Source organism: Melanostigma gelatinosum (assembly GCF_949748355.1).
Source record: "Melanostigma gelatinosum genome assembly, chromosome: 1".
NCBI classification, from domain to species: domain Eukaryota; kingdom Metazoa; phylum Chordata; class Actinopteri; order Perciformes; family Zoarcidae; genus Melanostigma; species Melanostigma gelatinosum.
This window is the reverse complement of record NC_136634.1, coordinates 8,917,147-8,989,235: the sequence shown is the minus strand read 5'-3', so window position 1 is coordinate 8,989,235 and position 72,089 is coordinate 8,917,147. Positions and strand designations below refer to the sequence as shown.

Genomic DNA, 72,089 nt, shown 5'->3' with positions numbered 1-72,089 from the left:
AGACTGCACGTGCACTCGGCCCAAAACAATAAATAAAATGTTTTTATTTGTTTCATTTATTTATTTATTGTTAACTGAGCAATTCAACTTTTACATTTTGACAGTGAGACACGTAATAGGTGCTAAAAGAGTATTGATTCTGGGAAAGTGAACAAAACAGCATTTTAAAATAAAATTCAGGATTTTCACCGTTTGTATCATTTCTATTTGTTATTTCTAAGAAGTGTAATCTCCTCCTGCGAAGTTGGACTGCAGATGTGGCCGACTTTATGTTGGTTAACAGCGAGAAGACACGAGTTATGTCTCGAGTCATAATAAATAAGATAATTATGACGGAAAATACGAGCGCGCGAGAGAGAGAGAGAGAGAGAGAGAGAGAGAGAGAGAGAGAGAGAGAGAGAGAGAGAGAGAGAGAATGCGGAGTGAAATCTTAGCATTCATACTGAATTAATCTGCAGCATTCAGGCCTGACAGCCGGAGTTAAAACAAGTGAAAGAAATATTTCGTTTCATCCCTTCAAAATATAATTCAGGCGTGGGAATTAACAACAAGGTTACTTAATATTGCATTGTACAATAACCAAAAGCTTTACAATTACAGGCTATTTCCTCATGTATCACCTACAAATCTCAATAATTAGGCGAAGAAAATGAAGGACGAGGATTTGCGATAATTTATCCAATTTAGCTCCTAAAAGCTCATCGTTTCCTGAAAAACAATTTACGCTTTAATTCCGATTTTTTATAGCCAAGAAAAGGCGAATTGCTGGCGCAGCGTCTTATTGTGAACACGAAGCCAAGTATTTCAACGAGCATCATGGCTTAATGGTTTTTAATTAATCTAATATTATGTAGCCAATTCTTAAAATGCAAGGCTAACAGTTTGTTGCTGTGATGGTCTCTAAATTTCCATCATTATAAGTGGATATATCCGCAATGACAGACTTTGACTGCAATCGTTTGGTTTAATGTGGGTCTCTAAAACAAATAGCATAAGAAAAATATTTATTACATTTTTAAGCTCATCGGTTTACTGTAAGCACTTTTTTTGGTCCAAAATCCCAGCTTGATCCTTTCAATTACAATGAATTCTCAAGGTCCTCTTTCTGCATGCAAGAGGCAAAGAAAACATATATTAGATTTTCCTGACACACACATGCCAATAACAACGTGTGGCTCCATAGATGGAAACAACACTTTAAATGCCTTTAAGATTGATATAAAGAAATAAAAGCCAGAGGTTTGGGTTCTCAGTCATATAGCAGAATCAAATACGTTATATTCATCCTCTAATTACATTAATGTCATGTGTTGTGTCTCCCGCGTGTTTCCCAAAAAAGCTTTCCCCCCTTCTGAGCTTGACCTCCCATTTCGACAGGCTGCATAATAGGGCGGGCTGGAGCTCGGTGTGGGCCTATACTTCAGATGTGTGTGGAGCCTGAAGGTCGGAGTGCTGCGCGCGTGTGTGTGTGTGTGTGTGTGTGTGTGTGTGTGTGTGTGTGTGTGTGTGTGATTGAGTGTGTGTCAGATACACGAGCTACTGAGGCGGCATCAGTTTGAGCAAGGCATTTCTCTTTACCCCGACAAACCTTCAGGGGGCTTTTATCATTTGTTCAGTCTGCAGTCTCTGGAAAACATCTGATTCATTTTGTAACCAGTCCCAGATGCGGCAGCGAGAGAGTGTGTTTGCATGAGCGCGTCAGAGTGAGTTTGTCAGTGCATGAGAATTTGGGGGAGAATATCTGCTGTCTAGAGAAGGGGAGGGAAAGAAGAACCGTGTGGATTTTTTTTAATATATCTTTTTTAGGTATGAACGCAGCGTGCGTCTCATACTGCGATATGACATCGATGGATTCATATTATAACACGTCTACTGCGCAAGGTAGGGATCACCAGGCGAACCCGTTCAGGACTTTCCCGACCACTGAACCCAAATACAGCCCCGCGTTCATTCCGGGTAAAGTACAGGCTTATGGAGAGAAGTCCCGGAGTCCTTTCCAGCCGGAGTGCCAGTCGTTGGATGGCGCTGAGGACAGCACCTTCAACAAATACCAGCTCTTCATGCAGCGACCGACCTGCAAAACTCCACCCGAAGGCAGCAAGCTGCACCCGGACAGCGGACACAACGGGACGCTGATTCCCTGCTATGGTGAGTGCACATGAGAGGGGCACGCAGTGCCAACTATGAGGCATTATATTCGGCATTGAATTCAACGAAAATGCATGACAAACGGGGGAGATTTGCAAGCAATAATGGAAATGTACTGTCGTGAGTAATACAGACTCTGAAAGTCAGTATTAGTGTGAGCGACGAGCAGAGAGGAGGAGAGGGTAAACCCACAGAGACACATATTTTTAACTGACCACATGTGTACATTTATAAATTAAATGCATATTTAATTGGGTATTATAGGGAACAGAATAGTTGCCTTAAAACCCTTAGAAACCCGATACCATTTGCGTGAAACAAGTTCATATAAAGGAGAACTAAATGTAATCATTGATCATGGATTTTAAATATATTCGAGGGAGAGAGATTTTGCAAGCTGAGCTATAATTGTAGCAATGAATAGAGAAATTGGTTTCCTTTATAGGAGATGTGTGCTAAGGCAGAGAGGTGAAGAAGTTATGGAAAACTTATGTGTGAAAGGATGTTTGCACATTTGTGTTTACGCGTATTGGACGTTTCTATCCACATATATTTATAAGTTGATCCTGAAACCGCAGCATCTCACTGATCTCACTGTCTACTATTGTCTGGACAGTAAAACTCACGTCATCCCCGAAAAGTAGAAACGTCATGAATTATTTTCACATTCAAATATGAAGCCATGTCGGCATGAGGCACGCGCGCAGCAAGCATGATCAGCTCAAACTGAGAATCGAGGACCTATATAGTAAAAATGAAGAAACTAAATATTTCAACTGCACTATTTAACATAGTGTATTATGTTCACAGCATTGTTTTATGTTTAGCACGAGCGATTATTTGATGATTAAACATATTTGTACATTTATTCAATGGAGTAGTTACAGGCCAAGACCTCACAATTTGTCGACCGTGCAACAGTCAATGACACATTTAGAGACTGCCTGGACGTCCTGACAAACAGCATTCATTTTAAAAACAAAAGCTCGAACGCTTTACAGGGTCTTCCGGCAATTCGTTGCACTACAAATTTACCGTTTAAAGACAACAATCCATTTTACTGTCTCTTTTATGAGACGTGGAGGCGTAAAATAAAAAGACGGAACACTGTTAATGTGCAGAAGTGGACTCTGTGTGACAGCAGGTCCACACGAGAGGACCGACAGCCTAAAACAGAATATAACGTGTAAAAATGAACTCGTATAATGTTACGGTGTTTATACACTGTATTATATCCCTGAAACACCATACAAATTACATATTTTTTGAAGTTATCAGTGTATCGACGCCTACATATATTTCAGGTCCAGATGTTTATCATGATAATACAGAAGAAAACATCTGTTATTATCGTGGCTGAAATAACCTATAAATACATTTTAATCGACAATTCCTGCTGGAAAAACAATTCAGTCACTAAAATGAATAAATAAACAATAACAAAAACTGGGGCTGAATATGCCAAACACTATTAAATACACTAAATGCTAATTGTTCATGAGTAAATTGAAACATCAGGTGTAACAAATAAAATTGAACCGCCCTTTCTGCTCATTAAGGCCGACATTTAGTTTTGTGCATAGCCAACACATTGCCAAAATACATCCTCAAAGTGTAATCTGTTTTGCTGAGAAACAACTGGAGTTGCTGAACTGTCACTTTCTTTTCTGGAGTTTGGGAGCAATGTGTCCACACAGGTTGGATCCCCCTACACTGAAGTGAATTGATTTGGCAAGTGCATTGACAGAACCATTTAAACACCCTCATTAAATGCAACATGCCTCCCTCGAGGAGAGCTCTGCAATATTATCATTGAAAATGTTGCAGCCAGATGAATGCATTGTGGCTCTGGGGAGGATGCTTTGGGCTCCTGCCAAAGCCTCAGGCATCAACAGGCTTTTGCTGTTTCGTGTGGTCCTCAATGGAAGATATATCGCTCAATGCTGACGCTTTATCTCCATCATGATGACAAAAGTCATCTCATGCTGCAAGATGTTCACACCGCATTTTCCCTCTTTTAATTGAGAAGGCTTCCAAACCTTTTTGCAGAATATTTCTTGAAAATGCCACAGTACTATTCAACTGTAAACAACATTAACATTTAAGAGCTGGAAAGCAATTATGAAATGCACATTTAGATATTGTCGAACATTTCTACTATGAATTTCTAAAATCACTGGATAGTGTTTGTAACAATACAAGATTTGTGCAGGAGTGAATGAACATATTTCTGCACAGTAGCGGCTCAGGTTGGCGGGTTTGTTTCCTTGTGTGCATGTTAATCAGTGAGACTGTCCCACAGTGAGAGCAGGGATGGAGCCACCTACCTGCTCACACAGCGATGAATGAAATAAAACCCTTGGAGCTGATCGAGTGCTGAGGAATGCAGGTCAGCACTGCAGGAGAGGTCCGCATTAATCTAAGGCAGATGTGCATTACTGGCTCCTATAGTTATTATTCATACTCCCCAAACATCAGCTCTCCAAAGCTTCAGAGAGTGCCTGAGATGACAAAATGGGACTGGCTTACATAACCCTGTGTCAACAACACCTTGTATAAATAAGCAACGAGTCAGAAATGGACATTGAGATTGGGTAATGATTTGAGGGACGGAGGAATGAGAGGGTTTCACCAACGTGTGGGAATGTTTACATGCACGTGCCTGACTCTGTGGCTTTGACACGCTTTGCATATACGAGTCCTCTGCTTCATAATTGTTATTCATTTTCAGTTTTTATCCTCGATAGAGATTACTTGCTGCAACATGAACTTTTGATGAAACATATTCACCCTTTCTTTATAAACTTGAGAGAATGTAAGTGGAGCTAAGGCTAAAACTGAAAGTCATTGTGTTTTGTAGGCCTGCAGTTGATACTGTGGTTGAGTTCTGAAGTGCTGACAATGTGTTTGTGGGAACTCACTAAAGGCAGTTTGTGCCTCGTCCTCTTTGTCCTTCAACAGAATAGCAGTTTAAAGCTCATAAAAACATTTATGACATACAGCTTGATCACTCTGTGCTTTCAAACAAACCCCATTCTCCCTTTGGCGGGATATCGAAGCATCCTGTGATATGTAAAACATTTTTCTCTGCGCATGAAAAACAAAAGAAGACCCCCAAAAAGTCCTGGCAGCATTTTAAAAGCCTCCTGTCACAATATAGTACTCTGGTAGAAGGCGCTGGGAAGTGATGTCATAGGATATGCATGTGCTGATGACTAACACATTGTGTCGATGTTAACAATAAGCCTGAATGACACCTGTGATCGTGCCGCCGTTTGTCTGTGAACTGGAATAACTTAGAATATGTAATGAGAATGCTTGAACCCACGAAGTCCTGGCTTGTTAAAATGTAATATGTGAAGCAGCAGCAATCTGCCTGCCATTAAATGAAAAGACATTCAACTCTGAGGACAATTGTGTTTCATGACGCGTTACTTTTTCTCAAAGTTTTTTAAAATATGCTTATGCTGTTACACAGCATGGCTTGCTCTTTACTTCCATCCACCTCTCCTGCAGGGGAAGGTAACTCCACACAGCCTACCTGGGAATCGCATGCAGGCGAGATTAAAGAGATGCTTTGGAAACCTTTACCAGCTGGTGCACATTTTGCTCTGTGCCTTTTGTGTTGAGGCTGTCGCTGAGTCTTTACTTTGACTTCCTTGATTCTTATCAATGGACTAAATCTAACCTCTGTACCTTCTTGAATAATGCAACCATTTGGCCTCACGGCACTATGGTCAAGAAAGGGATGCAAGCTTCTTGCCTGTCACAAAAAAATAGTAAAGAAAGCCAACTGTGACAGACTAATGATGGAAACTACTGGGCAGCACAAGAGTATGATCACTATGGGTCCATTTTTCAGCTTGCTTTCAGCAGTGAGATACAGCTCATTTTGCTTGTTTGACACACACACACACACATACATATACATATATATATATACATATACATACACACACACACACACACACACACACACACACACACACACACACACACACACACACACACACACACACACACACACACACACACACACACACACACACACACACACACACACATATATATACATATATACATACACATATACATATATATACACATATATATATACACATATACATATACATATATACATATACATATACATACATACATATATATATATTATTAAAAGCCAGAGATGGAAAGTAACCCAAATCACCATTTACTGACACTGACTGCACAAACAACTTTCTTTAGCTTCTCTATGATTCCAAAGAGGCAAAAATACCCCAAAACAGGATTTTTAAATGATGTAGAAAGTATAAAATGTGATTGTGGAATGAATTCAAGACTACTGGAAAAGAGGGAGAGGCTAACAGATCATTGATAATCTATAATCCCCTTTGATTTCAATTCCTCGTCCTCTTTTTAGTTCATTATATCCCCCAACCTAAACTTACTTTGATGATACAAAACACAATCAGAGCATTAAAATGCCTGACAAATGATTTAATCTTGACCTTGAGAGTTTAAAAGTTCCACTATGGACTGTTTACATTGATATATGACATTAGGTATGTACCTTTAACTTGCGTCAAATGCATTTAGTTGCAAATACTTAAAAACTCTCCTTTTAAAATGAAATGCTTTCCCAAAATACTATTTTATCAATATGCTCCACAAGAAAACGTGTAAACTGTCACCAATACTTCCTGCATTCAAAAAAGCATACTATTTTTGAGCTCTTTGATATGAGACAGTGACAGCCACGGCCCAAGGTATTATGACAGTAGTGAGGTCATGATTGTGTCAATTTATCAGGAGCCGAGGCTGAACAGAAATACTTTTAGGTTTCTCAGGGAATCTGCATTCCTGCGTGAGCCGCTGGCCTAGATCTCTCCTCAGGAACATCTGGGAGCCTCCCTTCCACCGAGGAAACAACAGTCAACATCAGGTCTTAGACTGTGCTGTGGGAAAAATAATCCACCCCAAAGGATGTCTGCGAACCAGCAATGAATGAACAATTAATAGCCACCAAAGGCAGTGAAATATTTGACTTTATTTGGTCCATATAAGGTGTGATGAGGGGAGCGCCATTGTGGCAGACTGCTGTTAGCTTTGAGTGTTTTGAAAGAACAACTTTGAGTGCTCGGTTTAAAAGCATTCCCTTAGTGTTTGGTCATTAACCCTTCCCCAGGTTACTAATTTATAGTGTTTCTTTTATTTGGCTTCACTTAACCCTCCCTATCCCATTCCATAAAAACTGAGAGGGTGCCCTGTTGCTTTACAACCAGTTAAATTACACTTTGATGTTTTCTCTCTGTTTTCAGCAGTGATTAAATTGCTGACCCTAGTAAACATCTGACCTCGGCTAACTGAAGAGGTCTGCAGCTTGTCACAGAGTAAATGGCAAATTGCGGGACCAGCCGGTGACATTAGTGCATTTACATACACGTTGATCAATACTGAAATGAGAACAGTCAAAAACACGTTCCTCTGAATGGCAAAAAAAATCTGGAGTCAACGCGGTGGAATCTTGGCTCGCAAAAGAAAGTGTGTGATGGCTGTGTTCTCCAGAACAGTGTGCAGAAACACACAGCTCAGCATGCGGGAATACTGGAAGATGTTTGTGGCAAAGGACTCTGTGTTGTTAGCGTGACAGAGAACAGAGAAATACGTTTGGAGTACCAGACAGAGAAAGATTTTAATGAGAGCAGATTCTAGAGCTCATGTGGTGAACTAAGTCTGTATAAGGCTGAGAACGGTTCTCTACACGATATTCAGAGCATTAATATAGCAGCAAACAACTATGTGTAATGTAAAGATATAGTTAAGTGAGATCTACCTGAGCAAAGAATAGAAGAAAGTCACGCTTTGTGTGTGTTGTAATCTGAGCTTCTACTTGCTTTGTTGACATAGCCACATGTTAGCTTGTCCCACTGATTAGCTCACGAATGTCGCTCTGCAATGCTCTCATACGGCGGTTACAGTTGAAGCTACCGCCACACTTGGCTTTGCTGAAAATAGGCCCAAACAGCTGGCTTGTCTCTGTGTAAAGGTAACAAAATCAGACTACCAGCAGCTCTAAAGGTCACTAATTAATTCACCGTTTAATCTGTATGAAAATAGAAGTGCAAAAACAACAAATCGCCATTTTACAGAGGGTGATGTTGTGAACAATTCCCATATCACTGCTAAGAAATGAAGAATTGTCAGCTCTTTATGCTAAATTTAGCCAACCAGCTGCTCAAGGTAGCAGTGTATTTAGAGTATTCAGACATGAAAGTGGTATTATTCTTTTCATCTTCCTCTCAGTAACAATACAAATAAGTGTAATTCCCAAAATGTCAATCTATTTTATTAAATGTTCTTATTAGTGCTGAATCCAGAGTAAACGTAGTCGATATATGTAGCGCTGTGTAAGACAATGTCTCCGACTATCCCACCATCTTCCCATCCCCCAGCTGCACCCTTTGCCTTAATGATGCCTTGCTCAGGGGCATTTTCTCTCTCACAGATGCAAATGCAAAATAGGAAACCTGGAGTTGACCTGTCTTACGTCTTAACATTGCAGCCATGCTGCTGCCCAGGGGCAGAAAGAAAATATTGCACATTGCTTTAGCATTAGAGGCCAGTGCAGGGGTAGGTGATGTCAGAACATCTGCCTGCGTGAAGACTGTAAGAGGGTCTGACAGGTGGGCCACAGCGATATGAGGTCATGAACTCCAGCTGGGCGAGCTGTGTTGTTCCATTAGCGTCTCTGTCGGGGCAAGTCTGAGCCAGCGAGCAGGGGAGGGCTGCTGCAATATCGACAGGATGACTATTGACTTCTCATTGTGGGACACGCTAGCCAAAGGCGTACTAATCCATGAAAACAAATATGCATGTTACAGACAGCCACCGCCTAGCTTCATCACTCTAAAACTATTCAGTCATCTAACTAACCACTAAAACACTTGGCTCAGACAGTCACCAGTGCCACGAGGTGTCAACTCTCCTTCCCTCGTTGCACTGGGTTTCTGAGGATGACAGGAGGCCATTACTGACATCGCCCATAACAAAAATGCAAAGTGACAAAGAAAAAAATGGTGAAGTTAATCACATAAACTTGATTTAACTCAGAGACAAATGTAAAAAAATAGTAATGCTGGTGTTGCACAATACTTTGTTTATGTGGAAGAGACCATTATGTGCTGGTTTCAGACTAACACAGTTAGGACAGGGCGCTCACCATGCCCAGTCACAGGAAAGGCAAACAGAGCGGCTGACAGAGCACACTGTTCTCACTGGACTGCAACCAGAGCCCTTCAGCTTATTTATTCACACAGCTGTTTGTTTATTGAAGGAGAAGGGACAGCTTTCTTCATCTCCTGAAAGGAAACAAAAAAAGCTAGCAAACGCTGACAGGAACAGAGCGTGGTCTGTCAACAAAATGGCCGCTCACAAAATTGAAGGTGACAAACACAATGTTGTTTACATCTCGGGGGCAAGCCAGCGGGGGCCAGCGGGGGCCAGCGGGGCCAGCGGGGGCCAGCGGGGGCCAGCGGGGGCCAGCGTGGCCGTACACAAGGCCCGCCATCCACGGCTCGAGAGGGAGCAGGCTTTAGGTGGCTTGGGTTTCAGGTGGCGTGATTGAGAGATGCGAGAGAGAGGGCTTCAAGGGTTGTGTCACGGGTCACGCCAATGTGTAGTGACATAGCTTTCAAACAGAGAAAGACATTTCTTCTCTAGTTGCAAACAGACAAGGCCTTTGAACCTTAAAATAACACATTACAGAGATGACGTAAGCTTGAAGTAAATGTCATTTAATGTGCGTGTTGAGACGTGATGATGAGCAGACACACTCCCTGACTTGAACGTGAGGCACCATGGTTTTATTCAGCCACATTTTTAAGAAAGTATTGCTCTGTTGAATATTCCAATTATAGAGTATTATAGGACTGTTATTGACAACATGTGGTTGTAATAGCTTGCTTGAAAATCATACGATACGGTAAGAATATGATTTGTGTTACATGTGAAGCCACACAAACTGTGAAAGTTATTTAGATTTTTCATGCTTCATATGAAAATCTGAAGAACAGCACACTTCAACTGAAACCAAAATTGCTCAAATGTGTTTTATTTGAACCACAGTGTAACATCTAAACTTTAATAAGTACGTTTCATGAGGTTTTTGAGAAGGACCGTCAATCCACATCAGAGCCTTAAAGGGTCTCTCCAGTGATTTAGTGTTGTACTTGCATAACATTGGAGAGAGATATATTGGTAAAAATGTATGCAGCAGAGGCTGAGATGTTCCGATTATAATGTACAAAAAACCCTGGATCCTGCATTTCCCACAATGCAAGTGGTCAGCATCTTTAATTCAACCTCCACACCTTCAATCTGTAATGCTTTCTGTTCAAAATTTGAAGACTTAAGGCCGAGCTGAGACATTTTTCAAACCTTCAAAATACGATTGATTGTGACCTTCCACACTTCTTGTGTCTTATACATACTTACAGGAAAAGACAACAGCAGCCTGACAGAGTCCGAGTTACCCCCGAGCGTCGACGCTCCCGGGATGGAAGGCAGCTACCTGAACCTAAAGGCGCCTGGCGAGAAGGGCCTTAGCGAGCAGCCCGGCTCTGACTTTTCCAGCCCTCTGGACAAAAGTGAGGCCGAGAGCAACAAAGGCAAGAAGAGACGCAATCGCACCACGTTCACCAGCTACCAGCTGGAAGAGCTGGAAAAGGTTTTCCAGAAGACACACTACCCAGATGTTTATGCCCGGGAGCAGCTGGCACTGAGGACGGACCTGACGGAGGCTCGTGTACAGGTAAGGACGGGGGATTAACGGCAGGTCACATAAGAAAAATTAGTTTCTGCATTGACATGAGCTAACAAGTCCTATAAATTGAACAACAAAATATGTAATCTGTCTACTTAAACCTTTACATAAACAACCCTCTGATCAAGTTTTTGTTAGATTTAAGCACAAACACGTGGTTGATCATGATCATGCAACAAACAAAACAAAAACACCTGACTGCTGGATTGAAACGGAAAACAAACAGCGGTTTCCCACATTAAAGTCCATCCACCTCGACCCCATAGTTACTCTATAATCATCTGATTTCCTCCTTTGCTTCCATCAAAATTAGAGATGTACCAATCCAACTTTTTCAGTGCAGATACAAGTACCTGGGCTTTGAGTATCGGCTGCTACCAAGTACCGATCCGATACCAGTGTTTAATTAATAAGCTGTATGTTTCAATGTGTGGAAGAAACTGGGATCATTCTTTTATGTGGAGGCAACATACTACTGAACTGTTATTTAATAAAATAATGGTATCCAATACCAGATTGACCCATGGTCAGCTATTTGAGTCAGTGTTGGACCAATATCAGTACTGCTGTAACCAAAATGACTGCAGCAACTTAAAAAGGCTTTGTCACTTTTCATCATAAACATACTGCGTTTTGGGACACTTGCTGAAATAACATATGCTGTCGTTCCTTTTCGGGAGAACAGCCCGATGAGTTGTGTTGAATGACTGCAGTCGTTAATGTTTGCGTGCTGATAATCACTCAGGGAAAAGACAGAGAGAGCTGGGAGAGTTAAGGCTGGCATGTTGCCAAAGATTGTTCGGAGCAGCAGACAGCGAGGCCTATTGTTCCTCATCTCTCTTTCTGCCTGCCAGTTTTAGATCAGAGTGGGATGGGTGGGACTAAGGGAATACTCTGCTCTTACACGCTGCAGACTCTGCAGAAGGGTCAGAGGCCAAGGGTTTCTCCCCAGCACTACCATGTTCAAACTACTTCACCGCACAACTCTTGGGGCCTGGAGGAAAAACACATGGAGAGAAAAATAAGTCATCAAAGCTGTTTAGCAAGGATATACTTTGAGATGCCAGTTTCAATTTCCACGCGTGGTCCGAGACATAGTCAGGGACAGAGAACCTGGCCTGGTCCTTGTGGTGGTACAGTAAAATAAGTACCGGTACATTCATGTTGCGTTCACACAGACCCATCTATTCCCCAGATGAATATAATTAACTTCCTCATCTGACAGCCACACAGCAGACTGCTGAGTCACTGTGAGGTTTGACCCATACTTCTAAAATCAGACCCTAAATATGTACGCAATCAAGACTAAACCCCACAATTTCATCTGAAGGTCTATCAAGACAAAGTCCAGGGATATCCAATTGTTGAATACCAAGGGGCACTCGAAGCTTGGCAACTGATTGGAGAATCCTTTTCATCGCCGAAACAACAGCCATTGAAATCCGGAGTACAGATGTTTTCTCCCAAAATGCCAACGTCAAGGTCCTACAGTTTCATCCACTGTTTGATGATGAACGTCTTCATAAAGTCGGGCGGCAGTTTTCCATAATCACATCTGTGACTTCTGCTGCCACTAGTTTATTTAGTACAATTAGCTCTCAACCTCAGACTTGAACTTCACCACACTGCCTACTTTTTATGGAGAGGGAGGCTGTGTGAGTGACTGCTGAGGCAGTCTATCAATCGCAGTGGTCCTGGACGACAGAGATGAGTTGAGACGGCTGGACTTCAAAGCCTGCTTTTGGAGTTATGCACTCTGCCCTCCCTCTCTCCCTCTTCCTCTCTCTCTGCCTGCTGGCTCTGGAGCATAAATAAAGCTCTTTAATGGCTCTGTAAGCTGCCTTTTGCTGTCAACGTCTTTAGCAATTACTGTATCACCGCCAAGCACTTTGAGCACCAAGAGCTCTGAGCCACCTTCCTTGCAGATGTCTGCTAGATAAAATAAAGAAGAGAAGTGTTTGCAGTTGGCAAATACCATCCTTTTGGGCTTCATGTATAAAATGGGTCACCGTTAATCATTATGAGAAATAATAAAAACAAATCTTTGTATGAATTGAAATTCTGCTTGTGCAAAAGCACCACTAGCTTTCCTTTCTAACAAACTTAGAAGTTGAGGATTAAAGGACACATCTGACTTCATAATGTTCCCCGAATGATCTCCCTGCCAAACTATTTGGCTTGGGTCTCATTCCTTCTGCTGTTCAAAGGCAAAGCTAGAGCGAACCCTCTGTGAAACATGACACACTCAGTCCCCAAAAACCAAGACAAGGGGCATATATACATATGTGCTCACACATTGTTTTCTTGTTTATAAAAGGCTCCAGTATGTGTGTGAGTGTCCCGGTTAAAAGATCACATTTGTTTATGACTGACTTTGAATTTTGCATATCATGGTATGTAAATGCATGTGTTTTCTGAGTATGTGTCTCGTCTGCACGCCTCCAAAAGGTCAGAGTGGTTAACTGCGGAAAGCCAAGGGCTTAGGCGTCAGGAAATTAAACATGAAATGAAAACAAGCTCCAGTTTGAACATTCTCCCATCTCACTTTCCAATATTCCCACTTCCCCTCGCTGACTTAAAAGGGAGGAGGGAGGAGAAAGACAAGGAGAGAAGGGTCGGCGGTGGGGTGGGGGGGGGAGGGGCTGGAGTGGGAGAGAAGAGGCTGAGCTTTAACAGGGGGGGGGGGAGACAAAGAGATTAAAGGAGTAAAGTTGGGTTATCTTGATCCATCACAATTAAGATGACAGCTCGGTAACTGATAACACTTTATATTTTAAAAGGAGAGTCGAACTTTGAATAGACATGTACAACATTATAATACCGACATTAACCGTAGCCCCAGTTTGTGCCTCTCATGTATTACTTTTACATTCTAGTCGTAGAGCTAAGCATCCAATCTTCCTCAAGATGAATTCCTGGTGATCTTTCAAAAGCTCAGAAACTTTAAAATCACTAATCGTTGATCTGAAAGTATTTCCAGAATCCTAAAAGACTTATAATGTTGTGAATGAAAATGTACTCCTTCAGCTACACAATACAAAATAGTTTTGGGTTTTCAGAAGTTGTGACTGTATTTTCTAATGCAGGAAGTCGTAAATTACATGTTTTTGCTCAGACAAAATAGTGGCTCGTTATTTTGTATGAAAATATAGAATATTGGAAAGAAAGAGCAACATAAACCAATACAATAAAAAGTTTTCATTTATGTTCAGGTTGCACATATTGAGCAAGGCTACCATCTTTGTTTGGATTAGGAAAAGAGGTTCAACTTGGGAAACAAGTTTAAAATCTTTACATTCGTTCATCAGGTGGTTAGAAGAGTCTTTGAGGATTGCCTTTGTTGTTTCATGATTTTTTTAAATGTTGGTGTGTTTATCAGATGCTTATCTCTGTGACTTGAATGTAACAGCAATACATAAGAGGCTCCCTTAACCTTTGACCAATCAAACCGTGTCTCAACTTTCTAGAAACTTGAGACTGATGAGCGAGTTTCACACTCATCAGTCCAATCAGGACCTTTTGTGTTGAGGATTATATTTGGAAACCTGTGATGTTATGAGCTCAAATAACCGCAGAAGAACCAAAGGCAAGACATGACGGACCTAAAACAATAATAGATCCCAAATCCTCAGGGGGGGCATAACATAGACTCTGAGCCCCCCTCCAAACATATGATATAATTCAAAGGTCAACAACCCCTCACCTTGACATTGGGGTTCAGCCACAACCTCAGATATCAGTTTACCGCGTTGCCAGGGTGAGCTGTTCACTAATCTCGCCAGCTGACCCAAGGAATGTCGGAGTCAGACGACATTTCTTTACGTCACCTTCTCGCAAAAATACAGGCAGCAGCTATATGTGCCACAGGAGCCCATGTATGGTCTTCTCTTTGAAAATGGTGTCAGAACAATGACAGGTTTGTGTGCATGGTGCAGTGCTTGTAGCTAGTCTTCTCTCATTTGATAAAAATCCACTCCTGTCCCGAAAGAAAAACTCAGTATGGGATAACATCTTTGTGCGACACTGCTCGTGTTTGTCACCAAACTCTATTGTGTTTAAGTTAATACAGAGAAGTGGGGAGAGAGAGTGACATGGTCGGGGGGATTTGAGGAGGTTGACTGAGGGGGAAATGGCATGTCATGGACTGTGAAAACCACAAGCTGATTGGTCTGGGAATCAACCCACAATCCAAGTTCAAACCCCTGTGTCAAGGCAGGATCGCTCTCTTTTCTCTTTGAAGAAGTTTCCCTTTCCCTCTTGGGAGGATAAGATTCAGACAACTAAAAAATACGTACAAATAAACATGAGAAGACATCCAGGACCCCCCTTTGCGCCTCCAAACTCTTTACTTATAGATGTGAGAAAACATTGTAGAAAAAAGCGTAGCAATAGTTACAACTGAACAGATAACTTGTTTACAAATCGTTGCAGCTCTAGAGCAGCAGAGATGTTTGGCCTTACAGCAGTTTGGAGGCTACTTATGTGTCCAAATAGTTCATATTTCAACAATTATAACGCAATACATGTTGAAACAAACAAAAGACATGGCTTGTGCCAAGGAATCCATTGTCTACATGGTGGTTATACAATATCAATATCGAGGAGCTGTTTTATCCAGTAATGTTCATCTTTATCTACACTTGTCAAGTACATTTTGTTTATCCAGCCGAAACAGCACGTTTACCTCAAAAAGATGTACAATCTGTACAACAATAACACAACATCTACGTTCTCTACACTCAGAAGCTCGACTGGGTCTATGAAACACTCCCCCATCTAACTTTAACATGGAAATAAGAGGAATAACTCTCAAAAGGAGCAACAGCGGAGGAATCCTTCTGCTCGGAAAGACAGACACTAGATGTCCTGTATACAGAGAAGACATCAATAACCAAAGAAGTTATACCAAGACTGCAGTAGAATATTTGAGGGAATTTCTCTCAGGATACAAATTTTGCTTTTTGGCTCAACTGTCTTCCACCCTTCAGTCCTGCTTTCCTCCAGTGCCTTCCACAGCTAGAAAGAAGTAGGCTTAGCCTGCACTTGATCTGTCAGCAGGTACTGAAAGTACGACCTACTTCATATACAGCATCCAATACTTAATAATCCCAAAAATGGGTAAAGAAAAGCATATTCTTGGTCAAAAGTTGAACTTTGGTTTCATGGAATATACACAGGGATTCCCCACTGTATCCCGCGGTGCTGACATGTGGGGGAGAGCACACCTCTCCCAGAGTGATTTATGAATGGCTACAGGCCCAGATGTGGATCTGTCGACGCTGGCAGCCTGAAGGGAGGCAGACGCCTGCGTATCAAAGGGAGGAGCTGATTCGTGCAGCACCAGGGGAGACTCAAAATGTTCACATCAATAGCTCCGTGTGGACGGCACTTTAAAGACACGTCAAGTCTTAAAACCTGGGTCTGCACTTTCATGTGCTGCAGAATTTATTTGCCTTACTATCTTTATTTGATGTGGTTCAGTTTAGGGAAAGGATGGCCTTGCTTTTGCAACAAAAAAAAAAAAAGTTCTTGGGTTTGCACGGGATATGAAATATATGAGAGCTTTCTCATAGATTCAAGTTTTGTTTGAGAGTGGCTGGTCTGTTTTTTCCTGATGGGTTGTTTTCTTTGCAGGTGTGGTTCCAGAATCGCAGAGCCAAGTGGAGGAAGAGGGAGCGTTACGGACAGATGCAGCAGGTCCGGACACACTTCTCTACTGCTTACGAGCTGCCTCTACTAACTCGGCCTGAGAACTATGCACAGGTAAAGGAAAACCAGTCAGCTCACTGAATAAGCACAGTTACTCACGATCTGAGAGAAATATCTGAATCATTAATGATATGAGCAAGGTTCATTGTGAAACCCGCAATAAAATATTTCTCTGGGCATTTGAGGTACGTAACATTGACATAACATCACCCTTTAAGTTGATACGGCGAGCTGAATTACAAGTTCAATATTTTAGCTCTGTTTTTGGTCTCTACCAACTTCTGAGGGAAATGTCTGTCCTTTTGCGACTGAATGTTCCACTGAGTTCACCGGCTAGCAGCTTACTACGTCTGTCTGCTGTTTGGTGCTGAGCAGGTAGTGTACAGTGGGGCTTTAGAGCTTTTTTCTGAAAACAGCTGCCTGCTGCGGCTAACATCAACGTTATGAGAGCAGTAAGAGTGAACAAGAACAGTGAAGTTGTGGGCCGGACAGCTGAACAATGAGCTGAAACTTGCTATAATGCTCCGTAAATGGGGGTGCTGCAGATCCAGGGGATGATTCTCTGTAGGTGCATCACCACAAGCGACCCCTTGCACAGAAATATAAATTGTAGCCACTTTAACTCATAATTCTTGCTTTTGTCCTCCAGATCCAGAACCCTTCGTGGATCGGGAGCAGCAGTGGAGCCTCTCCAGTGCCGGGTTGCATTGTGCCTTGTGACTCCGTCTCCTCCTGCATGCCGCCTCATCCTCACGGTCCTGGCGGCATCTCTGAGTTCCTGGGCGTGCCCAGTCCAGGGAGCAGCCACATGGGACAGACACACATGGGCAGCCTTTTTGGGGGTCCCGGGATGGGCGGGGGAATCAATGGCTACGATCTTAACCTTGATCCAGACCGCAAGTCTTCCAGCATAGCTGCGCTGCGTATGAAGGCCAAGGAACACAGCGCAGCCATCTCTTGGGCTACATGAGGTCTCAGCCCAGTTCCACCCTGCCCCCTCATGGCCCTCTTCTCTGGAGCAGCCATCAGTGAGCTGAGCATCTGTGGGGGAGGAGGGAGTTTTCCTGAGAGCACTAATGATAACACAGGTCAAATGAACAGGGAGAGACTGTGGAGATAACAGAGGCCATTACAGCGGCCAACGCAACCAAGATAACAACTGTGACTGACAATCAGCAGATGCTGAAAGTGAGAGAAATACAGAGGTGTGACTCGGGAGAAGACGTTACCGAGACGTTGCGTTCTTTCTCGATTCCTTGATCTCTCAGGTCGCATTGAAATATGGGTTCAGTCCTCAATAAACTGGGTGTCATTCATGGCAATGATTTCAGTAAGATAAGCAATATAATAAATATGGTTTACAAAATACTATCATAGAATAAAGGAATGCAGTGTCAAAGCCAGCAATAGCATACAGTATATCATTTACAGAGGTAAGCGTTATTTACTTCCCACAGCTTGTTTTTTATACCACCCATTCTGCTCCACTCATTTTATTTGTGTTACTTTAGACTTATCTCTCATATTGTATACTGTACATGAGCTCAAGAACATAGCAACAAGTGAATGAGATTTTTGTTTATGCCATTGCAAACTGTCCTTTAAAACACGATCACCGGTTATAAAAGAAAACATTTTGTCGAAGCTTGCGGTGCATAGTTTATGTCCCTGCAAAGAAGGACAGAGGTTGAATGCAATAAGTGAACAGAGTCTAATTGAGTGAGAGCAGACATGGCCTGTGCCAATTTATTCTAGGAGGAGGGCAGGCATTGGATTGGCAGCAATTTCAAACCAACGTGTCATTTCCTCCCCCAGGGCTGCCTCCACAGGTTCTCCTGCTAGGCTCAGGCCTCAGGTTACAGGAAACACCGTCTCCACTGGCAGACGAGGCCTGGCTACGCACAGCAGCCGCCTTCAACACCAACGAGCCACGCCAGCTTCAATCAGCAACCAACAGGAATAGACACACTTAATTAGCATTAAAGTGAGCCGTCCTGCCCAGCGAACACCGTAGCACATCACAGCGCACACAAAGTTCCACACGCTGTAACAATCAATTCACCGTCAGACGTGGGCTCAGCAAAGGCGACTCTCTCGGAGTTGCAGCTCGCTCACACAATCCGTCACATGCCAGAAACTGCCGGCCAAATCAGTGGCCCCAATCGTCCCGAAGAGCAGTCTGTAATGTTTAGGAAATGTGATGACTTTAGAGCTGGGCTGCAGGAATGTGGTGAATATGTCCAGTGATTGCAGGAGTGTCTCTGTGTGTTACCACGTCGGAATAAGCTTGTCACCAGAGCTGGGCTGCAGGCCGAGGCTAGAGACAGGCTTCATTAGACTTTTGGCTGATCTCTCTATGACGCCCGCTGGGCTACATATCCGTTTTCTCTCTCCGGTGAGGATGATGGCAGAAGAGTCCGTTTCTGCTCCTCGTAGCTGATTGATCATTGTAACATATGAGTGCCCATCTCAGCCTCCTGCTTGAGAGTAGGAATGCATCTAACGACTATTTTCAGTTGTGATTAATCTTCTCGATTGGTCGATTAATTGCTTGGTCTGTAAAATGCCAGAAAAAAAAATCTTCAAAAGATTTATTTGGTGAGCCCAAAGCCCAGAATATTCAGTTTACGATCATAAAATAAAGAAAAGCAGCAACGCTAAAGGCTGGAACGACAGAATCATTTCTATTTCTTCTTGAAAAAGTATTCAAAATGATTATGAATACAGCTGTTGATTGATTTTCTGTTAATCCATCGTTGAAGTTTTACAATTCCTCTGTTAAACTGCAGAAAGAAATGAAGAGCTTTTCTTGTTTCACAGGAAGGAAAAAAACCTGTCATATCATGCAGTGACAAAAAAGATTGTCGTTTTCCTGTCAACCACTATGACTATTCAATAAAAGAGAGACATTTTAAATTAATATAGACTTTGTGTGAGGACAAAAAATCCAAAAACATTCTTGTCAAAAGATAAAAACAAGATGTGGTCAAAATAACTGATTGCATGACTACATGCGTGACTGAATTCCTACTTTGTCGAGTTGAGCTCGTCTTCTCGCCGGTCTCCCCTCTAGCTCCACTCCGCTGCAGCTCCGTCCATGTTGATACTACTGAAATGAAGCAATTGAAAATCCATAGTTATAATGTCGTATTGTGTGAATGTGAACAATACAAATGATATTGTTCTTTTGCTTGTACATTTGTTTTGCTTATTTGACAAATAATGGACCTCCATTGAAGTATTACAGTAACATTGCCTAGAAATGTTAAAATGATGTTTTGTGTTATTCTGAAGAGTTGCTCTGGACTTTTACCGAGGTTGAATTTGCTTTCTAATTTTCTTATGGCTTTAAGCAGCTTTTTATCTATTAGTCAAGTATTTCTACTTCTGATTGTGACTTTATACAATGTGTTATTGCAATAAGTTATTGCACTTACAGTGTTGGAGAAGTTTGTTTTAATTATTATTTTTGACTTCCACTAGGACAGTGGTCTCTTTGCTAAAGCCAGAGGCGTGTGGTTTTGTGTCCCAACAGTCGAGAACTGTCTCCTAAACCCGTCCATATTTAGCACCACGAACAGCATCACTGACATCTGTTTAAGGTGCCTGACATTTGTTTGTACAGAAGTAGCTTGCTGTTTTTGCTGATGATGATTTTGATGTGATTTTGAAATAAATGAATCTCCAACGGTTGAATGAGTTCAGATAGTTTTTTCCGAAGTTAAGTTTCTTCTTTACAGGCCCTGAAACCTACTTTCTCAGTTTCTCTTCTCTAACTGGTGAGGTCCTGCAGATCACACTAATATCTCAAGTTTTTAATTTATTTATTACACTTATGAATCACTACAGAACTTGTCTTGTATGACAGACCATCAATATTATTCGCGGAGCTCCAAATACTGTCGCTCAGTGTAAAATCAGGGCTTAAGATGTGCAGTGGGAATTATGCATAAGAGAAAAAGAGAAACCACTTACCAGCAAAGTAAGACCAGTGCACACAGATATTCATATGCTGATATGTAATGACAAACAACAACATGCATCGCTAAACATAATTAATAACACTGACTCAAGATGATTGTATTTGCTTGTGTGTGTGTGTGTGTGTGTGTGTGTGTGTGGTTAAAGGTGGATGATATGTGATCTCATTCTTTTTCTCGCATCAGCAGCTTCCAGATGGGATGCTCTGGCCAAGCCATTAGGCCCAAAGTCAGGCTAATAGTTTGAATGGGCCTTAAATATCTCCAGGTGGTCTTTGGCTGACAGTGTAGGTTTGGCCGAGTGAGAGAAAGCTGTCATGCAATACAGTATCCAACATTGTTTCACGCAGATGTTCTTTGTTTTTGCAAGACGAGCTCAGTCATGCAACAAAACAGTCCTCAGAAAAAAAAAATTCTAAATCACTTCAAAACATCTTTCCTACACAACAAAAACTGTCTGCAATCAATCCACCCTTTATTTCAAACTGTGTGCTGAATATTATCCACAGAAGGCAAGACAGAAGATAACCCTCGCCAATTCACATCTTGCCATCGCTGTGGTCTTTACCCTACGAAGAATGTTGGAGCTCTCCCATTTCTGCTCGCTCCCAGCAACAATAGCTGTCTTTTCCGCAGTTGTGCAAGAGTTTAACATGGAGCACTCTGATCGCACGAGAATGGGAAAACTCAAAAGAAGACTGCTGCCACCCAGTAAAGCCTCCAGCTCCAGTGGAGGAACTGGAGATCATCAATAGTGACTGCAATGGAAATGGAATGAATAGAAGAGAAGCTGCTTCAGTGGAGGCTTGTACATGTCAAATGAAATACCCATCATGCGACAGCATTTTCCTCTTTTATGTCCTTCATGATGCTTATAGTGTTAACAATACATAAAAAAAAGAGTACTTCCCCCATAAAACGATTATTTTTATATAAATGACTCATACTGTGTTACTTTGAATCCTTGAAGGAAACTTTTTTCACCGTTGAGGCATGCAGGAAAAACAAATATTCACAAAACTGAGAAAATCCTTAAAGAAATTGAGGTTGTTGGACACATTTAACAATAGCAAAACTACATTTAAAACACTTTAAACTGCTCCAGACTCACATGGACAGGTAGCACGTCTGCACATGCGTGAGACTGTGAATGCGGAAGTGTTTTAAAAAGGAGGGTTTTAGCAAAGATGCATGTGTTTAGGAGGTAGTGAGCATACGACTGGATAAAGGAGACTTGGATTGTACTGCATGAGTTGTGTGACTTTGTAAGCGGATGGTTTGATATTGTTTTGCTGTTGTCAAACACAGCCCACATTTACAAGAATGCATCAAGACTTTCTCCCTGTTTTTTGATTCTTCATTCGTTCATGTGAGAAAGACAAAGTTTTCTTCAAGAATTCATAACCGACATGAACTCTTAAAAACACGAAACCTTAAAAAGTTTCACTGCGCTCTTTCAAAGATTTTTCTCATTGTCAACAAATCCCATGAAAAGACCAAAACCATCAATGCGTTTGTCCAACTCTCGTACTTTCCGACTTCACAACTTTCATTTAAAAAACAAAAAAGGCTAAATAATTTCCTTAAACGGTTGGACATTAGTTCTTTGTTACTTGACGTAAATGTATAAATTGTACATTTGTTAGGAACTATTTCAGCAGTTGAATTGAGGCTCTGGTGAGCATTTAAGCTGTGTGGAGTATTGATATGCTTGTAACAGCTTTTGGACAACAATGTAGGTCTATGGCACAGAGGAATGAGACGTACTTTAGCTAGACACCAGACTTATCCTTTATTAACCTATGATAAGGAGTGATATATGAATACACTGACAGATTAACAGGCTCATGAGCCCAGTGAGACCATCTAACTGACGCAGACTGAGTTCAGTGGTCATCACAGGACTGATACAATCAGAGACCCAAACGACAAAATGGACCGCAAGTTATAGAGACATTCCCTCTGCCTCTACACACTCCCCTTCTGTCTGTAGATGAGATGAATAAGAACTCGCAGAGAGGAAGAAGAGCAGCCTACTGCCCTGAACAGCACTCATTAAATCTAATGGGTCACGCTGCCCCAGCCAGGCTCCACTGACACCCTTAATAGAAGCCTGCATGGTTAAGGGACCATGAACACCATTAGGGCACGTCAAAGTTCACCACTACATTAGTGCCCTGCTGATATGGCAGCATAAGAGGGGACAGATCCAATTCCACATTATTAACTCCTTTATTTCTCCATTGGTCGGCCTGTCAATCAGCCTGCTCCATAAACAAGTGGATCCTTGAGCTGCTCATTAAGAGCCGTCGTTAGCAAAGCCAAGGTTGTAAATCAGCACTTATTCTTATAGGTCATATTTTAGAGGTGACACTTTGGTTTACACTGTCAAATGACCCCATTTGAAAATAAACCTGTAATAAAGCTCGCACTGTAAATCAAATTACGTTTGGACCAACGAAGGGACTCCTATGAACTGTCGAGGACTGGAGCCAAAGGAAAATGACAAGCACACAACAGTAAAAAAAACTTCTTTTAACAGACTCGTACGTGTAAATTCACACAGGCCATGTTTGCTATGAAACCAAAGTCTCCCTCACTCAATAACTTCACGCGACGTAAATCAAGAGAGCCAGCAGAAGCTTGATATATTGATGCTGTCCTAAGGGACATAAAAGGCTGAGCAGTCTCCTGCTGTGGCCATAAGTCAGCACTACAGCCCCTCAGCACAGCTCTGTGGAGAGGAGCAGGCGGCTGATGAGGAAGGAGCACCACATACATCACTGTGTCCAGTAAAACGCCCCTCATTACCAGCTGAGAATGCCAGTAAACGGCTCACATTTAGCGAAGCTTTTGACACGCGTAAGAAACCAATGCGAAACAGCGTCACTATGCAACTGGTCTAAAAGTAGTAACATCTGTTTTCAGCAAGATTTGCCAACCCAGTAAAGAAGCAAACAGAAAAACAGCATGAGCAAGAGACAGGATGGTACTAAATGTATAAGCAATACTCGCCGGGACATTGACAACTGACAATGACAAATAAAGTGAACCCTAAATGTTTGTTTGTCTGTGCTTCACAGGATCCGACAGGTCATTGTGGCTGCAGTAGGAGTTAAGTGTAGGAGGAGGACTTAAGATCGGAGTGGAGGTTTACTGAGAGAGGAGCATGGATACCTTACTTCCCCAAGCTCCTTCTAATGGGGTCTCTGGCTCTGGGCCAGCCGGTCCTATCAGTTTATCACCCAACGAGATCAGTTTCATCTCTTTTGATGCTCATACTGCGGAGCACATCTGCAGTATAGTGGTCATACCTAATCAAAATGACTTTTATTATAAGTATATAGACTTAGCGGTTCTCTCCTTCACTTAACATTCAGGTGGCTAGAACATAGTGCTTAAAACAGACCAGTACTGGACCTCATGTATATTTGCTACCAATGTGAGGAATGATTCGGCAGCTAGTATTCATGAGCTGTTCTATTTTTGAGGAAATTACCTGGAACGTGGCACAATGAGCCTGTGCTGCATTTGCTCATCACTCTCTTTCACAACCTCAGCAGGAATATACTGACTTTGACCTGAACAGGAAACCAGTCCATCATAACCACCTCAGTGTTCAGCAGCACGTGCAATCTTTGGGAGGCCGATGTGCTGAGTGTTGATGAGACGTCTTATCTGCATTTATTTCTTCATTTAGCAAGTAACCATGTTTTCTTTTCTGTTAGATCTCAGGTGTATTTGTGTTACTACTGCGTGTGCAACAAGAGGTTTGAACTCGTCGTAAAATACAACCAATAAGTGCCGTTGTAATTAGCAGACACTGTGCAAGACTAGAATCTAAACTCGCAGCGGGCCTCGAGTGAGTCTATCAGAGCGAGCGTCTACCCGTGTTTGAGAGGGCATCAGCTTGCTTTGCTAAACTGCGGTCGGTCTTCATTCTCCCCATCAGCTCGCCACCGAACAGACTCTGCCCTGCCAGCTGCCTGACAGGCATCACTGTGGTTCTGTAACCATGGAGACAGCCTCACATCATCCACTGACTCCCACCAATAAAACTCCAGTTTATTAGAGTCGAAATGTCTACTGTGGCTTTTTGACATGCCAACATAAACAGAGAGGGAAAGGATTTACAGTGGTACCGACACATGGGTGGAGGTTTGGGCAGGCTGAGGTGAGCGCCGTGGATCTAACCGCTGGGTTCGTGGGTTGAACCGGCGCCCGTGTATTGTTGTAGAGCGGCAGCACTGTTAAAAGTAAAAGAGCGTATTTGCAGAAGCGTTGCTTATGAGACGAGATTGGTTAAGTTTATAAAAGCAGTTTTCTTTTTGTATTTACAAGACGCATATGGTAGAACATAAATAATGCGACTGATAAAACATGCTCCAACTGTCAGCTGGCATGCTGTAGCAATGAAATGACTCACCCTGTTGATTCATAGTTTTTTCTCTGCCAGTGTGCAGCTCTTTAAAAATTCAAATCAACACACTGAAATCGGCAGCCTGCCCAGTGATTTCCTCCGAACACTCTTCGGGTTTGTTATCAGGCTGTGTTTCTAACCCCCTCAACCTCTTTGCTCCAAAGCAGCATTTTGTCTCTCCTCTCTGCAATATGCTTCCAATTATGAATCTTGCGAATATGGGGGCGGTGAGACATCATTCTGATTTATTGTGCACTCAAGTCCAGCCTTGTTCGGTGCATTTGCTGAAGAAGCCCTCCTGCTGCAGAGCTCAAGGGTCAAACATACACAACAGTTGACCTCTCGCAGACTCACGTGCAACGGGGTCACTCTGACGGCTCGACGCCGAAGGCCACAGGGTGAGAAACGCTGGTGTGCAATGAGGGGCTAAGCGCTGCATTAGCCTCCAATTGTGAGGAAACTTTGTAACACAGAAACACAGGGGGGGGGACAGAGAAAGTGGAAAAACACAGATAACTAATGAGGAAAAATGAAGTGGCCTCATACATTCACTATCACTGACGGCTGACCGCAAAACATTACTCTTCTCCTTTGTAACCATAGAGCACTTTGTGGTCTTCTCACATGGGACAGCTCGGGCCAGCTATTTGTAGTTATCATCTCCATCCAAGTCCTGTGGACTGAAAACACATGCTCCACAAGAGAGTCACAGAGGACAAGAGATCTCTCAAGACAGTAGTGGTGCTCGGGCCTGAGAAACGGCCCAAGACCCATCCCTGCAGACTCATTTCATGGCCTTTCCGGCTCACTTCCTGTTTCATGCTGGGTCATGGGCACCATACCGTGCGTCACAAAGACTACCCTGTTGAGCCTGAGGCCACTGGTTCTGTGCGACTCAGTGGCTGTGGGACAATTCAGTTGTTATTCACCACAATAGCAAGGCTGTTACTGCGGGACGCAGTATTATTTGGTTGTCTGTGTGTCGTTTTTAAATTCTCACAATGGGTTTTGCAGGCACATCGCAGCAGATGTGAATCATCTGCCTCCAGTATGGTTTGTGTTGAAGGGTCCTCAGGGGCTTCTCCGGGCCTTTCAACTCCCCACCGGACCTAACACCTTTCACACTGGATAAACACAACACAAAGGAGAAACGTAAGTTTTATGTTCGAGGGTTGGGTTATTACATGCAGGAAAAATAACTCTTTAATTCCCCTGGGAGTCTAACCACTCATAAATCATCAAGCAATGAAAGTCTACTCTCCAAACAGGGGGCTAAAACAAACTGAACACGGAGCCCCTCATCCCCATCCACATCCCCATCTCTCTCTCTCTCTCTCTCTCTCTCTCTCTCTCTCTCTCTCTCTCTCTCTCGTCTCCCTTTTTCCTTGTTGGAATTTTTATGAGGAAAGAAGAGACGTAGTGGTGCAATGCTACACTCGAGCAAAGAGGTAAATACTACAACTTCAATCCTCCGCAGTGACCCAACACTAAAAAAAGAAATCCACATTATTTGAAGGGCTTTTAAACAAGTTCCTCTAACAGCAGTAGACTACAAATCCTACCCCTGTAACCGGGAACAAAATGCCAGCAGAGGAGCGTTGTTGATTATATGATCAGTTTATGCTCTTCCGCTAAGATTTGTTCCTATATAGATGATCCAAAAGCCTTTGCAAGGATGTTCTGGCGGCCACAATTAAGATGGAAAATATTTACACAATAAAAGACGCGCTGAGAGACGTTTTACCACAAACTGTCAGTTCATATCAACAAATTCAGAACAGAACTTCTTTATTTTGGTATTCTTCTTTAGAATGACTGCGTAACAAATCCTCAGAATGTCAACACAGGTTGATATTTGCCAGATTTCTAAATTCAACAACTTTCCGTTTGATTTCATGGGTCTAAATTTGATTCAAGCATCATCATCACTGATGCTGAACAGGTGTATTACAGAACAGCGTTACGGTATACGTCTGCTGTGATGCCACCAGCAGGGTTGCACCCCTCTGGCTTGTGTTAATATCACTTGTACGTGATGTGGAGAGCGTGTTGGGGAGAGTAAACCACCAGGATCAGGAGCTACTTGTGCTGACCACCAGTAACACTTAGCAGCTGTTAAATACTCAGTGAGATCCTGACCTGAACCAGTGCAGGCACTTCAAATGGCACTCTGACACATTGACTGCTACTGGTGCTTACCGTCTGATCGGCAGGTCAAACACAAAATGTGCCTAAAACACCAAAGACACACTGTTTGAGTTTGAGGGTCCAGCCTTTTAGTCATGTCAGATTTGCTTCAGTCAACACTTTGAGTCTGTAGGATAAAAAAGAAAATCTCAGCCCACTTTAAATTGGAGCTCATGTTTACAAAGTCAGTGAAAGGACAACATGGAGCGTATGCATTCAGAGTGTTCAATTATAATCATTTTCTCATTTTTAACCTACGAAGATGAGAAAATTATGAATGTTTTTATTTTCAAATTGCTAAAAACTACATGTATATAAAATAATGACAAATAACTTGCTGAAATCCTCATGTATAAACAGTGTTCAAGGGTCCCTTCTTGTTGATGCTAAAGTATACATTTACAAGGTGTGGATGGAGGAATGCTACTGCCCTCATGTGGTGAATGAATTATTACATTCAGTGTTGGCTACTGAACACTAAAGGATGCAAACTGGGCTGAATTCATCATCATCCATCGTTTAATGTTTTACATTTTAGACATCTGGGGGAGGTGTACTGTATAATAAGCTTCACATTTCCACCAACCAGTTTAAAAAGGTCGAATGACATTTTGTTTTTATCCTCAGTGAGCAGATAATAGATATAACCTAAAAGTGAAAGTTAATAAATAAGAGCCAGAGGGAAGACAACAATAACAGTTTTTGAATAGTTTTAAAGAATATGCTGTTTTGTGGGATGCTGTACAAATTTATGAATGAATAATTCAGTTTTGTTCTGATTCCTTTAACACCATCGGTTACTGTTCTGTGACCATTATCGATTGCCCGCGGCGTACATGGCACAGGAAACAGAGCTGCAGATTTCTCTTTCTATTTGAGGTGACTGTAATGAGCGCCAGTATATTGTAATGAGGCACGGAAACTAAAAGAAGTCAGCCTTCCGTTTTTCGGTTCACCTTGAGCTTTACAAGTAGTCATACATTCACAATTGTCTAAAGGTTTCTTAATAAGGTCTTAAATTAAAGTCACATTACTTCATCTAGGTTTGTTGCAGGAGAAAGTTGAAGAGATGTTAGTCCACCATGTTTTCAGATACACTCTTTCGCTGATCAAACCAAAGTTCGTTAGTTCCCTGATATGTACAAACAAAGTGGAAACAAAATAACTAAGATGACAAGAAATGACAAAGTCGTATCTACCCCAGTCAGGTTTTACACAAATATATTGGCTTAATCTATAAAGTTATATATGGGTGCTCTTAGAATAGTCTAATATGACTGTGACGGTTTAAAAAAAAGAAATACATTTACAAGGCTAAAAGGTGTATCGAGTGCAACGATTTAGCAGAAATAACAGCAGGGTTTCCATTCAACCAGTGACCTGCTGGCACAAAACTCAAACATGAAGCTGCAGCTCGCTCTGATGTTTTTTTGGTTTGAAAAGATTCCCAATTTACCCAGAATGCAGAGCAAACAAGTCCTATTTAGAGGATAGCCAAGGATTTAGCAGTGTTTTGCAACTGTTGGACTATCTGACTATTTGTTGGTTCTAAGCCAGACTCAATGTGTGCCGTTGAGAACCCGACCACAGAGGGAACTAAATAAAAAAGCAAGATGGAAAGAACTCCTACAGAGAGATGAGTGACAGCAAGCTCAAACAGAACAGTGTGAGGAAAAACATGGAAAAAAATCTCTGCCTGAGACCAGCAAGTGATGGAGGGCAAAAAGGAAAGAGTTACACCTGTTTGGCTCAGTCCAGATATGTCCACTTTGCTCTCACCCTTTCACTCTTACATTCTCTATTGACCCTAAACTGTGGTCTGTCTCTCCAACATGGAAAGAGAGCTGGGGAGGCCTAGTTTTACCAAAGATATATCATTTACAAGCAGTACTCCTCACAAGATGAGCAGAACATCACCACAAAGGAAAAGCTGAAACCTGGGAAAGTTTGTCATTTGTCATAAAATAAATGACTTAAACTTAATTCATTTCAGGCATCTATTGTCTGATGGTTTCGCTCTAAATTCGGTCATTTTATCTGCCCCACCAGAGCAGGTATAGGAGTCATATGTATTCATGTCTGACTCTAGCTGCTGTGAGATTATGCATATTTGGAATATGTGTAACTTTACCACAATCCAAATGTTGATCTTTCACACTTTTTAGTCAAGATAAACAAGTATCCACCACTGGTTTTTCCATCAAATGTGTATTGCTTTGTGTGAAATCTCGACTCTGGGAACTCTATAGAGTTTTTTAGTTGACTCCTTGAAATGATTTGTTTTTTTGAATGACTGAGTCAGGGCCGTTGAACACCTGACGTCAGAAAGCGAACCAAGATACACCAAAACAGAGCTCGTGTAGAGTGAGCATTGTACTCACAGGCATCAGGTGGCCGGAAACATGACTCCAAACGAATGTTGATGCTGCTCCGTGTCCAGTGAATGTGAATATAAGTAACGTTGACAAGTTAACGTGTTAGCCAAACACCTTTTGTAGTGGTCAGGTGAAGACAGCAGAGCGTCCATCTTGATTTAATGTGTTTCTGCCCCCTAGTGGCCAAAGATCCTTCAGCATTCAAGGGATAGGTCGGATGTTTTGAAGTGGGACGTCGTATGAGGCACTTATGCACAATCACCTTCCAATACCGATACTACCATAGCAGGCTTATGGTACAATACAAGAATACCAGCATGTTCTACTGCATCTGGTTGCATTTTGCAGTATGCTATTCTCTCCCAAATCCTTTGTGCAGCAGATACATGCATATGAGCAAGAGGGTCACAGTTCAAGGTGCAATATGTTATGAATTAGTATCCATGTTCCAATCGAATGCATACAACAGTATGCACTTTGTAAGGGCAGCAGCAGTGTGTACCAAGAGTAAAAACAGAAAGTATGTGATTTGGAACACAGTGTCAGTGTATTACTCCAGTACACAGCGGTCAGCATGCCCCCAGTTTGGAGAAGCAAACATGGCGACATGTGAGCAAAGCAATTTAAGCTACTGCTGTGGTTGGGGGCAGAAAATATATTTTAGCACCCTAAAAGAAAGGCCAAGTGTTGCCTATTCTATATTTAGAATCATTTCTGAATTGAATTGAACTGAAAGTGAAACTGGCTAAAATGGCAAAAATAAGTTTTGCTGCTTTAAAGCACTCGAACTATCCCTTTAAATTCATATTTGGATTTGTTTGCTGCTCAGCGGAGTTAAGCCTAAATTAATTTAGCATTTTCCGCTGCACAAAGAAAGAAGACTTAATTGCAAGCAAATTTGCCATTTTGAAGCAATCAGTCACACCTGCTGGCACATGATCAGAGCACCTGCTGACGAATAAAAAACAACTGATGAGAGGGATAAGTTGTTACAGACCAACTCAGACCTACATTACCTTTCCTCACTGGTCATAATGACTTTGTGACTGTTCAATTCTTTCAGAAGGCACAGATGTCCTTGCTAAAGTGGACAAAGCTGGAGCTCCGTGTGGTTTAGAGGGAATTTACACCATTAGTGCAACATACAATATTCAACCAACAATCTCTGACGTCCATTTGAACTTTGCAAGCTGTTAATACATCATATTACGCTCTGGCAGATGCACACAGGATGTACCTTATCTTATCGGTTCTTACCGTGCGTTGTGAACATTAATCATGGATTCGTCTTGGAGGAAAAGAAAAATCAATACGCTAATGCATTTGAGGTAAAATTGAGTTCATTATCACAATAACACCAAGAGCCATATGTGGGCCCTCACTGCACTTTATTATGTGTAAAGAAATGAAACATCCATCTTTTGTGTTTCTGTACTTCAAAGGGTGCAGCAGAGATTAATGATTGGTTATTAAAAAAGACCAATCACCAACGCCACAAGGCTGCAGCAGAAAAATATACTGCTTTCGCACTTTAACTTTTTCATTTTTCACAAAATTAGCATGGCTTGTTGTTAGTTGATCAGGCTGGAAAAACATTCATTCCTGCAAAAACCCTCATGTTACGCTAGGATGCATTGTGAGGATTATTTGCGCAACACTACACATAAATGTAATTATATTTTTGAATACGACCTGGAATTGTGCAACCAGTTTAAGAACAAAACAAAACACAAGGCCAGTCATTTAGAATGCCATTTATGTCATTGAATTTTCAAGAATCTAATACAAATGCATACACATACATTTCACCACCTAAAACCACATTATAACCACTACTGCAATAAACCATACAATCACCATACAAATAGAAAAAGAATCAGGAAGTTGGCTTTCAAGCTAGGGAGGGGTTGTGAAGCACCTCAAGCTCACATGCTCACAAACTAGTTTATACACATTCAAAAGGAGCATCCAGTATGTTCACTCACACACTCACACACACACTATATAATACAGCATTAAAGAAGACTGGCTGTAAAAAAAAAGGGCGTATGGAGGGAGTGTTACAGTATACAGTATGAGCTGGTAAAAGGTAACAGCCAAAGTGTACATAAAACACTTTTTTTTCTTTACAGTTAAGCCAACATCACTTAATATAAATATTCTTCATCCAAAAGTCAGTGCAGTGCCTTCTGCTCAGGCTTCACCCGGTCCACTTTACACCCAGTCTGTGCTGGACCTGGTCCAAAAAATTACTGTTTCCACTTTACACACAAATCTTTTTACATCAGTTTTGTTTCTGATCTCCCACGTTCTCTATGGTTTATGTGTGTGTGTGTGTGCACGCATTGTTGTTTTTTTGCCACCCAGTACCTCAAAAGTCCAGCTGTGAAGTACAAGAGTTTGAGAGTTTTTTCTACCAATTTGCCAATAGAAAAAGAGATCAACAAATTTACAAGTGTCCATTTTGTTCTTTTCTCCTGAATTCCCTTTTTTTCTTTAAAGAAAAAAGGAAAAAAGTTCACTGGAGCGGTCCTATTGAATTCCCCTGAAGAGACACATCGCGAAGACCATGGCAAAGAGCTGAGGAAAAGAAGAGAAAATAAATGATTGGCACACAGAAAAAAGACAGTTGTTTTTATACAATGATGTTGTGCATCTAGAACAGCAGTGTATTACTCCCACTCCCACTGAATTCACTGAGCATAGTTACAGCCCATTAATTAACTACTGTAAATTAGACTGCTACATCTACATTGACAATAAATGAATAAAATACATAAATCACTCTTTGGGTTTTACACTATTGTATCCATGTCTGTAGCTATCCTACACATATGCACAGTTAACATATATTAATGTACGGTTTTGTATTGCATCACTGGAATGACCTTGGTTTAGGAAAATAAAGCCCTTTGAAGCATACCGCGTCACAGCTCATGAGCTTCTGTCAGACATCCTGAAGGTACAGAGATGTGCATGTAACCAGTTGTAAAGTCTGATCTATGTTCCTGTAGCACCGAGTCCTGCCACTAGATGGAGATATTGCCATACTCAGACCTTGCAGATAACACTACTAGGCTACACACACTCAGGCAAATATCCTCAGCTTGATGCAGAATTCCCCATTCCTGAAATGAATATTCACATCACAGGAGAGACAAAGAAAATGCTGCATATGTGATGATTTCACCAAAATGAAAAACCTTCATACCTCAATGGTCAGCACCACAATGGCCAGCGCTCCAGCCACATAGATGTACAGTTCAAAATAGTCAACTACTGCAGAGTAACAGCCCTGAGGACACACAAAGACATGATGCTCAGCAGCCAATCAATGGGCTATACACCTGCAGAGTTACAGAGACAATTAAAGTAACATCGCAGCTTTAATCGAGTGGCGCTCTGAACAAAGGCTTGGTTGAATGAGTGGGAAGCAGGGCCTCCAGCCTCACTGCCTTTTAACGAGGACTCTTTGTGTGAATGAACAGGGAGAGAGACGCACACTGTGGACATCTCGCATTGTTCTCGTGGTTTGGAAAACAGCAGGTGGAGAGTGTGGTAAAAACCTCTCCCTATCAGCTTTCACTGTAATTACATTTCACTTCAAGGCTTTCTTTACACACATGGAAGCAGGGATGTGGGTGTGCATCTGTGTATCTGTGAAGCACACCTTATTTTCACATATTCATGCACTTATTATTCTCTTCTTTTGCACACATGCATGCTCCACAGACATTCCAATTTACCAATGTATGCACACATGTCTCCACACTATAACACACAGTAAGATGGCCTCCCATGACACCCAAAAGCACTAATCAGCCATGGAGGAGGAGTTACGAGTGCTTGGATGTCACCCCTCAACTGTCTCCTGCTCGAATTAAACCTGGAGGTGGTTTGGACGGAGGGAGAAAGAGAGAGGGCGAGAGAGAGAGAGAGAGCGAGAGAGAGAGAAGGTGTTGTGGTAGATGTCAGAAGTTACCTTGTTATTGCGGAACATCATATTGCCTAATAAGCACTGCTCCTGGTTGATATAGGCCAACTCCCCGGTCTGACTGGCACGCTGGCAGCAGGCTTCTGGCACCATATGATTTTGGTTGAGCATCCTGAACAGGCTGTCCTTAAAATCCTCTGGGCTGTTCACCCCACAGCAGTCAAACTGGTGACAGGAGAGGAGAGAGTAAGAGAAGAATCCCTTATTCCTGAGTGCCTATTTATGCACTGGTCTGTGGTCCACTGTACGCGTGCACCAATCCAGCATGAATAGTGACCTAAATGTCTTGGATTTTATCTATAAAATATGTCCCCCTGACGCCAGGCTGCAAACCCTCTCGTTTCCGCAGGCCGTTGGTGAAAGCGATGAGCTGGTAAAAGCTACAGTATGTAAGATCTTTTCCATGTGTGCTGTGGCCTTACTGTAGTCATGATGGCATTCCATGTGGAGGTGAAGACGTCAGTGTTGTTGTAGCCCTGATAATGTCTCTTCAGCTCCTTGGTGAAGTACTCTCTGGTCAGCTGAATAAAAAGAATAGCCGACGAGAGCACAGGTTAGTGTATTATCCCTTTCTTACACACCAGAGAAGATCACCGGACACAAGGGCCAGGTATTGTTTAAGTCGATGAAGGGAATACTGAGGCAACTTACATGCTCCCGGAATATGAAGGCCAGGATGGCAGCAGCCAGCTCTGCTAAGAAGATGAGCAGGATGAGCATGAAGAACTGCAATAAGACAACAGAAAAAAAGAGAGTGAGAGAGAGTAGGACAAGGCGGATGAGTGGCAGGAAAAGTGCACGTCACTCAGTAAAAATCACATTCTGGCTGTGCCCACTTCACTCAGCATTAACTATGCATGAGGCTCGAGGCACGAAGCCTTATAGAAGGGTATTTTGCTCTTTTAGTTTTCTGTTTCAAGCATGACAGTCCAAAAACTGACAGACAGAATAATCAATACATATGCACACAAACAAGATCAGTAACAGAACTACATTTCAAATTTGTCAGTCGACTCACAAAGAGGAGCAGACACTTGTTTTCGCGGATGGCTCCACAGCAGCCAAGGAAGCCCAGAAGGAAGAGCATGCCTCCCATGCCCAGGATGATGTAGACCCCAGTGAATAGCAGGGGGTTGGCCGCTACAATTTCCCTGAACCCTGTGGGGTCCACCAGTACCCACACGCCCACTCCCAGGAGGAAAGAGCCTCCCAGCTGATGGAGAAAAAGGAGAGAAGACACTAGTTAGACAAAACAGAAATTGGCTGCATTTTGAAAACTAATGGGAACTCGGATGATAATTGGTATCCCCAGTGGCACACAAAACATTCAACAAGATGTCACATAACGGAAAATAAGTTGGTTTTTTTGGGTTGGGTAGAGAGCAGATTTAAAAGCTGGATATCTAAAGAGTCATAATGCCTTGGTGGGGGGTCGGTGGAGATATCTACCCTGCTTCAACTAACCCCCCAAACCTGCTAAAGAAATGCACAGCACTGCAGCCTCCATCCTCTCCCCCCCTCCCTCTCGCGAAACCCTTATCTGCAGCCACCGTGGGCTGACTCATGTGATTAAGAAAAGAAGGTATTGAGGTAGGGGGGAGAGGAAGAGATCGGAGCATTACGCACTTCTACCACAATCCCCTTCTTCCTGTCACAGGGAGAGACCTGGGCCTCTGCAAATGGGCGCCACGACATGTCGGAGGCAGAGGTTATGGAATGAGGAGAGGATGGAGCCATTTTGAAAGCTCACTGGGCTTGAAAAATGCTGTTGTGTTACACGAGTGTGAAAGGGCCAAATAAAGAAACAAAGGGATGCCTGTGAACAACAGTGGTTGTTATTGAGTGATTCTAACAGTCAAGTTCATTCTTTGCTCTGCTGGATGCATTATTACCGCGGCTTTGAACAACCGCGTCTGAGCAGAGTCTTTAAACGGTTTGGTTGCGCTTAATAAAGCAGGAAAAGAGACAAACCTTCTTACTCAGACCCTCCCCCCCTTTACAGGCTCAGACTAACAGGATTACCCTTGATTGTCTGATCAAGACTGATAAACTCAGGTGCCAGTCACAAACTCTTCATGGCACAGTGTGGCTCAGATGCGTGTCAGCACACTAAAATCTAATCAAAAAAGAATTTGATAGAATCAAGATTGCCTCCGTCTAATGAAATGCAAATGTGGCTCCATTAGTCAGTCGGGCAGGGGGCAGCCGGAAACCCGTCTGAAATCATTAGATTGACAATGACTTCGGAGATAGCCAGATTAAGTGTCTTTGAGAAAGAGATGAAAAATACTTACAAAGATGAGGAAATTGAAGACAAACATGAGGTACTTGATGCAGCTGAGACAGTCCCCCTCCATGGCTGTCCCCCGTGCTGAAGCCTCTCCCTGCCCCTGAAAGAAAACAACATGAAACATGAACATTAAAATGTGCCACTTAATGGATCCTGCCAAATGCTCACAGTACTCCCGTTATCCGGCTCTCTGGATAGGCATTCGGATGAAAGTGCCAAGAAAATAAAACTCTGCAAAAACCTGCTCACATTTCTAATGAGTTCTGCCACTCAAACATACAACACACACACACACACACACACACGCCTGTCAGTTCATTTGGTCCAGTTTCTGCTGAAAATCCTTGTATTATCCCCTCAGGCGCACAGTACCACTCTCTAGTCTCTCAGCAATCTCTAAGTAACTACAAGTTTGGGCTTTGCGGTGTCAACCCAACCTGACACAACTCATCTCACCACACACCGTGACAACTTATGTCATTTTAAAATGCGCTTTCAGGGTCAGGTGGCCTGATTCCCCATCAGCACTTCCCATCTCTGGACAGATGGGCCTCTGGGTTCAGTGTGACTCAAGGGGCTGTCTATCCGTCTGACTCAGAGCATTTTAAGGATATGAGTCCTGACTGGGGCTCCATGCGCATTAACCGACCATGTACAGCCTTTACTATGAAGCCTCTTATACTTAATGTAATGAGAGGCATGAGCCCTGTGCTCCCATCAGCCAACCTTCTATCTGACATGAACACACTTTCCCTGATGAGGGTCCGTCCTGGAGGCACTCCTGGTTAATGAACAACGCCTCTCCTGCATTAGGAGACACGTGTCTCTGTATACCCCAAGAGATAGATATAGATATAGAGATAGAGATAGAGATAGATAGATGCACCACAAAGCCTTCATTGAGGCATTTGTTTAACCTACCAAGCTAGAAATTAAAACGATTCCCCCCTCAGGGAGGATAGGAATTGTCTAAGGAATCATCTCTACACATTCTGCAAAAAGTGATGTAGAAAAGAAATCTGCGGGTAGTTATAATTGCAGTCTCAGTGAGGGAGGAAAATTAATTATTTGGCAGAAACGAACCGGCACTCTTTGCTTTGTAGTTGTGATTATTAATTTGCTCTCCCATAGTGATAGCCAGGATTGAGGCTCGGGCTGAGGCGGAGTAACAAGCGGATTCAAAAGAAATCAGTGGAATTGTAAATAGCTTTACACAACTAGGCAGCCAGACACTGTCACCTCTAATTGAAAACAAAAAAAGTTAACATGCCTTCTTTTCTTTTGTCTGTACTTTGCAGCATGTCCGTCACATGCTATCTCATAATCTCGTCCAGTGCCGTATGTGCTGTCAGGTGGCTCCTCTGGGTGATCCGCCTGCTTCTCTGAGGCGACGGTGACGCTTGGGTTGTGATCGACGGCAGCTTTGAGTGCTGCCGTCTTTGATGGGGAGCTGCTGCCGCTCCAATTCAGCCTGAACCCTTGCACCTCTTGCGACTCGGAAATTCACATTTTCAGGTGAAATAAACCATAATCTCCCCAAACCACCGTCTTAAACAACAACTGCTCAACTGCTTGCTGCAAATTATTATTCTACACAGAAGTATGGCAATTGTGCAAATCAGAAAGTCATCACCCATATCTTTTTCGAGTCTGTTTTCATTTTATTGCGGTGTGCTTGCACTGGTTTGTTTTTTTCTCCTGCTTCCAATTGCAATGTGCCACGAGCTCCAGAGAAAGATTTTTTTTTTATCTCATTGTCGGCTTGTTTAAGTTGCCTTGGCAATAAAATTGAAGAATACTAAAGATGTGAAGCCGTTCTTTGTCTGCTGTGGGAGCGAGCTAGAATGAGAACATTTCCTCCCCTCACCAGCCTGAAGGCTTATTATTTTTTCCTCCTCAGACTCAGGGAAATTGATTTAGAGCTACGGTTTAACACCTCCTCTAAATCATAATGGTATGCTTAGGTATTGATCACCCTCCCAGTGGTACTCTGAGAGCAACCAACAGCCTCATTGCCTGAGATGGGTTTTAATTACCCCACACACACACACACACACACACACACACAAACAGGCTCGCACACACACACACTCACTTTCCTAAGCCCAACTGAAAAGCCTAATGAGGGCACAGGAGGTCTTAATTGAGATTTGCATACATTACGGTCTCACAGAAAGAAGCGACAGAAAAGGCCCTTTTTCTCATCCCTCCTGCTCTCCACTGTTAGTTCTGGGCTCCTATGAAGAGTGCAAACTGTATTTATTGGAGAAGGGGATGAAGAGGCGGAACAAGGAGGGGGAAGAAGGGGAGGAAAGGGTCGGATGGAAAAACTCTCAGGGCTCAGCTCACATCTCATTCCCCAAACAAAATCTCTGATTTCTCTTCCAGCTGCACCCTTTAGCTCTTCGCTCCCATCTAAGGGTCAAACCAGCTGTCAGATCTGGATCCAATCTTCTTCTATGCATTAAAATGCATTGCATGCTTAAGAATGAAGTGGACTGTACGGGCCTAGCCAGGCTCCGAAAAAACAAGCCTGTGGTGCAAACCAGCATGGTATAAATCAAACTGCCACGGAGACCCTGGAGAAAGTGCAGAGTAAACAAACTGATCTTTCCCATGACTCCCATGGGATCGCAGGTCCTCATCGATCACAGCCCAGCCGTAGTGATCACACCGCTAAGTCCCCGTGAATATTCTGCAGAGTACATTATGCAGACAAGGGAAACGTGGTTCACACCCCAGGAGCTGCAGCCTTACAACAACATCAACAAATGACTACCAGATTAAAGGCAGAGCTTCCTCAGGTGTGCTGCTTTGCTAAACCAACAATGTGTCAAGATAAGGAGTTGTGTTGCATTGTGTTTGTATAGACCAGCAAAAACAAAACACCCGTTATAAATAGACAACACACACAGCATATGGAATACTGCACTGCTATATTTGCAGACAATGCGTTTGTTCCCTGGAAATACTGTATGTACGCATGTCCTCAATCTGACAATCTAAGTGGCAGGTCTTTGCCCTGAGGTATCCAGTAAATGCCAACTCCTTCTCCTGTTACTGACATGACATCATGAAATGCCACACGGCACTAAGATGCCATTGTTTACTCTTGGCAAAGACCGATCCACAGCCAGCTTGGGCCGTGGAGCCCGGCATGGTTAAGTTTGATAGTGGATTAATGAGAAGCGATCCTAAATCAGCTTCACAGTGACGACAGAAGCCAGAGCTCAGTAATGAGGGCAAACCCATCTGACCTAGATTCTGCTCAGTATGAAGATGAGGAATTCTGACACATATCTACAGGCCTGTTTTCATGCTCAACTCAGAAATCCTAAAGGCATGTTTGGCCAGTGTCTACACTATCCGCCATGATGGTCACGTTAACTGACTGTGGTTCAAAGATAACGACGACATAGACCTGCGGTTAGAGTGCTGCATGTATAAATAGTGAACCCTTGGGTGGTTCTCCTTGAAGTTGACACTTTCGGCACGATTAATGAAGTGACTCCATATCCCCCTGCTTCACTGGCCACCGCCCCGGACAAATGGATCAGCGTGACAAGGACACTGTCTCTCCTGCTCGCCAAACTGTCCTCACCCTCCACCCGTCCCTGATAACCAGCCAGTTCACTTCATCGTGAGTGTGAGCCTGCATAACAAGCTATCATTAATACTGAAACCCCGTTGAGACGATAAGGGTTGGAGCTTGACCCGTTTAAATGTCATTGACCCTCTAAATGATCACCCGTAGTTGAACCCTGGAGATGGCACATTGTGTCCTCTGGCTCCCTGAGCTCAGCTGGAGCAGGTGTGTTTCTTGCATCGATGTATGCCACTCAAAAGCTCTCTCCAGATAGCACTAATAGCCTCTGACAATGACACCGAGGGACCGCACACATGCCACATTAGCCTTTATCTCAATTAAAAACCCATTTTCATATTTCTCCGTGACTCTCTAAATCAGCCGCAGCAAGTAAACACCCCAAAATCCGAATAAAGACAGGCTCCTCTGGCAGTGAGCAGGGCTCCCCTGAGGCGCACCATGTCCCTTAATGAAGCTCCAATTAGAAGAGAATGAGCCCTGGGCTGTGCTGTCACACTGGGGAGCTTTGAAGTGTACAGAATGCTAAGCAGCTATAGCACTTTATGCTACTTTAGAGGACATGCAGCTTGCAGACAACAGTGAACAACCGCAGAGAGAACGTGTACAAAAGTAGCTCAAAGGCAACCGAGCACACGGTGCGTGTGTGGGTGCAGCTCACACAGAGAGCACTCTGTAGAAACTCAGCCAGGTTAGGGAGCTGGAGAAACTGCAAGGCTTGTAGCAGAAGGTCCTCGTGTTGGTTAAATGCACAGGTGGAGACATACAAATGACCTACCCTCAGGCTAGCTTAGCTTAATGAGTTTTCACAGTACATATATACGATTGGAGGACATTATCAGCTTCTGCACATTACGGGCATTGCTAGTTGTCCACAAAAAAAAAAAAAGTAGTCCAGTCTCTGATGAATTTGCCCTGCCTTGCAAAGCCATTCATCATTTCAGTCCATTGTTGCAATACGTGCAGTGAATCTAAAGCAGTTCTTATCTGAGCCTGTGAGTGGCGCTCTCCTGACCCATTCACTTTAGAAATGAGATTGCGTGAACCCCCAAGGGCAGAAGCCCTCTGACCAGGCAGCTGACACATTCCTGAACAAAAGGCTGATTAACTAAAATGAACAAATGCACAGCCGGAAACGTACTAACCATGTGTTGTCTACACAGCACTGCAGGCCACATTCTTGACATCCCAAATGGGTGCACATCCAGCTGTTCGTTCAGTACCAACAGTTGCTCATACTTCTACAGTGAAATCGATTCTGCAGCTCCTTAGATAAGAAAGATTGAAGGGGGAAGCTTGATAGCTTCTTGGTTAACTCGAGCAGAGGACATGTGATTGAGATGAGCAGATTTTGGTTTCTATTGAACACTAGTGTGTGTGTGTGTGTGTGTGTGTGTGTGTGCGTGCGTGCGTGCGTGCATGCGTGCGTGCGTGCGTGCGTGCGTGCGTGCGTGCGTGCGTGTGTGTGAGACAATCGCTCTCTCAAAGCTGAGAATCTCACTTAATTGTGTCGGCACCTCTATCTGGCTGAGTGAAGATAGAAACTGGCCGGTCTGGGCTGGATCAATACCAGGCCCAGGCACATGGTCAATGATTCATTGATCCCCTGGAGCTCCAGCTCTTAGTCCGCTAGTTGTCTGAAAGTGAGGGCATGTGGTAGCAGAACACAATGAACACATAAACACTTCTGCATCCTACCGCCTGGTCGGACTCAGCTCGGGCCTTTCCCACGTGGTGCTTTGGAGGATGACACAATGCCATTGGGGCTTTCCACAAAAATGACTTATGACTCAATTTAAAACTAAATGCGCAAACATTTCTAAGACGACAACAGTGGGAATTATTTCCCAGCAACCCTACTTGTATTTTTTGCCAAATATCAGTTTGACAAAAAGTTTGAAAAATCGAATCACCAACTCTACTTTGTTTGACCTTCAGGCAAGAGACAATTACAATGTTTGTGATGTTCTCTCTTGTTTTAGGGCGAATAACCGTTCAAGTTGAGGATGTTTTCTTCACCAAATCTCCATAAAAAAAAAAAAATTAAAAAAAAGAGTTTTCCTCACAGATGGCCTCAGCAGGAATGGGAGATTTAAGGAAAGACGATGCTTTCAGCCTCAGGGGACTAAACACAAAGGGAAACTTAGGAGGGTAAACACACGCAGAAGCCCAAAATACACATGAGTCACACGCTCAAGTGCTCGTACGTCACCAAATCCTGACAATTAACAGAAATATGAACACTATCACGAAACTAATAATCATAATTGTAGCTTTCTTATGGCTCAAATACACAATTTTGTGAAATCTGTTGGGGTTGTTTTTAGCACATGTTGGAATCTCTCCAGCCCTCCAATACGGACACCGGTCTCCACGGCAACCCGGAAATGTGGCGAGAGTGGCCTTTGTCTGCAGAGCAGTGTTTGGCATCTCCACTTAGCACTAGTTCCTGTTAGAAAATAAAGGGGAGCAGAGCCCAGCACTTTACGACAGGGGGACAGCTCGGCCAGCCATTTGTGTAATGAGCGATCACTCACACCCTGTTGCAAGGCCATATGTTGGTTTGAATACAGCTAGTTCCCCTCTGTAGAAGCTGCTCCATCACTTACTGACGACTCTGTGCGGCACATACACACATACTCATCAGAACCTCCATACAGTCAGCTAAAGTTCAACGAAAGGAAAAAAAACAGCAAGAGGAACAGCGTAACCTAATTTGTGGTACAGGCTGGAGTGTCGAGCGCAATGCAAAGATTAAAAACACAAGCCCCGAGGACGAAGCGTGTGAATGTTTGTGCCTCAGATGGAAGAGATATCCACATATATGGGAGACCCCATTGCAAATACATAACAACTTCATAGAAATAAACCAAAAGAGTGTGGCAGAAAAATCATGATTCTTTGATCTTGCCTTGTTATTTGCTGTAACGGAGGCACCATGTAGTGTTGTGTGGTTATCAATGCAACTCTGTGACCGTGAGACTGTGTGATTATGGAGCGATCGGTTGAGATCGTGCGTACTTCAAGCATTAAAAGGATAATTTTGGTATATTTCAATTGACCCTTTGCTAAACCCAGTGCCCCGCTGCTACTCCACCGAGCTTTCAGAGCTCAGTTGCCATGGAGTTGCAATGTTACTAACTGCGCTCCCAGAATAAATTATCTAGTAGCTACAACTTCGTACAACGGGGGAAAAAAAACATAAGCAGCCAATAATCCCAAAGTTCAGGCAGATGATCGAAACCAAATTATATGGAGGTAAAATTGAATGTGAGAACCCAAATTGTTGGTGAAAAAGTCAGTCTGTAAACTGTGTTGGATGTTTGTACATTAAACTTCGGCGATCATTTTTAAATGTAGCCATTTCTCCTTGAAACACGTTTGTTAAGCTGCGTTTCAAAGCGATGGTCATCTGACTGCTTGTGTCTGACCTCCTTTTTTCAGCAATTTTGCTCCGCTCCCACGTCTCAGCAATCTTATTTTTGGCAATACAAATTATTTCCACAACTCCGAAAACAAGACAAACAATTATTCCTTTACGTCAGTTCTTATAAAATAAAAAGGATTCTGTTTATAATCTTACATGTCACTTGCACATGTAGCACACATTTATGGTAATGCCCTCTCTGACTGATTACAGCTGATGTCTGTGGGTCTAAACTCCCCTTTGCCCTCGCAATCTATACATGTCTCCTGCTCAGCCGTGTCTGGAATACTAATATTACAAATGCCAATGCAAATCAGAGTCTAACAAAGACCAGCGTTGACCTGCTGCGGTGGGTAAAGGACAAAAGCCCTTGTCTGGCTCTTCGCAGGACCAGCTTCACACACACCGGCTCTTGCAGCACCGCGCCTCCTGTTGACGGCAACAATGGCTTTGCGCCTGTGCTGTCAGCATCTTACTGAAAAGAGTCTGTCTGCAAGCTCTTTCTGCAGTTTCTCTCACTGATTTAACATGCGTCTGCTGGAGTTGAATTGGTAGAAATCATTCCTGACAACACCCCCGCATTACAGATGCTGAGGGAAAACTCAGGGCAGAAATATGTTTCACACTGAAGATAAAAGTTGTTTCTTTAACACCATGTGTGCTTTATTTATAGATAAAACAGTCCCATACCATGAGTATCCTCTTTTGCCTCTTCTTTGTTCAGGTGAAGCTGATGACTTCTCTCGGTTCTCTCTCCTCTCCTGTTTTCATGGGCTGTTGGACCGAAGCACAATGAAGCAGAGGTGAGGACAGAACTAATGAGATGAATAAACAGTGAGGCCAGGAGGCAGAAAAGTGGCACATTTGTCTTGGTATGCACAATTCATTTAAGCAGAATAAGACCGTGAGCTTGAAAAAAAAAACCCCACAGAAAATAAAATTCTAGGACACTTAAAATGACAGAGTTTGCATTCATTATGTATGAAGCACTCGCTCCCAGCAGCGGGCTAATTTAAGACCGCATCAGTGTTTTATGTGTGAATGTTTCACTCAGCTGGAAGGCAAAATTAACAAGAAAAGAAAAAAAAGGAGGGTATAGTAGCAGTCCCAGTCTGTGCTCTGGCCAGGTAAAAGTGTAAAACCTTCCTTGAGGTATTTGAATGTGTATATCTTCTTACTTAGTTAATTACCCTGCATTAGAAGACCCAACTCACCACAGTCTCCTCATACAGCTTCTGACGTGACCTTGATGAGCATATGAACTCGTGCATTATTCACTGGAAAAAGAAGAATAGCTAGATTTCTTACTTGCTGGCTTAAACTGTCAATGGACAATGTACGTTTCCTGCCAACTGTGTCTAATGAGCGTAAATGCTTTAAACTTTCTCCTGTTTCTAAACTGCTTTGCCACAAGTGTCTCCCAGCTGAAAATAACGATATCGCAATGAGAGCCAAATAAACCGCTGGTATTCCAGGCTCGATGTGCAAAAATAGTCAGCAGCGTGGTTTTGACTGACAATACTTTGGAGCCGGTTTCAAAGCCCTGGCACAGACAACTACAGCATCAAATATGGCGAGAGCTGCCTACGGAGACATGAACAGCATGCAGCTCTTGCCATTAGATGGTGAAATACAGGCAGGGATATTCTCAGTCTGACAGGGGCTGGAGAATATCCCAGGAGTGTTCTGGCTGACAGAGCGAGCCGCATCATCCCGCCGACACACCATATTGCCAGCAGACATCAGATTCGCCAGGAAGCTGAACCAAACTGGCAGCGGCTGCAGCACCCCCCCCCCCCCCCCCCATACACAATACAGGGGCTAGGATTGCATCTAGAAAAGGCAATCAAAGGCAGGGTGAGGAAACAGGCGAATCTGAAAAGCGGTGAGATGCACTGGAATGATGCACTCCCTTATCGCAGAGCCTTGAATTCAGACATGACAAAGCACAAGCTGAGAGAATCAATAACATCTCCACAGTGGCAACATGTGCATGTGGAGCCAAAGGATGGAGCCAGTCATTTACAAAATATTCACCATATGGCTTAGAAAACATAACCATGAGGCAATAAAACACTGCAACCCTTTCCATCTCGTTTGAGTCTATTACTGCAGCAGCAGATATGTACATCATCATGCCTGTAATCTGGTACTGAGCAGCAGAGTGGTCACATTTTACCCTGCAGCCTGTTGCAGAGGTGTCTCTCCCGAACCCCTGTTTAGAGAGCCATTAGCTGCTGAAGAGCAACAGTGGTGAGGGTCTGCATTATTGTTTTGGTTTCCATGGAAACCCTTTTCACTGGAAAGTGGAGCACCAATGGGATCGCAGAGCCTCATTGAATCGGTTCTGGGGGTGAGAAGAGAGAGACGAGCGCAGACGCCTGAGAAAGCACAACAATAGGACGAACCCTCGAGGGAGACCAGAAAGGCCAGGCTGCTGAGGGTCCAACAAAGCGGGCAACGACTCAACACGAGAGAAAAGGTTTCATCTACATCCGCTCAATGGCTTTCCTTTTATAGATTACTCTCGCCAACCAGTCATTGACATTTAGGCTCACGAGCACTGTGGGCAATTTAAACATCAAGGCAGCCACTAATTGATTAGCCTCTGCTGATATTTCAGGCTCGGACAATATTATTGCATCACCAACATCTGTCCAGTGTGTAAGGCAGTAGGACATTATAAATGATGTGTCTCTACATACGGCATGTACTGTTATCCCCCGCAGTGCCTTTCACAGGAGAGAGAGCAGAGGAAGCTGAAGTGGCAGTAAAGGAATAAGAGGAACGAAAGAGTCAGTATGCTTCAAATGATTTGATCCTTCGATTGGGGGCTGTTGGATCAGGTCCAAATTATACTCATAGTCATATTATAGTCATATCAGTTTGGGTTGGGTCTCATTTTAATGCAACGGGTCTCGAGTATGTGTGTCAATAACATCCTAGCACACTCAGTATTAGCTCTGATCACATGGTACATCATAATCAAAGCATGATTTTAAGAAAATCAGCAGCCTATTATTACGATTTAAGCTGATAAATGACAATTACTTTTTGGAATTTGATAAACAGGCATGAAAGTGCTTTATGAAATGATTATTTACTCTCGCCTAGTTGGCTGCGGAAGGTTTTGTTGTTGGAGCTGGAGGTGAAAATAGGACCGCAAGCTGCAGTGTTGGTGCCGTCTCTGTATTAGGCTCCGTTTGGGTTGGATTTTTGGTCAAATTATCAAGTCGAGACTGTACCGAGTGTACGTAATATTTCAACTTCTCAAGCTCAAATTTGTCACTCTTCAAACTAATATTTCAATTAAAGTGCATCCAAGTGCAACACCAAGAGGTGTCTCCATTTGTACAACTCTGTGTGTCTTAGAGTGCAGCCGTTTGCAGCAGCCGAACACACTCTTGCTGTCAAACGTGATCTGATGACATGTTGCACAAACTTGATGGTTTCAGGCCTACCGTGACCGTCGCACTAAATGCACCATATATCGTAGGACTCATCCGTTATGTTTCATGTCTCCTCATCCTGCCAATCAGCTGGGCAGCCTTGACTGAGTGCCAGAGGTCGTAGAACAGCAGGCAGTTTGATCAGCGACACTTCCTCTGGCGACAGGAAGTGGGCAGGAAAACAAGGGAGGAAGGGCCAATTCTTCCATCTACACCTCGCAGCTGGCTTTGACCTCAATTTCTCACCAGTGTTGATAAAAGCAAACCTCTGAGCTGCAGAGGCAGCTGCACGTTTAGAGATGATGACTTATGGGGCTTTTTACGCCTTTAATCAAACCTTTACAAACACACTTAATAAAAAGGACACATTTACAGTTCTGGATGTCAGCCCTCCCTGGTGATCTCCAAGTCCAAGCCCGTATACATCATGGGATAATATCAAAGAAATGAGAAAGAGGGTAATTGCCGGCAGCCATATATCTCCTGAACGGCTGGCTGCTTTAATGAGGGCAATACTGAGGCAAAATGATCACCTCACCTCAACTGGATTTATTGATCCAACAGTGTGAGTCAACTACCAGAGATAAAGATAAACCACCACGATGGAGAAACAATCTCCACTCTGATCAGAGGGCATCGCTCAATTAATCACTCACTCTCTTGTCTCTGGCCACAGATGAACCACTGTTTTCACAGTTCTCCGCACTACAGCAGGTGCTCTCGGGTTACACGCCCGGCTAGTGTATTCACTCATTCGCAGTCTACACTTTTTCCAGCTAAAGATGCAGATTGAACTCATTACACAGTCATCGGTTTTCTCTCTGTTAATTGTTTTCTGTGCTAAATGGTAACCTGATAAGAATTCAGCCCCTGGAGACATATTTAGAGGGTGCTATTTTGATGCTAATGAAAGCTGACACTGTGTCTACCTCTTTGGTGAGTCGGCAGCAAACATTATCCAGGATTATCCTGGAGCAGGTTCCTCCTGCCCGTATCTTGCGCCTCTAGATACCCTCATCAAAGAACGGTGAGAAGTGTGTTTCACAGATCCGTTCAAACATCTGCAACCTGCTTCTCTAATTACACAACAGCAACTTCTCCCTACCGACACCATGATGAAGAACAGCAACAGAACCATACTTTCACCCTACTTCCCAGGCCCCAAAGGCTAGCCCCCCCCCCTGTCTCTGAGGAGCCAGGGGCCTGGAGGGTAACACAACGGTGCTTTGAAGTCAAGCGATTAAAGAGGAGAGACCTGTCGAATTGGGATGATGGGGCTAAGGTTGGAAGAAGGGGAGGATAAGTACGAGGGACAGGAAAGGCTGTGAATACTGAGAGCTCAGGGCCCCGTGGGATACAATTAAGAGCCAGGCTTTTTTAGTGAGGGTTACAAAAACACACCAAGGATAGCAGCAGAGCGGCCTTCCAAGCCAAGGTAAGAGTTCATTACTACGGACACGGGGGGGGGGGGGGGCTGTTAAACTCTCGTCAGTTTGTTCGGAGACTCCCCCACCCACAGGCCCTACGAGCTGACGAACAGCCGCACGATAACCATTTCCATCCCAGTTAAAACCTAAAGCCCAGTAAAGCTTGAGAATCACGCAGTTTACAGAGCCTCAAATTGAGAAAGGAGCTGGGATGAAGATCCAAGCTGCCAGCACAAAGGAAGTCTTCCCTCGGGATGTTTTCCTCAGCTGAAACATTACGAGTGCACTAAAGACAACACACCCGATCTGGAGTCAAGTCAGTTTAGAAGAAATAAAATATTTTGAATAAAAGAAAGATAGGACTCTCATAAACAAATGATCGTCTTCATTATAAATGAATGTGCAGATTATTTTGTCATCGTCATTTGGTCGACACAATATCTCATCATTTCAGCTCTAGTATTATTATTAACATATTATCAGTGAACCCCATCCCAAACATACTCAGTCTAAACACAAATAGACAACAAGTATGTTTACCAAAGTATTTAAGTAATAACACGTTTTAGTTTTTGTATGACGCTACACTTGAAAGACTAAAAACCAGTTGGAATCCATGCTATATTATGTACTGAAACATACGGTCATACTTTCCAAAAGACATTGAATGTAGAAATATGTGGCCACTGTTGTCCTTTAAGTCAAACCAGCCACTTGAACGCGTGTTAAAAACACATCTGGTAACCATTTCTAGGCCTCATTTAAATGTTGCTAAAATACCATAAAGCAGTAGGCTCTGTGTATTTGTTGAAATCTGATTCTGTAGCAAATACCACTTTAGCCGTGATCATTACCACAAGGTCCTTATCAGAGGGAACTGCCCTATTCTAACGTGTCCTGTAATTGTGAATATCTGACCTTAATATGCACTCATCTTCATCATTCTGTTGGTGTGCTGACAAACAATGCGGTAAACATCCCAATGCAGAAGATACACAGCAAATGGAAACAGATTATCTGCTCAGTGGGAACAGATACAACTTATTTTCATAATTAAAACCATTGGGAGGGCATTTGAGTTTGGACTCTTCCACAAGCAAAACTTCCCTCTCATAGTTTTGCTTTTGTTAATCAGAATTTTGCTCCATGACCACTTGGCAATTGCCCGTACGTCACAAGACCATGCAAATGAAAAAACATTGATAAAAGACAATATGACCAAGAAATGGTTCTGCCCAAAATCTGGGGCCCAGTGGGTCCGGTTCTAATCGCTGATGGTTTTCACAGCATATCATCATAAGCACACCAAGCGAGGCGAACCATTATGAAATTCAGATAATCGTAGCGGCTAACCGTGATCGATTGATTCCAAAATACATATTTCTATTTGGCCTATTTGAGGCATATCATTGTTTTCAACCATGGACAAGGTGAAACAACATCGTAAAGCCTGAGCTAAAACAACACGCTGACCTTCTTTGTTTACGAGTACAAACATGTGGCTCACATTACAATACAAAAGTAGAAACAAACATGGAGGGAGATGGCAGGATTGCTGCCCAGTTTATAAAGTCTGGTAGTATTTTGCATCTCACAACTTTGTCATGGCAATGTTCATTGTGGCTGTACTCCAGCCAAAGTCTCTCTATAAAAAACATGTTGAGGTTAGTGCATAAGGAAACGACAGGAAGCTCAATCTGGACAACAAACACCAGAAACATATGAAAGACACGCTGCTTTGGAGTTTCCTGTAGTGTTTTATAGTGGACCACCATCGCTAACATCCTGAACATCAATACGCTCCTAAGAAATAAAGAATTAACCTTCAGGGACAAAGAGCAGAAGCGCTGTATATTAAATGAGCCTTGCTATTTTTTTGTCGACTAAACTAAATTGGATACAAGATGAAATGTGTTGAGTAGCTTACCACCTCTGCTAAAACATTTCATGTGGGAAATCTACTTATAGAGTCGTATCACTGAAAGTATCAATCAACTGTTGCAGTCCAGTGTTTCAAAATTAAGCAGAAATCACTCAGGATTATAAATGTGAAACAAATTTAAAAAACTGCAACGCTTATAGAACTGCAGCAGATATGGAATCAGCACCTTGTGAATCGATCATGTATTATATCAGGTGGTCCCTACTGATTGCAGTTCACATCTAACTAGTTGACAGTATAAATCAATGAAGTTTTGATCTCACAGAGGCAATTATGTGAACACTAAAATCTATTTATTGTGCCCCAATTTACTGAGGAATAAAGAATGTACATCTAATGTATTATTCCCCCAATTGAAACAAGTGCATAAGTTATCCAACAAAAATCTAACATTTGCATTCCCTTTTAGTTTTCCACCGATAGACACAAGTATACATTAATGGATGTAAATTAAGTACTCCAGCAGGTTTCCCTTTCTTTAAATTCCCTGGGGGAAAAAAATAAGCCATGCGTTGTAAATGATGTCAGTTTCAGAGCTATTCACCTTGGTGATATATAATAAATATAATTAAAACTGCAGTAATGCCTGACATTGTATTTGTAAAGCGTTTACATTCAGGTGTATTTGAGGAACTGAGGCAACAGACACTTTGAGTGGAAACATTGTCTGACTTGATCTTAGCGAGGATTGTGCTCCACTGAACACACAAAGCAGTGCGCCATCACAAGAAGACACGCCAAGACACACACGCATGCATTATAAAAGCTGCAAAGAAAATCAGAATGAAACAGCACTTCATAACAAAGATGGTAGCCTGCATCTTTGTGGATTTTGCAGGGGGCTGTACGGGAGCAGCAGGGCAGGTGCCCTGCTGGGTTACGAGCCCCAGAAGCTTTGCATCTGGATTGTTTCCTCAGCCCAGAGGGGCTCCACACCGGGACCTCCTCAGAAAGCTGCACATGTGCCAAATCCCTCCATATCCTTCATCTGTGTCAGCCTGTATGTGGTTGCGGTGATGGCACATAAGCAGTGAAAATGACTTGTGTTTTTTTGTTTCTCACATTGTGAAATATACTGTCACTAATGGACAAATACCCCGAAATGTGTTTGTGCACGATGGGCGAAAAAATGGTTTTATCACTCCTGTGGCAGGAGGATCACTGAAGCAGCAGATGGTGAAACCAGGATAAAGAAGAACTCTGTGTGAGTAAGACTTCTGCCCACTCCAACAACCTTAAGGTACACTCCTGTCTACTTGGGGTCACTCTAAGCTCTACTCCATGGGACAAGGAGCTGAAAGATATCCTTTGAGGAGATATCCTGCTTGTGAGTGAGTCCCAAGAGGAAACCAGGAGGGACTGAAGTGTGGAAAAAAATGGGTTGGACATTTTCCATGGTACAATCTTGTGAAAATGCAGGAGTGCTTTCTGAAACATTCCTTCGATAGGCTGAAGGAGCCACAAGCGGGGAGACATCAGGAGAAATCATGCTTGGCTCAACACAAAAAGCACTCAGAGAAATGAGATTTAATCTGCTGAGCTTAGAGTGTATTAGCCAGATGTAAACAGTCAGTACCAGCTGTGAGAAAGTTAACGTCTACGGCCCCGCTGCTTGGAAAACAAATTCATTAAACATTACCAATGAAATAAACTCTGCAAACTGTTCTATTTAAGGCTAAACTAAAACTTTCAAAAGCCAGGGACAGTTGCAGTTGTGGGAGTCAGTGGGTTAAGGTCAACTGGCCCCACTGAAACACTTTCTCTCTGAGAATACTCTGCCTCCAGGCCTGAGCTGTGGGAAAGGGAGTTTATGCAATTACATCACATTGATTTATGGGAGACAAAGGAAAGATGGGGAGAGGATGGAAACTGAGCTGCTGGGAGGCGAGCCAAGATTTGGTCCCTGAAGAAACACAAGTCAATAGGTTTACACCACAAAACATGATGGATCTGGGACAATTGTGTGGGGATGAATGCGGTCAGAGTAACACTGGCAACACGGTGAGGTCAAACCTAAATCTAAAATGATGGGTTTACAACTGAAAACACACAAAAACTATGAAAACAGCCATGATTGTAATACAGAAGCTTCTCGGTGAACCTGCTCATGGAGCACAGGCAGGTGACAAGTTCAGAATATTAATAACACCACTGCTGAGCGTACTTTCAATTTTCTCAACTCTGGGGAACTGATGACAACCTTGCTCGAGCAGATGCTGCTGATGTTGTCTCGAGTATTAATTGGGTGTAGTGATGAAACTGTGAGTAACCCAAGCGTGCACTGCAGTGTGCACTGCAGCGTTAGCGGGGGTAGCATATCTCCATCAGCCCACCGCGGCCTAAGAGTTATAAATAAACAGTCCATTTAGTGCTCTCCACTGCTGTAACAGGACCACAGGAGTGACCACAGCTGGGGTCGTAATGGTGAAGCACATTACTGCTCTTCTGCTTATTTAAACATTTGCAAGTGAGTTTAAAATGCCATCTTCCTTCCACTTGTCAAGGAGACGCACGTATACAGAAGTCGTGTGAGCTGAAGCCAAGCCACCGTGTGACTGTGGTACTAATCACCTGAAGCTGGAACTAAAGCAGCGTTCATCAAATTGCCACAGTTGAATGTTGCAGATTGTTAAAAGAAGTCAGCAAAAAGCTGACATCTATTCAGAATTTCTGCCATATGGTCCAAACAAACAGCATATGAGCCTACAGAGCGCAAGAAAAATGCAACCAATTAGTTTTCATCACACGAGACTTTGATACCAGCCACCAAATGGTGAAGATATGAACAAAGCAGGAGGCGCTTACAGAAGACAGTCAGGATAATATGTTTATGGGGTTACAGTAGGAGATATTAAAAGGTTTTGTTTTTTAACTTTGCAAGATCTCCAACAGTCTGCAAAGTCTCAAGCTTCTTGGAAACACAGCAGACCCTCGGTTTGGGCCAAAAGCAACAGAATAAATATATAAACACCAAGAGCTGGCCGAATATTTGAAGGGGGTGTTTTGAAAGCTCAGAGAAGACACTGGCTTATCATGTGGGATGGGGGCTGCCCCAGATGTGGCAAATGTATGGAAAGCTCTCTCAGAGACGTTGTGAGTAAGAAAAGGTTGGCCATCTGTTCCTTATTACGTAAAAAAAAAAAAAGCCTCTTGTCCAATTCCAAACTGCCTGCAGAGATAAGCAAAAGTGGTTTAGGTAATTGCTCAAAACATTGGCTTTATCCTCCTCCATTGTTTCATTTGAGCATCATTTTAAATGAGAGGAGATCATGAGATCATGTCTGGTTGTTGACCGAGACTACATTTCATTGAAGTATTAAAGAAACTAGTGTAAAAGCTGTTTTATCTGTTGTTGAATCCTATTTTGTCATCTGTCCAATTAAAGCCAAGAAGACGGATGCTTTATAAGTGTATGGCTTGACAGCTGAAGCCAAAAGAACCTCTTCACATCCACGGGTTTTCAGAGACACCCTCAAAATCACTTTGGCTTCAACATTGGTGCTGAGGCATTTCACATGGGATCCGACTCCTGCCAAGTGTTATCGGGAAAGATGATCTGGGCCCGTTCCTACGGGGCGCAAACTCTTGGAGAAATGCCTGAGTGTGCTGTTTTTTTCCTGAAACACTTCACAGTTTAGAGCGACACACCCAGGTGGTCAAGATGAGGTCGGATGACTTCAGTGCCGACCTGTCCGTCTTGACGTGGGACAGGTGACAAATCAGAGGGAAGCCATCCAAGATCACCTCATGTTCAAATGAAAATAAAACCCCAGAAGCACCTGTATCGGGGTTTTTTTAGCGCCTAAATCAATGAACACTGCAGCCAATTTAATTTCACATACCGGAGACGCCTGCTGTGCCTGTGCTATCTCTGACAAACACATGTGAAGGTGATCCCTTGATTCTACCCGTCAGAAAAATAAGGACCGGAATACAGTCTCATGAACATATAAAACTCCTTTCACATACTTCAAATGGTTAAACAGTGGCTAGCTTTTCCATGCAGTGGATTCTCCTTTTTCTCTAAGCTTCAAATCAAAAAAAGATGCAGCAAAGTGAGGATTAGGGGAAAAATGAATTATGCTTCACGGTCTGCATGTGTTTAACCTAATAACTATTAGCAAAGAAATTTTACAGCGAAGAAAATACCACCTCACATCTATTTCTGCTCTTCTCTTCTTATAAAGCCATATCTTCTTAAGAATTCCTTGTTAAAGTTGAGACAGCGCTTTTATGAAATGCAGCACACGCTGCAGTAATGGCAGCGTGGTTTGCTTGCGGCCGTAACACATCAGTTGGAATTGACCGACCTGTTTGCCCAAAGGACAGAGCCCGTGTTTCAGTGCAGTGACCCGTGAATGCCGTCTTGAGGAGCGCACTTTTAAAGTGGCGGTGGGCTAAAAATTTCATAAAGGACCATGAAATAATCATGAGGCAGTGAGGCGCTCTGTCTTTGCTGTCTAATTGTTTTCCTCTTTGAGGAGTAAAAATAACTGTCTACAGCGTGTACATTTCATCTGCTGTTAAAAGACAAAGGCCATCATTCAGTCAGACATGCAGAGGCTGTAGACAAGACAAGTAAATGCATCACCGTAAAAAGCATACAGGGATGTTGTTCAAGGACCATCACTGCAATCTTCACACAAACTGCTAATGTCCACAGGAGGATACCCTACATTGTCAGTAACAGTCCAGCACCCCTTTGTGCTTCACTTTTTTTAACCACACGGGGTCTAATGCTCTGCTTGTGGGCAATAAATAGAAAGAAACACTAGCAGAAGACCCTTAACGCTGACACCTGTGTCAAACTCCTTTCACAAAACTGCTTTATGTGCCGTAACTACAGGTGAGATAACATGATCACTCAAGCAAAGCAAACCATAATAGAGGCTCTAAATGCAAAACGGAGAGATGGCCCTCACCTCCACTGCTAGTGGTTTATGAGCTCTAAAGATTTCCAGTCCCTGTTCTTTAACAAGCTGAAATGAAACACACACGTCTATCTCGGAGGCTTGTGATCCTGGCAGGAGAGACATCATTAGCCCGCCCTTCCCCCAAGTAGAAGTTGGCCCCTGCTGAGGATTTGTTACATTTTGTTTTAAATCAAACACTGACCCGGCCCCCTGATGCTGCGGAGGCCGACACAGAGTCCATATGTCTGATAGAGCTGTGGCGACTCTCGCCCTGTGGGAGGGACAGTAACATTGCTGTTATCCTACCGGAGCCGCAGGGAGCAGCGCTGTGGACAAGGTGTGTGGGCTTCAAAAGGCAGCAAAAAGCAGCCAGCTATAGTGGGGGGAAAAAATCCTGGGGCTTTTAAAACTTACTCTCATATTAGCATGGTATTTCAATACCAATGCACATCATCAGATTGCAAGAAGGAAGAAGAAGAATCACATTAGCCCAGTTACATCGTACTGAAGTTCACAATCTTCACTTCCAAGTCAAAATGAAGTTTACGAGTACAATGCTAAACATTTAACCTAGATTCAAGCAGATATGAGATCCACGAACAGTAAATATGAAACAACCCCATTTCCAGTTGAGCCAGCAGCACTCAGGCTGCAGAGATGTGCGTGTGTGGGAGAGCTTCATGTTCATTTGTGTATTTGAGGTTTGTACGGTTATCACTGTCTGGAACAGCAAAGTGTTATTAGCAGACCGGGACGCAAACCCAAATCACGCTCAAAATAAATCTCTCAGAAAGTACTCTATAATTCACGGCAAACAAGACTACGTCCGCATGTACAAACTAAGAGTCCATGAATCTGATGTAACCGCACCGTCTCTTCATATCACAACTTCCAATCAAGCGAAAGTGAGTTAATGAGCTAACATCCAGCTCCAACACACAACATGCATTTAATTAGTTTAAAATGATAACAGGCTAATTATCTGGGTCATCATTATCAACCTACTGTCCATCCCTACGATCATTTGTGCGCTCTAGATTACCAAATCAATTTGTGGTGAGAGCAAGTTGTGTTTGTATTTGCAAGTAACAAATACCACATCACATTACACTGTATAGCCCATCATCGGTGATTAAAAACAAACAGGATATTTACAGGGGCTCTTTTAGGCAGAGGCATTAAAAATTCAGCGCTGAATACGTAATAACACATTAAGAAAGCCCAAGATGACTAATGAGGGCATTCTTGTAAAGCTGTATTCTCTGATTCCAGAAACGTGGATGGAAAGAGCAGGAGCACTCGAGGAGGAGAGCCTGGGAGTAGAGAAAGGAGAGAGAGAGGGGTGGAGTAGTGGAGAGTTGGGACACAGTTGTGGCAACAGAAAAAGAGACAGACCAGAAGCTGGGAGAGAGTCCCATTTCATCAGAAAAAATGCCTGAGTCAGGAGACGAGAGAACCATTCGGCCCAATGAGTCACAGGGACAGGCTGAAAAAAACAGGTCTGGGCCGAGCTCGGCTCGCAGTACCTTCCCCCAGAAAAATGTCCAAAGAGAAGCAGAAACAGTGGCCCAAAAATGAAGACTGATGTCAAATACTTCTGCCAAAGTTACAGCTGATGCAGTAGCAGTATCAGAAATGCCTCCGGTGCAGACTGAATTGCTGCTGGACTATGTATAGCTTACTCCGCACATCCGGCCTGATCGGTGCTGCTCATGTGCAACTCTCAACAGAGATGCGAAAGAAGCGAGACGGCTCACTCGTTAGCTACTTTCAACATCGTCCGAAAGCAATGAAGGAAGTAGCTGGTGAGTGAGTCATCTCACTTCTTTCTCATCTATATCGAGAGTTGCACATGTGCAGTATCACACCCAACAACACGCATGTTCGAAACAGAATACTGAAACAGAATTGGACATATTAACATTGCAGCCTGCTCCAGACCAAACATGGAGTCAATTGACAGCATGTAGCCCATTGAAAACCCAACAGTGATTTTCTTTATCCTCCGCACAATGCTTCCCAGATAATATACAATCCTTCATTTATGTTGATAAATGATGCCTCTGACGATCCTTAACAGCAACCAAGCAATTAAACAAGAAGTCTCACAAGAGTTCTTTCTCTACAAAATGTTCAAATTGGCACCAAATATCATCTACAGTGAAACGCTCCAGTGTTAGGCAGTGAGTGTGGGAAACAATCACACATCCATAAAATGAGCTCTTCCTCCCTGGTGCTACTTGATTTGCACCCAGCTTCCTGCGGCCCATTGTGCCGACACTGAACACGATGCGAGTCAACCCATAGCGCTGTTGTGTGAACTTAGCAAAGAACTGGTTGTTCATCCCGCAAACAAAAAAAAACAATACCTCCACAGATACGGCACAACGCTGTGCGGTGCTCTGCAAACACTTTTGATCAACGTTATTTCAGGCAGCTATGTGCTTAAACGTCAGCATCATTCACTGGATCAGAGTTGTGCTGAAGCCAGGCAGGCAGGTAATCTCACCACAAGTTAGCCCCGTGTCAAAAAAACCTATCAGTGCCAGACTCCCCAGCCAGCCTAAACTCCTCTCTGAGCTTTCACTACATCTGGGGGGGGGATGAAAAGAGCACAAGGTGATGAAGAAACCCTCCGGCAAAAGCACAGGGATTTACCTTTAATGGACAGCTGAGTGACACGGTTTATTAGTCCTGAAAAACATTATGCCGAGGAAAAGATGGCTGGGGGGGGGGGGGGGGGGGGATTTGGAGATAGATGTGATTTGAATCCCGAGAAGGGGCCGAGTGTACCCTCAACTAAGCCTACCAAGCCGTGAGCCCGGTGCAGAGCCCCTATCTGCCGAGCCCAGCTTGTCAAATACATACGTTTTACCTCATTACCTGCTCAGCACAGCCATTATTGAGGGAAATAGGGTGAACGCATGATAAGCACAAGGAATTCTTGGGTTGAGCACAAACAGCCAGCCTGCTTCCTCCTGATAAAAAGGAAGTGTCAGCGGAGAGAGACCCCCCCCCCCACCCCACCCCACCCCGGCTTCCTGCTCACGGTGAACTCACTTCGGTCATTCACTAATTCCTGGCCCATATGGAGACACGCAGGGAGCAAAGGAATGCATGAACATCACTGGATTATACAGCATTTTCTCTTGTACTCATGCAGGGATGCAAAAAGTAGATCTAAATAGAATGCGTTGTCATGGAGTTATAAGAAACTTCTAAGACAAAACAATAAGTAGCCCAAGTTGACAAATCACAAGTCAAGTTTCAATTCAAACAAATCAAATTTTCCAGACAATCGGCAAAAGAAATGACGGCTTCATTGTGGCTTTGCAAATATATGGCATCTATGTTTGTTTCATGTATTCATTAGAGCTCAGTCTCCTCATCTCTCAACATCGGATGCTTTTGTCTTCTCAGTGGACGTATAAGTCACCTCATACAACGTAAAAGTACGTCATGATTGAGTGATTTGCAAAGTCCACTTTTAATGAAAATCATTCAATTTTGCTTTTATCAGAACAACCTACTTGTCCACACCAGCCAAGCATAAAACCTGAAGCCCCGGCATGTTGCCCTATTTGTATTCTTAAGGAGTTGCATGCCAGCTATGCTTTGTAGGTACACCATAACCCCTTCACAAACTAATACAAATCCAGCTTTGGGAAGCATCAAAGCAGGTACTTTTTATATGAAGTGACCTTTAGCTAAAACTGCCTTCAGCAGACGACATCAAACCACAGGTTCAGCCCCAAAAAACTGACTGTATATCATAACACACACCTTCATGGCTTTTAAACAGCTGATGACAAATACACCTTTCCGAGAGTAAATTATTTCTGCCAGCTGAAAAGCAAATTTCATTTTCTCATGTCTCCTGACAACACAGATGCTGAACCCATTACTCGCCGGGGCCTCTGCATCACACACATTAAATGAAGGGTCCTCTAGCAATCGAAAAAAGCAATTTTCTCATTGAGCCAATAGATACTCCATTTAGTTCCGGGCTCTCTACAGACCGCTGCTGCCGTAGTGGGGCTGATACAGGGGAAAGCGAGTGCAGAGTGATGACCCGGCCTCGTTTTCCCTCCGCCTCGCTGCTCTGAACCCATCGATACGGACACAGACGTGCTTCGCAGACTGGATGAGGTGGGAAGGAAGACGGGGCTGATGAGAAACGATGGGTACAAGAGGAAGAAATAATAATCGACGAGATAGAGGGAGACAGATAGAGGAGATGGAAGGAGGTTGTGGTGAGACAGGATGAATCAAGGATGTGAAATCAGGGCCAGCAAATGACCGGCCAAAAAGGCAGCAGGCACATCAGCCGCTATTAGAGAAAGAGAGAAAGCGAGAACGTGTGAGAGGGGAAAGGAGAGGAGAGAGAGAAATCAGAGGCACCCAACCATGTGGAGCCGCAGATTGATTCATTTCAAGCCTTTAATGAGCGGTGCTCTGCCAGGCCAGGCGGCATCAAGTCAGTCACCCAGTGCCTCTCAGCAGGAGCTGCCATACACTGAAATTCACACGTTTCCTTTTCTGCCAAGGACCGGGTGGCCGAGAAGCAGTGAACTCACCACACGCACAAACTGTCTCCGCCTCAAACTTCCTCTCCTATTCGTTCGTTTTTGCTGTACGTCGCCTGCAAATGTGTAATCAAGAGCAACGCATTATCAGAGGGACTATTCAAATGAGTGCACTGATCACCAGTGGCAAGTCTCACACCAGGTGCTTTGTGTCTGTAGGCGGAATAAATACCAGCTTGGCTCGGAGGAGATTTGAATACATGCTCCCTCCTAATTGTTACTCTCCGCATTGTTGCTGCCAGCCTTTATTCCCTGTCTAAATTACACTGGAGGTTTACAAACCCTGTTTGCATTTGTACTCATCCTGTAGACATCACTCGTGTGTCTGACCAACAAAACTATTTCCCAACAGTCGTGTGAATCGAGCAGAGGAGAGAAAAGGCTTCAGGCTGAGTTGAGTCATCGGTGTTGGCAGCTGCTCCAAAAGCATCAATACTGCTGTTTCTTTCCTTTTCTCTTTTTTTTTGACAAGGCAAATGTTCACCCACAACATGGCGAACAAACACGCCTCTGTTTTCAGTTTGTGTGCTTCTCTCTCGACAAATTGTTAACTCACCTAAGTCATCGAGGGTTTGGGAGGGAACAAAAAGGAGGGCGGAACAAATCGAGAAGACGAGACAGAGACAGAGAGAAATCTTGACGTGATGCAGCGGTATCGTAGCGCAGCTCATTAATCAGGACAGGAGCTGATTTGTCTGTTGTGTGCGATTTGATTCTTCTCTCCTCTCTCCTAACTCACTGTACCAGCCTCAGGGCGATAGAGAGCAGGAGTGAATGGTGGTGACTTTAACTCGAGGTAAGACAATTCAGCCCAGCACACTCACCTGGAAACTGGTTAATGGGTCCCATGGAGCCAATCTCCTTGGGCAAAATCTGATTATAACCTGATTTCCAGCTGTCACTGTATAGACAAGTGTTCAAGTCTCATCAGTGTGAGTAGAACTTAAACTTTTTAGCTGTTAGTATCCAAACTTTTCACCACCCTGCATTCACTTAAGAGTAACAGTGCTACTGTAAGGAAGAAAAAAAGGGCATGTTTGCAGTGTCCCCAGAAGTATTGACCTTTCTCTTTCAGAGTTCTTTAATTTGTCACTTTCGCTCCAGCGGAGATGAGACAGGGATGATGTGGTTTTTGGATGATGTATGCCTCTGATTAATGCAAACTGACAGTGAACTCCTGCCCTACAGCAAAGGTAGCGCCGTCAGAGACATCCATCTGGTGACCCCATGCATCTCTGCACACAGCCTCCTCCTCGGTTATGGCTGGAGCCCCCGTGGGAAGGATGCCAGCTTGGAGACGGACACACATCACCCCGGATTCCCCGCACCGACGTCAGGTTTCTCATACTAACCCATTATTATCTGCAGACTGCATATTTACCCCATTTCACACACTGATTCAGGGCACAGTCAGTCACCTGATTAAGCGTTTGAGCATGAATCTTATTCATTCACAGAAAGGAAAAAAATAAATAAAACACAGGCTGTCCTGAAGTTAACTCAAGTTTAAATTAACCAACAGCTTAATAAACGATTTAAACGATTAGGGTGAGATTTCTCCCTCATTTCATTTATCTTTCAAGATGTTCTTTTGGTTTCAGCAGCTCGTCTGAAGAGAAAAATATAATTTACAGCAACAAAGTAAGCAGAAATCAAACAACATCGCCCATGAGACACGCTGTTGCAAATACTGAGCCAGTTCAACGCGGCAGTCACGAAAGCAAGCGACGGATTCAACTGCTCATCATTTTCATTTCACCATTTAAGTTGGAGACTTGTAGTTCTTACCTCAATGCGCAGCTCGGTGCCGAAACCTCTGTCCGTGACTAGATGTTTGCCTGCGAAAATGTCACTAAAACTGCAGATTTTAAAAGCCTAGGACTGCTGGAGGTTAAGTATTAAAACAAAAGCCTCGGACTGCTGGAGGTTAAGTATTAAAACAAACAGCCGATCAGCTGGAGTGTCCACGGGGGTGAAACGTGCCCAAGCACCGTCCAACTAATACAATCCACGGCTCCGAGATCTGCGATCTCAATTTGGACAAGCGCGCAGTGTTGAGGGCAGATTGGTATGCAAACAGTTTTGTGAAGTCGCTGAAAGCGGAGCGGCTCATCCAGCAGGCTGCTCTGCTCCGGAGGGCGGAGACTCCTCCGACGCACACGCCTCTTTACTTTATTGTCACTCCGGGATTATTTGGACTGGCACTGCGGGCTTGTCCATGTTATAGTTATACTTTAGTTATTGTGGATTTGTACTTTTTTACTTAGTTCATATTCTTTACTGTTTATTACTTATTTACTTATTTATAATACTTGTTCTGATCTTGTTTTTACTCTGTCTCTTGTTTGCACGATATGCTGCTGTAATCCTGTAAATGTTGTCGCTGCGGGACTAATAAAGGATGATCTTATCTTATTTTATAAACAATAAACACACACTCGGTACAGCAGAAATGAACGTTGTACATTTTAGATAAAAAATCACTTTCAACGGTAATACCTCTCAATTGAATTGAATTTGTCCAAAAAGTTCTCCTTGATTTGTTTCCGTCACCATAGAGCCACATTAAATGGGTTTTCAGGTTAATGGAGTCCAACATTTTGGGGGGAAATGCATGAGTTAGCAAGGTTTGATGACACCACCTCAACGTTATCAGCTACCGGTAGTTTAACATGAAGCTAATCCAACATAAAGACAGGGGGAAACAGTTAGTCTACCTCTATCCAACAACAACAAACATGTCTACCAACAGGTCTGAACATTTAAAATGATCACCTTAACAAGTTGCTCTTTCACACAGCTTTACATGTGTTTATTATTTCTCTGCCTGGAGCAGCATCCTAACTTCCTGTCTGCTCTCTTGTCAAGTCATGTCTTCACCTGGGAGGTTTCAAGGCAACCAACATAAACTTCAGTAAATTACTGCATCTGCATGGACAAAAAAATAGTAGGCCTATACAACCTTATGGTGTTTTTTTGGAATTAAACAAACAGGATTTCATTTTCATATTTCATATTTAACAGACACATATGATAGTGGTAGCCTGTCAATCCTCTCAGGCATATCTGGGTGAGAAGGCTAGTATACGTATTCCCAAAACTATTGCTGTAAAGGAGCAATGTGAAAGATTTAGTGGCATCTAGCGGGGAGGTTTCAAAAGGCAACCGAGTGAATACCCCTCCGCTCACCCATCCTATTCCCTCCGCTCACCCATCCTATTCCACCGAGAACTACGGTGGCCTTCAGCTAACGTAAAAACACAAAAAACCCTCTGTAGAACCAGTGTGGTCAATATATATCATAATGCTCCCTTTAATGCAGGATGCAGGAGTGATGTAAAAATAATTATCATTGCTGTGTCAGAGTTAGCCCTAAAGAATGAAGTCAGAATTTCTTAGCGTTAGAATTAAAATTCTTACTTCAGTTGTAGAACAAAGACTTTTTGAGCAGACTTTTGACTTTAATATTTTTCTTTGAATTTAGACTCAGATAGGAATCAGTCGGAACTCAAACCTTTTTTTTCATGTGGGTCTTATCTCTATACCGTTTGTATTTAGTCTCAGTGGAGAAATGCCTTTTCTTTGGAAGTGTATGAGAAAGTAATCGCCCGTGTTATTGTGTTTATCGTGATGATCTCTTACACACACAGAGAGGCGTGGTGGAAGTCAACATCTTATTTATACAGACGAGACATCACTTGTGGGGAAAGTAGCCTAATTAAAAAGTTAGAACTTACTGCTTCCAGAGAGAATCATAAGGCGCATATATATATATATATATATATATATCTATATATGTATATATTGCTGTGTTTTGAGCTCCACAGTTTTTGATTCCATCAACAGATGAATGACAAATCTCAGATCGGCAGCTGATAGTTGTTTGTTTGCTTGTTAATTGTTCATGCTGTGTGCTTCTCTCACAGCCAGAGAACAAGAGGAGTGCTTTTGTTTCGGGTGTGGGGGTGTGACAGTGGGGGGCTGAAGCGTTTTCTATCCCTCTGTGCTCCTCGTGTCACAAAATCTACTACAGATGGAGAGCAAGATAAGCGCCCCAGAAACTGATCTTTTTGCCTTCTCCTCTAAGGTCGCGACACTGACATTCCCAGTGCCATACGTGATACTTCCATCCCCCAGTCCCCTTGTGTTTTCTCCTGATCCCTTTCTCATTGGCCTTTAGGAAGTCTGCAATTATAAGAGCATTTCTGAAGTCAAGAAAGACAACAAGCAGCTTAAAGTAAAGTTTAAAACAAAGCAGAGACTCGTACAGAAACGTTGGATTCACAGACTCATCGGGAGCTCAGCTCAGGAGGCGTAGGGCCTCCGCCCGGGTAAGAACAGTATCACAGGAATGGCTTGGCTGCCGAGAGAGCAGCTGTGAGGTATTTTCTTTTTGGCTCCTTGGGTATTTTCAGAGGGCTCATTCAGAGAGTAAAGAAAGGCTGAGGTGAATCACTGACTGAACCGCCTCCTCCCCCCACCCTTTGAGCGCTCACATGGATCACTGGTGTTGGGGAGAAGTCCTCTCTTCAGGCTGTGACATGGTTCAGTTCAGAGATTACTTGTTGTCTCTTAGCTAATCAGTGATTGATCAACAAATGTAGTGATCTGCAGGCACCCCGGGACGTTATACACCCGTCAAATCAGTAAACAGCCTCTGGTTTTGACCTTTCAGTGATGGTCTCATTTACTTTGCAGGAATTCAACAAGACATTTTAAATTGACTCAGGATTTTACAAAAGTGGGGACTGTTTTAGAGAAAGTTTCCAATGAGACCATGTGGATGTTGAACCACGGGGAATTTGAATTGACCTCTTTGTTCATTACATGTGCAAAAATAATTTGAAACACTTCTTTTTCAAGCATTATTTGGTGTACAGTCTACTTGGTCCTCCTCCATCTATGCTGCCGGCAATAAAATGTAGTCTTGTTTCCACGTTAATCACATAACACACACACACACACACACACACACACACACTGATAGGCGGACTATGCTAGCTTACAGGCCGACCCGCACATGCACATTCTTATCGCACACAAACCCATTCAATTCAATTTACACAGCCCACGTTTCAATTTCACACACATAGCATCATACCACATGCTATCTCATTAAACAGGCTGTGGACATGCTTCACAAGCTCTCACACAGTAGGCCTCATTGTTGCACGCACACACACACACAGATGCACACGGGATGTAGTCTTAAGGAATTTCCCTGGCAACGGGAGTAATTTAATATTGTATTTTGTGCTGGATTGTTTTGTCTTCAAATGTTTGTTTTTTTATTATGTAAATTTAGAATTCCTATAAATGCAGGATGGTATTTCACCGATCTGTGGTTGTTGCACGACAATAAAATAGTCTCTTCCCCCTGTTGGAATGTGGTTCATGTTGTGCATGTTTAAAATGGCACAAAAACTCTGTGCAGCGTCTCTTCTATTGACACTGACTCTCTACACAACAAACAATTATTATCAGTTAATGTCCAGATTATTTTCTTGATTAGTCTGTAAAATGTTAGGAAATAGTGAAACATACCCGTCACAATTTCCCTGAGTCCTTCTTTTGTCCGACCAGCATTCCAAAACCATGAAATGTTACCATAAAACCATAAAACCATAAAAAACAGGGAAAAGCAGCACATTTTCACACAGATCAAACCTTATACTTACTTAAATTAATAACTGATTATCAAAATAGTTGACAATTCAAATATGACACTGTTGAGCCAGGAGGTGACAAGCTTAGTTTAGCATAAAAAGAATTGGCTAGATGCAGGGACTTGTCTACATTTGTTGCCTGGTAACCTCACGTTGAAGACGAGCCTTGAAGGCACTGTTTTTAATCCCTAATAATCGGCAAGAAATAGTTCCACCACGTAACCCCTCGTAAAATGATAACTTGTGTTTGTGTCGATGTAAACTTATTGTGGCCATTAGATACCGACTCAGGGATTCAACATCAAGTGTTCACATTCCTCAAAGCAATTCAAAAGTTAGTTCACAACTTCAAAATAAAGCCGACACCATCAGTCACAAAACACTGATGATTGCTATTCATGATACATTTATTTTGGAATTTCTTTTTCATTTGCTTGAATAAACAAGCCATGGAGGTTTTGTCCCCAACTGTGCGATTTGCCTGCCATTATTCTGATAAATGTAACAAAACCCCCCCACACACACACACACACTGACGTACACAAACACAGATGTAAGATGTCGAACACACCATTGCAGTCTCAATCTGTCAGGGGGCATCAGCCAGCGCCCAGGGAAACATGCCATCATGTCTGGTGGCTTCTTGCCCCCCTCCACTCCGGGACCGCGATCAAACCGTGAGACGTTGTGTTGACGGCAAGACTCATCTTCTGGATTCCCTGTAGGGGAACCACACACACACACACACACACACATTTGGTTACGCTACCGCTGAATAGGCTTTGCCATCTTTAATTTTCCGTTTGCCAGCCGGAGACATAATTCTGTGTTCCAGAATGTAACTTCAAAATGCATTCGTCTTGCGGCAAACCTTTTCAAAAATAGTTCTCCTTAATGTAGATATGTAAGCGGAACTCGTCCTTGTGAGGCAAGTGGCAAACATTCCCGCCCCCCCCCCCCCAAGAATTTGTCTGAGACACCATTTAAAATCAGCGTGCTTTCACATTGAAATCTTCTGCGAATTCATGCATCTCCATCTGGCTTAGTGAGCCAGTCTGCATCTGTCACACTGCCAGGCTGGCGGAGTAGGGGGCAGAGGAAGGTGACAATAGAAATGGCACTCTCGGGCTTGAGGGTACCGAATCTTCTCTATTTGGAAGCATCTTCATCTTAACAAACTCCTTTGGTAATGGTGCGTGTTACCTGGCTGTAACCTAGCAACAACCCCCGACTGTTTAGATGGATAATTGGACAAATCCGTAGGAAGAGGCGTAAAATAGAAGATCTGAGTATTAACATGCTTAATCTAGAATAATTTAATTTAACGCTTTCAGTGTCGAGACCGCTCCGTACTGGTTTACATTTTGACTTTTTCTCTGTTGCTGTGTGCATGAAGAAACACCTGCAGGCACTTTAGTGTGAGGCTTTCCACCACCTTAATAATTACGGATGTCTACCTGCTGTAGCTCAGTCAGTGACATGAGCCTGAGGATACAAGAGATAGTGAGGGAGGAAGAGTGGGAGGGAAAGTAGAGGGAAAAGATGTATGTCAATCTGTTATTTTATACACCTCTTCTTTCAGGAATGCACACGACAGAAACATCTGCTGTGTCTGAAAACACACACACAGGAGGCACCAGGGCAGTGGAGCAACAGGAAATGGAAAGTGTAAAGATGGAAACAAGGAATGACTGGACCAGTTTTTGCCCTTGTTCCCTCTTTATGTACAGTAAGTGTGCAGACTGACTCCCCTCATCCCTCCCAACGCCCTGAGTGCAGCCATTTCTTTGCCGTCTTGCGGTGGCAAGCCAAGCGTGCTAAACTCCCTCCATATATTGTACCTCCAGTGTTCCCAGGAGGTTGTACTGACTGGTGAATGGAGGAAAGTAGGCCAGGAGAGCCACCACTGCTTCCCCTCCTCCTCCAGAAATCTGATTCACCGAGAGGGAAAGATCCATTTGTCTGTCACACACAATTTCTCTCCTCCTGTCTTTCATTCTGGGATTTCGTTTAACTCAGAGAAAACATGCATTTTTAACTTCTGTCGATTTATTTCTCATATGCACTCAGTTGCTGAAGGTGTACTTTCCATTCAGTGTGTGTTTTGACGAGACATCACTGTTTGTTTCAATTCAAACAGGTCTTAGCCACTTCTTCTGTCAGAGGACTGTGGTTGTGTGTGCAGCACAAGTATGGAGGTCTGTGGTTGTTGGGCCACCCGAGAAACATTTTCTGGTCTGGGAGGCTTGGAAGGTGGAAATGTGGGATTTAAAATATTTTTTAAAATGAATTATGATTTGTGGATTGAGGCGTTGTGGCCTGGTGCACTGTAAAATATAGCGTGCTGTTTAACTGAACAGAGGCGTTCAGAGTCTTTAACAATACATCTTCAAACTCAACTGGCTTTAGTGAATCAGTACTGAACGAATCAGTAGCTTTTAGCACTGGAGCTCCCTCACTGGTGGATGAAAGCACCGTTGATAACTCGGCAGTTCTACAAAGTAGCCTCCTGGCTAAAAGCTTAACTGCTCTGTTGCAACCTCTGGTGCTTTCAGACAGCGAGTGGTTTCAACTGCCGCCTCCATTGTTGACAGTGTAAACACAATAGCAGAAGGCGGTAAAGGGGCTTTCACAGCGCTGTCTAGAGTCATTTTAATGAGGGGAAGGTGGCAGAGGCAAAAAGGTTTTGATCACGGTGAGTGTGAAGTTGTTGCTGCCGCGTGAACATGCACAGATGTTGCTCGGCCTCTGAGGTCACCGAGCTGAAGCAGGCTGAAAAGAAGAGTGAGATGTTCATGATATTCGTGAGCAAAACTTGCTATATTAATCATGACATATTGCTAGCCATTTCCTCTATTTTAGGCTACAACCCACTCTATTTAGCTCTGTTATGGGATGATACAATGTGGATAGCAGCAGCTATCAGAGGCAGCTGGCGGTGCAACCTGCTGTGAACTTACTGCCTTTGGCTGTTCCTGTTGGAGCCAATGTACCAGTGCTATAGAATAAAGACAACATGTGAGGTTTCTCCCACAGGTTGTTACCTAGAACCACATGGGTTTAGGAACTGAAGTACCAGCGGCAAAGTTACCATGTGTTTCATCAAAGGAAATAACCATGACATAATTCAACATGTATTAAAAGACACACAGCAAGTCCCAATCACGTTTTTTTTTATCAACAAGATAAAACACAACACAAAATATAAATAAAACAATCTACTCAAAACGAAAGAGACCTAACTATAACCTCAGGACCGACACTGTTTTAAGAACAACTATATAGGCCGGGGAACAATCAGCGATTGCATTTGAGGCTCACCTTTTTCCTGAGTGAACAAATCTGATCTACAGCATTGTAAAACATCACTTTTATTTGTCTCAGAAAATCCATACGGGGAAGTCTGCTAATATGCATATCACGTCTCATTAGACACTTAATTCGATGAGTGAAATGAGCTCTCAGTTGTTCAGCTGTACATTCATTTAAGGCATCATTTTATGTCACAATACCTCAAGTAAGAGGAGTTTTTGGTTTTAAGTAGCCTATTCCTGTCTGATGTTTTACAGTGTACTCCTGCCGCACATCTGCAGAGGCCTGGATGGTTTTGACAGCTTTTAACTGGAGATCAGTAACCAGGTGTGGAAACAGCGCTGTCATGGTGGTCACTGTTTTTTCCACCTCTGGCCGGCTGGAGACCCGCTGACCAAAATTAATATGGAAACCTGTTAATACACTTTGAGCTGGGGGGACTTTCAGAACCACAGCTCTGTCTAGTATGCCCTATTCCACCACTAACATTCTTTTTTCTTCATGTCCACGAGCCGATAATGACATTGCCAGAGTTTATTTTGGACCTGCTACACTTTACGCTGCAGCCTTTTTTACAGATGCCCAGGTCATTTTCCTCTTTCCCTACAGAGAGCTACTATACATAAATGAAATACGGATGCAGCTCGAAAATCAACTCCAGCGGCGTCCAATCTCTTGAATCAACTTTGGGGATGTTTCCCTGCCAACTCCTGCTTGGATACCAACACTTCCTTAGCAACTGAATGGCCTGTGGCTATATGTGTGCATTTAATGCTGACAGTATCTGCAGGACTCAGCTGTTGATGGAACACAGTTATCCCTTTTCTCATTACTGTCTGCTCCAAGTGAGATTCACCAGGCCTAGAGACAGCCATCAGGGACCTACGAGTGCGTATGTGCACAGTGTGGCCAATAAGGAGCTCCTTGGAAACACCTGTCCAATGTACTCCGAACAGAAACCTGAGCATACAAACAAAGGATCTTATTCTCGTCACACTCCAGATGTCATCAGATATGGATGTAAACACAACTCCATGACAAAAATTGAAAATTGTTCAAACATGTTCAAAGTGCCAGAACTCGCATGCAGAATTTCATTTGAGATGACAAAAGACGAATCAGATGCTCCTCCCGTGACGGCAGTGTTTGCTAACCTGTTACATGCACAGGAGCTGCAGCCATGCTCCCAGTGATTAACTCATAAGACAGATAATACCCCAAAAATCTGTGTCCAAAACAAACAAAACCTACTGCACTGAATGGATGTTTATTTTGGTCCTGTTTCTATGGATAGATCAATAAACACCTCAGGCTGGAGAAAAGGTGATGCCATGCTTATAAAGACAGGTTGACATTTTATGTCGGACATATCTGTTCGACCGGCAACAAGTTGCAGTTCTTCAATATCAGAGGATGCCTATAAGGTCACTGGTGATCTTAGAGGAGAAAGCAATATAAACACCGTATTTCTTTATCGATTCCCTCTTGCCATACAGAACTTCCTGTACACTGTTCTTTATGACCAATAAATAAAACATTTTAAACATATATGTATATTGAATAATCATTTTAAGATTGTTGAAATTAATTTAAGATAGTAATTATGGCGTAGTTATTGTGATGTGATCGGTGTACGAGAATAATCCGGGTGATGGACAGGAACGGTCTGTCGGGAGAAATGGAGGCACAATGGTGTAATTAATTCTGCTGAAGGACCAGACAAGGTGACGGTGGAGAGTCTGACCCAACATTTAACCTCGGATCACCGTCAGTGGTGATTCTGAGCTCAGCCAATGGGCTGTGGAATATTGTCATATCAAAGTCCTATGTCAAGATGCGTTTGTTGCAGCATCAGAGAATAAGTGCCACATATCGTATGAGATGGAGGAGTTGATGAATAGGTAAAGCAACAAGGGGAAAGAAAGCAAACAGCAAAAGCAGAGCAGAACAGGTTGACTCTTATTTTCTTCCTCATGTCAAAACTCAGCATGCGGCTTCAGCTCATTTTAAAATCATAAATCCATGAGCCAAGTCTATCAGGGGAGAATTGATGCCTTTGTCAGTTGGCATTGTACATTTTCTTAATAAAAGAGATGGGATCCTTTGATGTGATATTTATATTCCCTCAGGATGAATGTTCAATTTGCTCTGACTGCGCGATAGGCCTACCACTCCAAAAGTGACAGATACATGAAATGTTTACGTGAGATGTGGATTCAGGGAATACAGCTCATATAAAATCGCGAGCCTCCTCCATCAGTTTTTCTCATTTGAGCTTTACAGGAAGACTGTGTCAGGAGTTTCCAACTCTTTAGCTGCTATCTGTTTCTTTATCAAACTGTTTACCCTGAAGGGAAGTGCATTAATTACCGCCAACGATACAAATGTTCGGCGCCGGAGGGCCTTGTTCAATAATAACGGCATTGTCCTCTCTCCTGGCAGGGATGTGATGAACTGCACACTACCAGTAAACTGGAACAGATTACTGCGTGTTTTCTTGTAGGGCAACGCTGGTCAAAAGATACCACCCACACGTCAAACTCAGGAGCGAAAAGAAATATTCTGAGTGGAGTACATGTATAACCAGACCTATCTCCACAGCACTGTGTGAGCTCTAAACAATGATCTCTTAGCATTCAGCTATAGGGGGGGAAACGCTCTGGCAGCTTTAAGCACAGGAGGAGGGGAGGGAGGGAGGGGGGGACTTTCCAAACATTTTTGAAAGTGCTTATACTCTTATTTGGCGTGAGATGAGAAGATAAGTCGGTTAGCTTAGCTTAGCACAAAGACTGGAAACAGAGGGAAACGGCTAGCTTGGTTCTGCTGGTGGTCAACGTGTCCGCATACAACGGTTCGTATGGTATCTTACAAAAAGTTACTCCTCATTTTTTGGGTTACTCATTTTTTGTTTCCCTATGAAAGCAAGCAACGTGTCAATTTCTGCTCGTTACATGCATACCGTATTTTCAAAATAAACTTTTGTGTTCCCAGGAAACAACTCAGGTAGCTTTAGACAACAAACCTACTTAGTTAGGTTTAAGAGCAGTGCTTTTTGTAGGTATAGACGCTGGATGAGATTAAGTGATAGCATCATAATTTCAGATAATTGTGGTAATGATTGTTTCATCAAACTCTTTGCAACAAAGCAAATAAAATAAGAACACCTACTTAAAAATGATTGAACAATGAAATTTCCATTTATATACAGATGTGTTAGCTGATATAGCCAAAGACACTTACATGTTAATGAAAAGTGGGACTATAGACTTATCTGCAATTTTTAAGAACATTTAATAAGGGCCTTAGAGCATGTTGGAGGAAGCGTGGAATGACAGGAGACTATTCTTACATTTTCACAGGTTGTCCAGTTTTGAGGGAAAGAGGAAGCTAAAAAATAATGGAAATCCCACTTGAGGAATACCTAAAGATGTAAACATTGCAGACCAAAGTAGTCTTGTTAAAAAAACAGAAAAATATTTAATCGTGAAGTGAACAAAACTCCGAAAGTCTACACAATGATTGTGGTGTTTTTAACTCGCTGCTCAATACCACCGATTCTTCAAAGACCAAACTAAAAAAACAAACTTCAGGATGAGTCCAGCTTTGAATGATAAAACATTATTTGAGCTTTTTGGCAGAGCTCCTTTTGTTTTTTACGAATGCTTTAAATAAAAGAAATATACTTCCCTGCAGAGTGAGAGGCGAGACGGAGAGGAGACTCAGGCCACATCCTCCATTCACGTCATTCCCTGTGAACTCTCGTCTAATGGCTATTTAATTCATAGTACTAACGGATTATCAAAGCCATTTAAATTAGTCATTATGGAGAGGATAGATTG

The 72,089-nt window shown here is 43.0% G+C and overlaps 2 protein-coding genes across 2 annotated transcripts; one reads left to right on the top strand and one right to left on the bottom strand.

The window, feature by feature from the left end:
- Positions 1-1,443: 1,443 nt before the first annotated feature.
- Positions 1,444-20,364, top strand: LOC306786015 (homeobox protein aristaless-like 4). The gene is made up of 4 exons (XM_079280641.1): positions 1,444-2,148; positions 10,644-10,957; positions 16,604-16,732; positions 17,328-20,364. The coding sequence occupies exons 1-4, from the start codon at positions 1,809-1,811 to the stop codon at positions 17,646-17,648; spliced, it is 1,104 nt and encodes a 367-aa protein (XP_079136767.1). The 5' UTR covers positions 1,444-1,808; the 3' UTR covers positions 17,649-20,364.
- An 11,015-nt stretch (positions 20,365-31,379) lies between these two features.
- On the bottom strand, positions 31,380-61,328 carry tspan18b (tetraspanin 18b). Its single transcript, XM_079269828.1, has 9 exons — positions 61,061-61,328; positions 43,646-43,729; positions 35,929-36,024; positions 34,653-34,847; positions 34,286-34,360; positions 34,057-34,155; positions 33,623-33,799; positions 32,852-32,935; positions 31,380-32,220 (listed from the first exon to the last, which is right to left on the bottom strand). Exons 2-9 carry the CDS (start codon positions 43,646-43,648, stop codon positions 32,173-32,175), a joined length of 777 nt encoding a protein of 258 aa, XP_079125954.1. The 5' UTR covers positions 43,649-43,729; positions 61,061-61,328; the 3' UTR covers positions 31,380-32,172.
- Positions 61,329-72,089: the final 10,761 nt, after the last annotated feature.

What these genes read in the sequence shown, in the direction of transcription:
- LOC306786015 (XM_079280641.1), top strand. Translation starts at nt 1,809, where the DNA reads ATGAACGCAGCGTGCGTCTCATACTGCGATATGACATCGATGGATTCA. An exon ending in GACGCTGATTCCCTGCTATG is followed by an intron (nt 2,149 to 10,643) that starts GTGAGTGCACAT and finishes ACATACTTACAG; the next exon opens with GAAAAGACAACAGCAGCCTG. An exon ending in GGCCTGAGAACTATGCACAG is followed by an intron (nt 16,733 to 17,327) that starts GTAAAGGAAAAC and finishes TTTGTCCTCCAG; the next exon opens with ATCCAGAACCCTTCGTGGAT.
- tspan18b (XM_079269828.1), bottom strand. An exon ending in GGAATGCCATCATGACTACA is followed by an intron (nt 33,800 to 34,056) that starts GTAAGGCCACAG and finishes TCCTGTCACCAG; the next exon opens with TTTGACTGCTGTGGGGTGAA. An exon ending in TGATGTTCCGCAATAACAAG is followed by an intron (nt 32,936 to 33,622) that starts GTAACTTCTGAC and finishes GTGTGTCCTCAG; the next exon opens with GGCTGTTACTCTGCAGTAGT.